Raw genomic sequence first — 72089 nt, 5'->3', positions numbered from 1 at the left:
GATGGCTCAGCGAAAGAAAGGTCCTGGAACGATATATAAAACGGAAAACTAAAGTTATTTCATTCTTACGCCAAAACGATCAAAAATATTCTGAACCTGGAAAAGATTAATGGTGGGCACTTACACCTTCCTTGTCCATATTATATATGACTGTAGTATCTGTTCCCGAAAGAACAGTTACCGTTGATGACCATGCAGCTTTTCTAGAAATGAAATGATAATTAAATGGGCACCCTAGCTGCAAACAGGCGTTGATATACTTGCGTAACCTCTTCCAATTCACCTGAACGTTTGTAACAAAGATTTTTCTATTCCTTTATCGTATCTAAACAATCTTTATCTCTCAACAGGTAACTTGTTGGATCCATACTACCCCCAACGTATTCCATGGCTATCGTCGGCGGTCTATGAGGCCAAATCTAATTTACTGAACTTCCAGTTACTGGACATGTCTCGTCTGCGACGTCAGCGACGTAGACTGCGGCATTTTGATTTCTCCATCGCGATTTAACTATGAATTTGGTTGTTGGTAAGAACTGTTCATATTAAAGGGTAGTTGATTAATTGGGTTGTCGCTGATTACTAAAATTATCATGACTTATAGTGAGCTCTGCCTTAATCCGTATACTTGAATACCATTGTTTGTTACTAAATTGCGATTATTTCAGGCACATGATACAATATTCCTATAGCCGAGATGGTACCTCTCATCGGTTCTGCTCCTTCCATTATGCTACGGAGAACTACCATTTGCCAGTCCACCACCCGACATCAGTGAAACCGGCAGTGGAGCGACAAAGGCAGTGTGAGTGCTCTCGTGATTGTTGCATGCTGGCGGCGTTGCCTTGATCATACTATTGCCATTACGATGATTATTACTGTTGTTACTATCTCGGAAATCCTCATTTACTAAATCAGTTAGGTATAGAACAGACAGGAACCACTCTAAATTCAACTCAGGGCCTTGTACTAGTTCCTCTGTGATACTGATAGGTAGTTTACTTTTAGAATGCGTAACGTATGTCTATGGAATACGGGTTCATCCCAGAAACCAGTTTTATTTAAATTTTTCTCAAAGTATTTTCTTAGATTTCCTTGTTAAACATTAAAAGTTCTGTATTAAGAGTGTTTCTGCCGTAATATCTCCTGTAAACGCTTAGGGCAATATTCACCAGAAAGTCACTTATAAGCTGATCATAGGTTCTAAAACATTCTGAAGTTCTGGTTGCCCAAAGGTCTGCATCGTCTAGCACGAAACCTATCATAAGTTATGTCTCTTGTTAGTCAGACCATGTTTTTGGTCTTAATAAAAATTACAGGATGTACACTTTTCTTTTCTGGTACAAACACTTGGAACTGACTATGCTTCGTGAGACTCACTTTTAGCAAAACAGAAGAAACAGTAGGCTCTGCCCCTCTGATTACTACCATGCGCTTCCTCTGTATAAGTATTCTGGTGAGACACTGGACTGTCACAGATGTCACTAGTCTCAAGTACTTACTTTTCCTCAACAGCTTTTCATTACTTCCTATGCTATCTGTTTGAGTACAAACTTGTCACTGCATATGTCTTGCCACTGAGGTAAAACTTAGGTTAAAGTCTTCTGTATGTGTCCTAACTCATTCTTAATCGTTCTTACTGAATTAATTCGTTCGGTATATTCTTCAGTAATGCTTTTCTGCATAGCTCTTTTTAACTCTGACCCTCACCTTTCTGTGTCTGTTCATCTTTCTCTCTCAAAAATTCTTCTACACCCATTTCGTGATTTGTAAAGAGATCTTCCACTTGTGTTACTTCTTGCTGCAGTGACGATTTTAAAGTGCTGTGTTCTAATTGTAGGGTATTATAGTTCTCAGTTACTTCTTTTACCTATTCAGGGATACCTTTATAGCTTTTGTGATGCTTCCAAGATCTCGTAACAACTCAGTTTTGTGATGGGCAACTTTTGTTTTCAACCACTCAATTTGATTTTTAACCTGTGATTTGTGCGACTTGATTAGCCAGATCATTCTTCTTATTAGCCAAACTATGTTTTGAGTGATTTGTTGTTAGTTAATGAATCCACCTAACGTATTTTCAAGTCTTTGGAGCATTCTCACTACAGGACCTAGTGTCGTAGCAATAGACTCAGCAGTGGCTTCAATCGTTACAGGTGATTTTATCTCATTTGCTGTAGTGGGAAAGTTATCTTCAGTTCATTGGCTAATTCGCCTCCGTATCTCATGATTTCATGAGGCAACCTGGTGCCTAGTTTTAACCACATTAACACAAAAATAATGGGATGAAAGCGTAGTTGTTCCTGTTCCAGTTACCACCACAAAGAATCCTATGGAGTACAATGATACTGACAAAAATGTTTCTTTGAAAAGAACAGCACATCATTACTACAAAATGCACATGCTTAGTTATGGATATGCGCAATCTAGTGAAATGTAAAAATAATTACACAATAATAATGATAAACCTCGCAACACAATCTCAAGCTAACAAGGGAATCATCCAGTGCATAAAACTATGTAATTAGAAATCTCTTTGTCGCTAAAACAGTTATAAAAGTCATTGATAAAACTTAATCATATACGATAATGATCGAAGCAGACGGGATGAATTAAAATTTGTGCTGTGGCCGGGACTCGAACTCGGGTCTTCTTACTTGCTAGGCAGAAATATTAAACATTTTTCACTTCGTCTGCTTCGAGCATTATCGTAGATAATAAGAACAGACTTAAATGACTCAGGGAAACATTTAATTATAACATAACAATATAGTCAAAACGATGAACTAGGCCACTCACAGATGTGTTTGTTTACTTTCCAAAGCAACTATAGTTGTAACACTTAATATGTATACACTATATTAAAAAGAACACTGAATGCCCCCACTCCACAACTGAATACTTAAAGTGTATGCTGTTACCCGAAAAACTCCAAGAATTCAAGGAGTAGTGAAGCGTTATAAAGAACCCGTATTTTGATTGTACGCCTTACTTTGTGTAAATTTTCTAAAGAAAGTGGATTGTAATTAGGTCATATCGCAGGAAAAATAAGAACCCCTCTTCTACAGTTTCTTGCTGCTCTTTCTTACTCAATGTCTTCTGGTATTTTTTGAACACACCATGTAAATTTGATCTGTATGGTAAGTTACTTGAATATTTTCGGCTAATATCTGATATAATGCCACGTGAGATATTTCCATTGTAACACCTATTCAAGTCCTTATCTTGCAAAAACTCCTTATTGTGCTTTTAGATTTTTATTTCAGGATTCAAATAATGGAGCTGGTGACGAATTGTGAGGCGGCAAACGACCGACCGCCAATCGCGTCCTCATTTCTTTTATGAAACTAACGTGTGCCTGAGATACTTGTTACCGATCAGTCTTCAATGGCTTACTCAGTACTTTTCGTAAGAACTGAAGTTAATTCCTCATCACCAGTTATGAAACAAGACCATCAACGAATTTGTTTACTGACCATCAAGTATAAGAAGAGAGAGTCGTTGAGGTAAAAACTACTAAAAGAATGTTATTTGCGTCTGTAGTGCTGCACTGTAAGGTGTGCTAAATAATACTGTGGCCCCCTCTTTAGAGATCCTGTGTTTTATATTGCATCTGACCTGAAAGGAAATAGCATCCCATAAGTCCGGGTGGGTCCTTTTGCAGAATAATTCTCAGATACTGTTCGGTATTGATCGACCAATTTATGACATCGGGTGATACATATGGAGGACCCATCTGCGTAATAATTCCCTGATGATGTTCAGTGTGAATCCACCAAGAAATGAAATGTGAATCCACTTATGTTAGATACGGTACTACAAACGCCGAGGCCACAGTCTACCATTTAATGTTGGTAGGTGGAGGATGGGGATCCCAGCTGTAAATCAATACAAAAAACTAAGTTACTGTGATTTTTGTGTGTTTATGTGTGTGTTTGTGTGTCTGTGTGTTTACAACAGAATAACGTCAACACTCTATACACCCACAGCAACCCATGTCCACACATGTTTGTTTTAGCGTTGGCCTTAGGACTTACTGTTGACATTTTGAGGAGGGACTACAGTTTCAGATACACTTTCTGGCTTGGGACACTGTACCAAATTTGGATGGCAGAAAATAATAGCAGGCCACACCTGGCAATGGAGGCAATCAGGGCATATATGCACTTGTATGTTTACGCATGGAATACGGAAAAATCAAAATAACTGAAAAATTTAGGAAAAACGGCAAATAATGTCAAGAATTCGGTAAAATCAGTCTATGACGTAGTCATAGAGGGCATCTGTATTTGTACTGGGGAAGTAACATAATTTATGGTGATGTAAGCACTAGATCGAAATGCCCAAAGATCCCTTAGATACTTTCCTAGAGAGCTAGAAGGAAGAGGCGACTATTACAAGCACAGCTCCATCAGCTCACATACTTATTTATTTAGCGTATGGCATTTAGACACAATTGTTATTACAATCAATATGCAAAATTGTAATAATTTGGCATTAGATATTCTTACAGTTATTACAATAGTTATACAGAATTATACAAAATTATACAAAATTACACATAATACACATGTTACAGTAGTTATACAAAGTTATAGTAGTTTGGAAGTAATTACAAACAAACATCTAATGAGTTAATATATGCAATTGATTCTGGAGTCGCCATCAGGAAATCTTCTGGAGTCCCATCATAGGCTGTCCTGGGGCAGTCTTCTATTATGTGCTGGATAGTTTGATTTTCTCCACATTGACATAGCGGCGATTCTGTCATGCCCCACTGGTAGAGGGAATAGGCGCATCTGCCATGTTTAGTTCTAATTCTGTTTAAAGTTGCCCAGGTTTTGCGTGATAAGTCAAAACCTGGAGGCTTCTGGGAGATACATGGAAGTTTGCTGATGTTCTTTAAGGACCATTCTTGGTGCCAGGCGCTTGTTATGTTGAATTCTTCCTCTGTTGCAGATGTGGCTATTGCGGTTCTGATGGGTGACCTTCTGGAGCGGAGGCGGCTTTGGGTGGCATCTTCAAAATTCTCATGGATGGGTAGATTCCGATTGCTCATTATCTTTTTGTACTCTCTTATAAGAGCGTTTGTGCTGCGTAGGTTAGGGGGTGGTATGTGGCTTAGTACTGGGAGCCATTCCACGGGTGTAGTCTTTATTACACCAGCGATCATTCTCATTGTGTTATTGAGCTGTGCATCGATTCTATGGGTGTGGGGGCTGTTTAGCCATACCGGCGCACAATATTCGGCAGCTGAGAAGACGAGACTTAAGGCTGATGTCCGTAACGTAGTAGCTGCCGCTCCCCATGTCGTTCCACAGAGCTTCTGTATAATGTTATTCCTTGTTTTTAGTTTCTCTGCTGTTTTCATTAGGTGACCTTTGAAAGAGAGTGTTCTATCGAGGGTCACACCTAGGTACTTTGGGGTTTTATTGTGGGTAAGCCATGTGGTCTCGAATTTTATTCTGAGCTCCCTCTTAGCCGCTTTATTGTTTAGGTGAAAACATGATACTTCTGTTTTGTTGGCGTTAGGTTGCAGGTGCCATTTTCGGAAATATTCTCCCATCTTCTCCAAGTCAGCTGTTAGGGTCTCCTCTGCCCCTTCAAATGACTGACTTCTCGTTGCAAGGACCCAGTCATCGGCGTAGCCAAACTTCTTTGATCTTGTTTCCGGTATGTCTGCAATGTAGAGATTGAAGAGGAGTGGTGCAAGCACCGATCCTTGAGGTAGGCAATTTTTTAATTTCCTCGGTGAACTAATATCTGAACCCATGGTGACTTGGATCGTTCTGTCATTCAGCATGTTGTTTAGTAGGCGAGCTGTTAGTTTACATGGGATTATGCGGAGGAACTTATAAATCATGCCTTCTCTCCAGACTGTGTCGTAGGCAGCTGACAGGTCTATGAATGCTGCAGAGGTTTTAAGCTTTCTTTGGAACCCAGCTTCAATGTACGTCGTGAGTGAGAGAACTTGATCGACACAGCTGCGGTTTGGTCTGAAACCTGCTTGTTCGATTGGTATAGCATTGAGTATTTTCTGGCAGATTCTATTGTAGATGAGCCTTTCTAACAATTTATATATTACTGACAGTAGTGATATGGGCCTGTAGCTCTTCGGTGAGTTTGTTGGTTTCCCTGGTTTTAAGATGGCTATTATTTTCGATCTTTTGAGGTCACTAGGCACATTACCGGTTTGGATGATGTCGGTGAAGAATCTCGCCAGCCAGAGTTTTGTGTATTTACCGCAGTGTATCAGGAGTTCTGGGTTAATGCTGTCGAGTCCTGGTGCTTTCCCTGGCTTGACCTCTTTGAGTGCTGTTTCTATTTCTTCGAGTGAGAAATGGAGAGCATATTCAGTTTCTGTCGCCTTATTCCTCAGATTCCTGAGTTCTCGTTTTATCTTGATCGTGTGTGCTCTGTCACTAGGGGCTCTGGACGTGGCCACTATATGAGATGCCATGGTGTTTGGGGAGACGTTTGCTGTCTGTCTTTGAATAGGTGCTCCACTTCCTAATTTCCTTAACAGGGTCCATGCTTGTCGGCTTGAAGTCTGGAAATTCAGGCTCTCCATTGCTTCTGTCCATTTACGTTGTCTTGCAGTATCAAGACTGTGGAGAAGGTCATCGGCCAGTTCTTTGTCGCCCGTCTTGAGGAAGCGCTGGTAGAGCTCGTCACTGTTTTTGGACCACCCTGGGACATACTCTCGTCGGTATCCCCTAGGGATGTGCTTCTTGGCAGTGCTTATTACTGCTCCGATGAATCTTCTATAGTTTTTATGGGTAGGTGGTATCCATCCTAGACATTTATCAAGGTCTCGAGAGTAATTTTCCCAATTTGCGTTCTTGAAATTCCATCTGGGGCAAGGCATGGAAGTCACCAGTGGGATTTGGCTGCCAATTTCAATAATGACTGGTCGGTGCTGGCTATGAGGAAAGTCGCACAGGACTTTACGGGTAGCTGGTAGTGGTTGGTTATTTCCGTCAGTTGAGGTGAAGCATAGATCCGGGTTGTATTCCTGCTCCCAGGCAGCTGATCTGAATGTGTAACGGTCTTTCGCATCAAAGATAAGGTTAAGATTTTCATTTTCAGCCCATTTCACCAAGGTTTCACCATTAGCATCACACTCCTTATATTTCCACTGTTCGTGGTGGCTATTGAAGTCTCCCAGATAAATTGCTGGGTGAGGTTGAGCCTGAATTACTGATCTTGGCCATGGAGTGGTTGGAGGTTTATAAATATTTGTAACGGTTACGCTCCCAATTTTTACTGTGACATTATGGATTCCATCACCTGACGACGTGGAGATAAGGGAGGCATTTTCTATATAATGTCTGATGTAGGTTGCAACACCATGGGTATGGTGGTAAGTGGCACCAAGTAATTCAAATCCGGGTATTTTGCCCCTTTTCCGCAGTTGTACTTCAGTACTACAATGTGTTTCCTGAATGGCGATCAGATCAATGTTGTCTTTCTTCAGTAGTTTTGATAAGTATTGGCACTTAGAATAGCTTATGCTCTCTATGTTGAGATGGCAGATTCGGACCGTAGGTCCAAGTTTCCTTGTTGGCATATCCTTAGGAGGACGTTTTTTGTGTCTACTTGCATAGTCAGGAGAACCTTTCACGGTTTGTCTGACTGCCTACTGACTGAGATATATGCGCTAAAAGTTGTGAGGGAGCTCGTAGAGCCCTTGGGGAAAGATATGGATTTTGTTATTTATGCAGCGGAAGGGTGGAACGTGGAGTCACACGTATATACACTCCTGGAAATTGAAATAAGAACACCGTGAATTCATTCTCCCAGGAAGGGGAAACTTTATTGACACATTCCTGGGGTCAGATACATCACATGATCACACTGACAGAACCACAGGCACATAGACACAGGCAACAGATCATGCACAATGTCGGCACTAGTACAGTGTATATCCACCTTTCGCAGCAATGCAGGCTGCTATTCTCCCATGGAGACGATCGTAGAGATGCTGGATGTAGTCCTGTGGAACGGCTTGCCATGCCATTTCCACCTGGCGCCTCAGTTGGACCAGCGTTCGTGCTGGACGTGCAGACCGCGTGAGACGACGCTTCATCCAGTCCCAAACATGCTCAATGGGGGACAGATCCGGAGATCTTGCTGGCCAGGGTAGTTGACTTACACCATCTAGAGCACGTTGGGTGGCACGGGATACATGCGAACGTGCATTGTCCTGTTGGAACAGCAAGTTCCCTTGCCGGTCTAGGAATGGTAGAACAATGGGTTCGATGACGGTTTGGATGTACCGCGCACTATTCAGTGTCCCCTCGACGATCACCAGTGGTGTACGGCCAGTGTAGGAGATCGCTCCCCACACCATGATGCCGGGTGTTGGCCCTGTGTGCCTCGGTCGTATGCAGTCCTGATTGTGGCACTCACCTGCACGGCGCCAAACACGCATACGACCATCATTGGCACCAAGGCAGAAGCGACTCTCATCGCTGAAGACGACACGTCTCCATTCGTCCCTCCATTCACGCCTGTCGCGACACCACTGGAGGCGGGCTGCACGATGTTGGGGCGTGAGCGGAAGACGGCCTAACGGTGTGCGGGACCGTAGCCCAGCTTCATGGAGACGGTTGCGAATGGTCCTCGCCGATACCCCAGGAGCAACAGTGTCCCTAATTTGCTGGGAAGTGGCGGTGCGGTCCCGTACGGCACTGCGTAGGATCCTACGGTCTTGGCGTGCATCCGTGCGTCGCTGGGGTCCGGTCCCAGGTCGACGGGCACGTGCACCTTCCGCCGACCACTGGCGACAACATCGATGTACTGTGGAGATCTCACGCCCCACTTGTTGAGCAATTCGGCGGTACGTCCACCCGGCCTCCCGCATGCCCACTATACGCCCTCGCTCGAAGTCCGTCAACTGCACATACGGTTCACGTCCACGCTGTCGCGGCATGCTACCAGTGTTAAAGACTGCGATGGAGCTCCGTATGCCACGGCAAACTGGCTGACACTGACGGCGGCGGTGCACAAATGCTGCACAGCTAGCGCCATTCGACGGCCAACACCGCGGTTCCTGGTGTGTCCGCTGTGCCGTGCGTGTGATCATTGCTTGTACAGCCCTCTCGCAGTGTCCGGAGCAAGTATGGTGGGTCTGACACACCGGTGTCAATGTGTTCTTTTTTCCATTTCCAGGAGTGTATATAGAAATGGAATTCGTTGTACTGAGGGGAAAATCAGTAAAGGTGGTGTAACCAGTATATATATAAGAGGGTATGACGCCACAGATGATTTAATTGTGGAAAGACGGTGCATTCTAGACACAATTAAAGAGACGACATTATCGTACTTCGACTAGATCTATATGCATGAGGAAGCCATAATTTTATTTTACTCTGAATACTGTGGTATTCTCTCCACAGTACATGAGAGTTGGACGACATACGAGGTGCGACAATAGAGTAATGAGACTGATGTGAAAAAAAAATGTTGCTTGCCGTTTTAGTCAAGTTTAGTGTTGTCTCCTTCAAAGTAGGTCCTTTCTGATTGCACACACTTTTTCCAGCGCTTCTGCTACTGATGGAAACATTTACGGAACTCATCTTCTGTAATATCCTCCAACGCCCTCGTCACAGCTTTTTGGATATCTTGTGTTGTTTGAAAATGGTGTCCCTTGACTGCCGTTTTGACTGTTGGAAATAGAAATAGATCGCACGGAGCGATATCTGATGAATAAAGTGGCTATGGTAGTACTGAAATTTATTTTGAAGTTAAAAATTGCTGTACTGACAAAGCAGTATGGGATGGCGCATTATCGTGATGCAGAATCCAATCATTATTAGACGAACCGTTTATCGATGGTCAGTGTTCACCCACCCTGGCCAAGTTGACATCCGTCCGTGAGGTTGATGATCGTCAAATACGGTCTTCATCTTTAACATTCGTTCTGCCTTCACTAAACATTTTATGCCAACGAAAAACTTGAGCTCTTGACATAACCTCCTCTCCAAAAGCCTTCTTAAGCTTACTGTAAGTTGTCGTCGCATTTTCACCCAATTTAACGCAAAAAGAATTGGAATACCGTTGCACAATATTATGCGGTTCCATTTCCGTGACGAGAGACACAAACACATCTTAACTTATTACAGCACAACTCACGACTGAGCAGTTGCATTGATGTGCCGCTTGAACTAGAAGCAGCTTATAGACCAAGGTCAAAGATATTGTGCCTACGCAAGCCGGCAGGGTTGCCACCTACAGCAAACAAAATCGGTCTCATTACTTTATTGTCGCACCTCGTATGTGTTTGGAATTGTAAAGGTATTCGGGTTCATTGTGAAGCCAAATTTATGGAACGCATATTTTCGTCACTTTAGACGAAATCTCGAGGCGTTTGCTTATAGCAGGTAAAAGAGATTCTGTGTACAACCCTTGTATACATCGCTAAGATTAGCACCTAACACCTTTGCTCGTCGTCTGTCTAATTTTTAAAAACCATTTATCATTTTTCCATTGCGTTCTCCAGCAGTATCAACTGTGGGAAACTTACTGCATTCGACACATTTAAAATTGAGCATTTCAGAAGAGAGTTATTTCTCTTTGACGAGATATTCGATGGACGACGCAGGAAGCACATATATTGTTTCATATCTCATAGCCACGTTATGGTAGGCTATGTCTCTCATGCAGCTGAGTCACCCAGGTTCGTCAATGGATCTGTCTGCCAGACTACGACCTCTCCTGTCGCCATCTTCTGTTTAACCGCTTACAGTCATTACTTATATAAGCAACTCCATTTTCCCCATAAAGCGGCCTGGGTGTTTTTAAAATGAGTTTCCCTCATTAGAATGCGTCTTTGGTAGTGCCACGAATACAAAAAAAAAAAAAAAGAATCGCCTCCATCCTACCTCTGGCCTTGCAGTAGCCACGTAGCGCGACGCACATAATGTCAAAACTCGATTTGAACCGTTTAGCATGTGTCCAGCATACGTAAACAGATGTGCTATTGTGTGCCGTATTTGTAGCATGTAACAAGCATCTGTGACCAATATGTATGTGGACATGGCCCTCTGGCCAAATTACTGTATCTTTTTAAATATTTTAGCGTTGACAAACATTTATAATGTGCTGAGTTTTATCCACTTGACATCTTGTGCATGAGATTCAGGGGAAAATGAATATATTTTACCACAGCAAAATATTTAAGATCTGAAGATGACAGCTAAGAATGTTGGAACTGGTTGCCCTGAATAAAAAATATTTTGAGCTTTGAGCAATCTTGGCTTCTGAATGATTTTTAACAGTTAAAACATATCGCTCTTCAGTACTCTCATAATGAGAAAATTCAAGCACATAAAGTAATCTTTAGTGCTTATGGCTTTTCGTTGCTTGACCCATTCCCCATCCCTTTTGCTATGAGGTACCCACATTGCAGCACACATACTAAGTAATGTAATTGACTTACAAGCCCATTCTCATTTATTACGTTTAATAAGACCATGGGAGCTATAGTGCAACAGCCTTAATGCTCAACTCAAGTTATTTTGCTACTGTACTGAATAAACACCATAAATAAATAGCATTTGCTACTGGTGGTCACTCTGATTATATTTCCACGCCAAATCAGACTGACATAATGTCTATACCAACAACACCCAGAGAATTAAAGTAAATACTGTTGACTTGTGTGTATGTACGTACGTTTCAGAGAATCAGGATCGATAACAGTTCATAAATTTATCCTCTGGATTCATAAAATTGATAATTCGACCCTGGAGTCGATTTTTCAAAGTCATTATGTTGTATTCGTATAAAACAATGTATTCTGTGACGTTAACTACTACTGGGTGCATGTTTGCAGGGCTGATGACCTAGGTCTAGATATTACGCATTATTGTACAAACGCTCAAGCCTTAGTTATACTTAAAATAATATCAAAGTTGTTTCGTTGTGACGTCCATCTCTGCTGGGATAAGATTATCACGTTTTCCATATGGTTGGCGGGATTGAAAACGTCAACTCGCGTTTCTTTTACAGACACCGGGGCTGGTACTTTAATAAATTTAAGCAAGTAGGTATTCATTTCTTTTTTTTTTTGGGAGGGGGGGGGGGGGTGGATGAGGGAATGTAGCACTAGGCATGTTGCATGTCTTTGCTGGATTCAACGCCCGAGCGGTTGACCATGGCGCATCCACCTCGCAAACACTCAAGATCGTATAAATAGATTTCAAGTGCAATTATACGTGGAAGTAATGGCCGGAAGACCATGTTACTGGAATAGTTGTCATCATGACCATCACCTGAAGACTTATGCCAATTGTATAAATAATCATCGTTAGTAAAAAATAACATTTGCTGTTAATGGTCATACTGATATGCTAAGTATTTGTCCTACACATTTACGATTAGTAATATAGACTGACGTAGCGTCTGAACCGGCAAGTTTGGGAAAATTGTAGGAAATACTGTTGGTTTGAGTGGATATACATAGATTCCAGGTAATCAGGACTGATAACTGATTACATGAGCTACCAAACTGCGATCTGGACTGTTGTACAGTTGACTGTCTCTGGGTAGATGCGTCTGTTCATCAAAGCAAATCTGTATATGATTAAACATAATACCACAGGGATTTTTTTTTTTTTTTTTTTTTTTTTTGCTTTTGGTAAGAATATGGAGATTTCTAATCATGGTAAATATAAGACTGCAAAGAACAACTACAGTCAGTAGAAGTCCTGATTATCTTCTTGGCAGAGATGTATAAGAAAAATTATACATTCCCGATACGTAAAGCAGGCAATGTGTATCAAGCAAGCAGATTTAGACCACTGTGCATTAAGGTTTTTGTATATGAAATCGAAAGATGATTTCATAATTTTGTCTGCTTGAATATAACACTGTGTTATATGTTGCTGATAACATGATCATAATACCTTTTCTGGTTAGGAATCCTAAAAGAAGAATGCATAAGAGTTATGTTCTTAGCTGGACGTGTACATATTGTTTTACACTGTTTTTTAATGGGCTGTATCTTTATTGTTGGGTTGCAATACGGCACCTCAATAATCCAATCGAAAGAAAAACAGCCAACATCTATAATGGTTTATAAAAATATACACTACATGCCTATGGTTTTAATGTGGAAAAAGATTTCAGAGAACAGCGATACTGGCGGCTGTTTTATAGACGATCTGATGGTGGAAATCAAAGTTACTTTTCCGGATGAGTGAAATCATTCCATCCACCCCGTTACTTCCTATGGAAAGAAGACTGGAAAACGTGTCCCATTATACATTCACAGCTATGGCTGGCAGAAACACAGCTTTTCAAGACACGTTGTGTCGTGTTTTTTTTATTATTTTTATTATTGCTTGACAGAATTGTAGGTCGTGTGTAAGAGGATAACAATATCAATCATTTCATATCTTCTTAAACTTTTTAGGAAACACACACACAAATTCCTTATATTACCATGTGCATCTCGCAAAGGGGAGCAAGGGATAAAGACGACTGCATCTGTATGAGCCCTAATTTCTCTCATCCTGAATTTACTGTGATGTCGGTTTTCAGTAGTGTTTTCACGAAAAGAATATGTTGAGTGAACCTACTGGTAACTAGTCCAACTTTACATTGTTTTTCTTGAGAGAAGTCCACTTTAATGGGGGGGGGGGGGGGGGAGGAGGAGGATGTCTTACAGTATATCTGTAAGCAAGAAAAGATTCAGGGCTGTGAACTGTGCTCAAAAACTTTATAGAACCGCATTATGGGAATTTTTCTACAATCGGAGACCCATACCTGATTGGAGCAAAAGATGTGGGATGCAATTACAGAGCACACTACCTTAAATGAATGTCCCGTAGACAAATTATCCAGCAGAGAGATATGAGAGGAGAGTATTACTGGCAGTTTCCAAAACAGTTGTCGAATTTACTGCCTTGCAAGAGAACGAAGATAAATGATTTAATAATATCCTGTCAACAGCTTTCTCCCCTTGGAAGCATTAGAAACGAAAGTTTGATGGTAGTTCATTAGCTAACTCTGATAATGAGAACCAGAAGAGAGGTGCATTCGTGGTAAAATCTCAATATCCAGCACTATACATCTGATTATATTATTGTATCCAGTGCATGGGCAATATAATGTATTTTAGCTAATAAGACAGCAGTTTAGTTAATAAGCTAGCAGCTCACAGACGTGCTGGAGTATGTACATGAGCATTGCATTCCACAACTGCGTTTGGTTAATTCATCTCACCTCTCCTTGTTTTCACTGCCGCAAGCTCTGGTTTGTGTTTTGTTGTCAACAAAATGGCGTCCCTCTTGTCACTCCACTTTCCGACAAAAACCTTTGAGCTGCTTTCCGCAACCACGATTTCCCCCTTCTTCAACTTTTTTGTGATGATAGTTTTCGGATTTCCCCTTCTTTTTGCGCGCAGTTTTCCCACCAGATGAGTATTTTTATTGAAGAATGTGCGCCACGTTCATAGAAGAGTAACAGTTATCTACAAAGAGTGTCCTTCCAGAATTCAAAAGTAAATCCATTAACTCTAAAACAGTTGCTGTTGTTACGTCTATAGCATTAACATCTTTTCCACAAGACATTTTAACATTCCAAGTGTATACACCTACGGCGCACACTTTGTATAATTTTACTCCGTATTTAAAACGTCTCCAGGAATGTACTGACGAAATCGTAAACTTCCAAGAAATGAGATTGTTTCATCAGTACAAACAGCTGCATCTGGAATGAAAGCTTCCTCAAATATTGTGTTCAGGCGAATCACAAGCTTTCTAATTTTGAACACTTTGTCATGTTCATCTATGTTTCCATTGTCGCAAAAACGTGTGCAACTGAGGAACAAATCAAACACATTTCGGGACGTAATGGAAGACACCTGGTTTTTTTTAAAGCGGATTCTGGTACCAATAATCCTCCATTCTTGTTTTATGATCAAGCCCTGTGAACAACATAAGCCCTAAAAATTTCCTCAAATCATCAACGCCGATATCACTCCGTAAAGGTAGTCTGGATGATGGTGATAATGTTTCTGCAGCTATTCCACTAACAATCTTATGCTCAGCACAGCGGTTTGTTTCACTCACTATGAAAGTGCACATGTCTTCATCAAGAAAAAAATTGTAACCATCAATGGTAGTCTGGGTCGGAATCACTACCACTTCCAAACAATGATTCATCAGATAAACTCGATTCCTCCAACCATTTTCGGATTCTCTCCTCTTGTGAATCCATTTTTCACCGAACATCCACAGAATCATACTGAAAACAAGCACTACACAATGCCACATATGTAAAGAAAATGTCAGTGCCCACAAGGACCACGTACTGACGCTACATCGTAAACAGGTAACAACTGCCTGTCATCCATTGCTGTCACTAAAAAACAACAATACTTATACCACTGGCCTGTATAACGCGACCCCCATTTGATTTCAGCGCAGGTGTGAGCGTGTATGCACCACAGACAAATACTAACGAACCCTCGCGTGATCGAATGTGATGCACGTGGCGAAAACAGAAAAACCGATGTGCATCAAATATGATACACACGGAGGTGAAAATATTAAACTGTATATCCACAAATAGTCCATAGATATCCGTTGGTGAACGTGTAGGCTAGGAGCACATTTTATTGTGTGAGCTACAAGCTTGGAAATGATTGCATCTACATGGTGTTACAAAAAGGTACGGCCAAACTTTCAGGAAACATTCCTCACACACAAATGAAGAACAGATGTTATGTGGACATGTGTCCGGAAACGCTTATTTTCCATGTTAGAGCTCATTTTAGTTTCGTCAGTATGTACTGTACTTCCTCGATTCACCGCCAGTTGGCCCAATTGAAGGAAGGTAATGTTGACTTCGGTGCTTTTGTTGACATGCGACTCATTGCTCTACAGTACTAGCATCAAGCACATCAGTACGTAGCATCAACAGGTTAGTGTTCATCACGAACGTGGTTTTGCAGTCAGTGCAATGTTTACAAATGCGGAGTTGGCATATGCCCATTTGATGTATGGATTAGCTCGGGGCAATAGCCGTGGCGCGGTACTTTTGTATCGAGACAGATTTCCAGAACTAAGGTGTCCCGACAGGAAGACGTTCGAAGCAATTGATCGGCGTCTTAGGGAGCAAGGAACATTCCAGCCTATGACTCGTGACTGGGGAAGACTAGAACGACGAGGACACCTGCAATGGACGAGGCAATTCTTCGCGCAGTTGACGATAACCCTAATGTCAGCGTCAGAGAAGTTGCTGCACTACAAGGTAACGTTGAACACGTCACTGTATGGAGAGTGCTACGGGAGAACCAGTTGTTTCCGTACCATGAACAGCGTGTGCAGGCACTATCAGCAGCTGATTGGCCTCCACGGGTACACTTCTGCGAATGGTTCATCCAACAATGTGTCAATCCTCATTTCAGTGCAAATGTTCTCTTTACGGATGAGGCTTCATTCCAACGTGATCAAATTGTAAACTTTCACAATCAACATGTGTGGGCTGACGAGAATCCGCACGCAATTGTGCAATCACGTCATCAACACAGATTTTCTGTGAACGTTTGGGCAGGCATTGTTGGTGATGTCTTGATTCGGCCCCATGTTCTTCCACCTACGCTCAATGGAGCACGTTATCATGATTCCGTACGGGATACTCTACCTGTGCTGCTAGAACATGTGCCTTTACAAGTACGACACAACATGTGGTTCATGCACGATGGAGCTCCTGCACGTTTCAGTCGAAGTGTTCGTACGCTTCTCAACAACAGATTCGGTGACCGATGGATTGGTAGAAGCGGACCAATTCCATGGCCTCCACGCTCTCCTGACCTCAACCCTATTGACTTTCAATTATGGGGGCATTTGAAAGCTCTCGTCTACGCAACCCCGGTACCAAATGTAGAGACTCTTCGTGTTCGTATTGTGGACGGCTGTGATACAATGCGGCATTCTCCAGGGCTGCATCAGCGCATCAGGGATTCCATGCGACGGAGGGTGGATGCATGTATCCTCGCTAACGGAGGACATTTTGAACATTTCCTGTAACAAAGTGTTTGAAGTCACGCTGGTACGTTCTGTTGCTGTGTGTTTCCATTCCATGATTAATGTGATTTGAAGAGAAGTAATAAAATGAGCTCTAACATGGAATTTAAGCGTTTCCGGACACATGTCCACATAACATATTTTCTTTCTTTGTGTGTGAGGAATGTTTCCTGAAAGTTTGGCCGTACCTTTTTGTAACACCCTGTATAATCGGGCTACTTTCCCTGTCACTGCTTGGTCAGATGTGTGTTCACAACTATATTCCACATATCGGAGCCCTGCAGGCTACTTGAGGGTTGGTTGAGATACTCATCATCTCCCTAGGTGCGAATGTTTAATGCCGCAGTGCTATTTCACATACAAACTGTATGTTTGGTTGGAAGCATTGGAATTTTCTTTGGGAGTCGTGCTGTATAGCAACTAAGTTGTGACATCTCAAAAAATGGTTCAAATGGCTCTGAGCAGCTGTGGTCATCAGTCCCCTAGAACGTAGAACTACTTAAACCTAACTAACCTAAGGACATCACACTCATCCATGCCCGAGGCAGGATTCGAACCTGCGACCGCAGCAGTCGCGCGGTTCCGGACTGAGCGCCTAGAACCGCTAGACCACCGCGGCCGGCTGTGACATCTCAGGGATTCATCTATCGCAGTGTAGTACTTGTTATAAACAGCTTGTGGAAATTGGTAAAACTGAACTGCTAGTAGAATTCTCTATAACAGCATCACTTTCAGCAGCGAGTTTGTTTCTAAACCCTATACTATGACGTCATACACACACACACACACACACACACACACACACACACACACACACACACACACACACACACACACTCACACACTATTAATGAAATAGTGGCATAGCAATAATAAATTATTCTGCTCTATCTTGCATTGTGATTTGTTGAGAGCATCATGAACTCGACGTGACATGTCGTACTGTTGACGTGACACTGGCAGCAGTGGGGTGGAAATCGAATAAGTGGACAAAACTCTGGAATAACATGAATAAATGAGGAAAACTACGTAGATTGAGGATATTACGGAAAAAATACAACAATCTAGTGAAGCATACATGAGATTGTGGAAGAATGAGAATACTTACAGTTTGTCTGGTAGAGGTCTCTTCTGGTGCCTCGAGTAATGGATATTACAAATACTAACTTCTAAATAACAAGCAGACCTGTTGCGACATAATGTAACCCCAATAACTGGTTAGTAACAAATAGACACGGTCATGCTGCACAGTTCCAGAGTGTACCGCACCGGCTCAAGTGCCCAGTTGAGTGGGTGAGGTTCACACTGGAGCTGTGAACAGTTATAAACGAGAAAAATAGTGGAAAATACTTAAAGTTATGTAAAACTTGGAAAAATACGAAAATCTGCACAGAATATTTAAAACTGTGAATAATATGCAATAATGAAAGTACTTACGTATCTGCCTCGGTGTGGCCTCTGCAAATGCTCTGAATGACGGAAGTCGCTTGTTATTAAATTGTTATGAACAAATAGCCATAGCCTAGCAACTCAAATGAAGTGACTCATCGTAATAACATTATTGCCAAAACACATGCCCTGCAACGTTTTCCAAAGTGCCCAGCTTCTGAGTGATGTTTGATCCTAATTGCTCCAGGGGAGACGAGGTGGGATTGGAAGAAAGGTTGTGAGGTTTCACCTGGGTGACCACCAACTCCCAGTAATTCTCTGGCAGTAGTTATGTGGGAGCTAACCTGAGATCTAAGTCGTCCATGAGTATACCCATACATTTGATGTGTAACCCAATACCGACAGTGATAAGACCGTTATCTTGGTCAGAAGCTTCTTTGACGTCCTACTGCTGTAATCATCCTGTTTTTTTATCTGTATAACGCATCCATCCTCAGCAGAGAATCCTAGCTCCCACAAAGCCATCCTAGACACAGCTAGAAATGGTGTTTGAAATGTGTCCTTTACCGGTACCGTGTTAAAGTTTTTCGGTCGTTTGATTGTTGTAACTTAGTGTGCAGGATGTACATTGGGCGTATTGGATGATCTGTAATATTACTAATGTAAGGTCTTTGAGTACAGTGCACCGTGTTAAGTGACATATGCAGAATAAGTATTCCATACGGTGCCTCTTGTAACGCCAAATACTCCAGCTATATTGGTTAAGTAAACACCCAACATAGGACCACCAACACCTTCAAATTCACTTAGCTCCGAAATAATCCGTTGAAATACAGAACAATGTTCTGATATCAGATCATAATTATAATGTATTGAAGACATTGTGAGGTGCCGCTCGTGCTCAAATACAACAGCTGAGCATGCAGGCTTTGAAGCTTCCGCCTTTATAATCAAGCAAGCATAGCTCACGGAAATTTCGTACTTCTGTCCAACCCCTGTAGACAGCGCTGTAGTTTATCTACGTTAGCCAGTGTTATTTAACTCAGACATCACTACGTAAACATAAATACCTCACATATTAACGTTTCCAAAAGTTTGCCTATTTCAAAAATTTTCGAGATCTGTTGTGTCACACTTGTTTGTTGCGAGACGTTTCTTGGAGAAGATTGCAGTATGGATCTCAGACTTTTATACTTTCACTATTTGGTCTCCAGAATAGTGAAAAACTTGGACAGGGCAGCCTTTACGCCACTCGAAGGCTGGACTTGTCCGTATGTAAAGTGACATTTGTAAGGTTATCCTGTCAATCTAAATGCAGTATTCTGAGGTGTAAGGCAAGTACTTTATAATGTGGGAGCTCGACATTATCGTCATTGTCCGTCATCTGATGACACCACGCTGACAGGTAGTGTACTCCGTGACCGCAAGTGCGGCGTTGCGTAGACGAAATGTGGGCGGGGTGTTGCGTGAGGGATAGGTGTCGGTGAAACCTGTCAAGAAGCGTCTGTTTACTACTAGAGTCAGCTGTCAACAGAACACTGTTCGATGACCTTTCACCGGTACATCTATAATGGTCCCAATTAAAAGAATCTGTGCCTGGAACGGTGGAACTGATAGACGTTGTTTTCCTTGGGGGCTCAACAAGACCGCTTCTGCTTCTTGCTATACACAAAGAAGCAGAACTCGATCGTTCCTTTACGACAGCACAGGGCTCCGTGCATTGGAAACAGTAAGCATTCGTAAATATTGTCCGGCTACCGCTTCGCCACGTTTATACATGCGAAGCAAGTGTACACACGATTCATCCATGTTTATGAGCAAATATCAGCGTTTGATCAAGTAGAAGAAAATGAAACTAGTCTACGTTCAGAAGCGCAGCTGCTCTAGTTTTTAATAAGGCTGCATCCGAAAATTCAAGGGTGATCATCGAGTGTGGTAGTAGAAAAGACTTGAGAAAGTTCTTTATATATTGTTCCTGGAAATAATTAGACGCAAAACGTAAACGACGTGTTTCATTTCCAACAGGACGTCATGTGAGAGAACTTGAGTGACTAAAGCAACTAATTTACTATCTGACGTTTTTAAAAGTGGTGTAATATCCGGTACTGGTATAAATAATTAAAACTGGCGTTTAAAAACAGAAGGAAGTTACCTTTTCAAAAATAATAATTCAAGATAAGTGAGTTAATGAATTCTGATGTGAGTAATAGTGTAATAGTTCTCGAAGCGCCGTGTAGTATGTATTGATTAAGAATCCATTGTACTTTAAGACTGTAATATACTATCGATGATACAATTAAACTTTTCTTAATTTCTGTATCCAAGACAAAGCTAAGTAAGAGTCACAGACATTTAATTGTCTAAATAGCTACTTTGCAACCTGTTAATAACATAAAATATCAATACAATTACTCCGATCAGTATTCCGAGTAACCAAAAAAACGTGTTTCGATGGTCACACCGCATTTATTAGATTACATTGTGTTACACATTTTGGATATGTGGTTACACACATATGCGATGTCTTACATTTATCGATGGCAACCAGCTTGTCATAGCTTATCCACATAGCAATCATTCTGGTACCACTTTCCATTGCATCCCATTGCAAAAGCTAAAAACAAGTTGCGATAGTATTAGTGTGAAGTAACACATAGCGTAGTTTTTAGGTGGAGTGGGATTAGGGCTGGTACTGTGCAGGTGTAGGCACAATTTTACAAATAATGCGTTAAGTACTACTTATTAACTATTTATGAAGGGGTAGAAGTGATAATAAAACAAAACTTAATTTATAGCCTAATAATATTTCTTAAGGCTGGGCTCCACAAGGGAATAACAACATATAACATCTTCAACACAATGACCCGCGGGCATGGATGTGTGTGATGTTCTTAGGTTAGTTAGGTTTAAGTAGTTCTAAGTTATAGGGGCTGATGACCTCAGAAGTTGTCCCATAGTGCTCAGAGCCATTTGAACCATTTTTTCAACACAATGAAAACATATTCCAAATCATCTTCGCCCTAGCACATAGACTTGGTCGAATAATTGTTTACAATAACGGGTTACATCATTCGCAGATTCACCACACGGACAAAATTGTGTTGAGTAGCAGTGGCAAAGTGTCGTTGAAGAAGGTTGTGTTGAAGAACAGGAGGACGACATTAGCAAAAGTCACTGCAGCACCGAACGAACTAGATATTCATGAGGCAAGTTAATTTGATTTATTCACTTACAGGCAGACCCAATTTATGTACTCTGCATCATCCAGTCCAGTCCCACTTTCAGGAGTGAAGAGTCATACCGCGTATTACGTTTGTTATTGAATTCCCATTATTCATTGCATCCGTACGAAATTTCCAATCTACACAGGTAAGTTCATCACAGAAGAATTGCTGACTGTGCCTACAAGAGTCGCCGATCCAGCGTACCGATGCTATGGTCGCAGATAAGCTGAGGATAGGTCGTTAAGTCCAGTAGATCGAGCTGGAATATTTCCTCAGATTTAAGTAACGGGATCTCTGGTTGGCTATTAGTAATTATTTCACGTCTGCATTTGTGCACCTTATTCTCAATGCCACAGTAGAGATACTAATTATTGAGTCACCATGACAAAATTCACAAAAGTGGGAAATTGTTAAACCTGTTTATTACACTGGTTGTTATTGATCAGAACTTGCCACGTCTGTTGCAATTCGCCGGTGAGATTCTAATGCTGGCAGAATCAGCAAAGGTCCGTAGAGAAAAGATAGAACATATGTCTCTTTAGGTCGCCACAGGCGACACTTCTTCCATATCTGAAGCTGTACACTGGGACTTACAGCTGCAGAAAGAGATGTCTCTGACATTTAGTAGTATACAGAGGCCGAGCTGTGTACTATGTTAGTCTGCACGTGACAGTCAACAGCGGCCCCAGTCATGAATACATTATTTGTCATAACACTGATTTTAATGGCGTCGGTTTTGACCTGAACCTATTTCAACGAGTACACCCATGACGTGGTGGTACGTTGAAGACGTATAAAAATACCTTACTATCATGTTCGATTCTATGGGAACGACTGTGCGCTCCGACCATGGTGTAATACAGGGCACAAAGAAGTTCAGCATCGGCCGTAATGTCAACAGTATTTCACTGCTTGGCGAATCATGGTTTCAACTTACACCGCAGCTGTCTTCAGCGTTACAAATACAAATAATACAAGAAGCAGGACATGGATCTAGCGACATTTCACAGCAGTACACAATTACAACTCCACAATTACATAATGTTATAGGTAGTCATGAAGACTGAGCGCAGTTATAATGACACATTCCAGTAATTATACTGACACATTACATTCCAACTCAGGCATTTAGAAGCAATAGTCCGAGTGAGGCCGCTGTTTACAAATCCATATGGCTAACCTCAGTTTACGTCATACTGGACAGCCAACGCACTCTGTTTATCGCCCATATGTAAAAAAATGTGTTCAGATAAAAAAAATACATACACTACAGGGGATTCAAATGGTAATTATGGTAAAATACAATTTTGTTTGGAGGCACACAATTAAAAAATTTATTATGACAAGTGTTTCATTACATCGTACGCATTCTATTCTCTTAAATAAGGGCAACAAAAATAGAGGACACTGGCTTTCCAGTACGACTTAATGTGACAGTTGCTATAATGATTTTTGGATTTATATTCCTCTTGCAAAAATTGTACCTTATTGTAAGTACTCATCGAATTCCCTGTAACTTTATACATATCATATGAACAACAATAGTAGAGGACGGTGCCTATTAAGTATGACGTAATGTAACACTTTTCATAACGATTTTTTGAATTGTGTGCATGCAGACAAAATGATATTTTGTTATAATTTCTATCCGCATCCTCTGTATTCCATTTACAATTTTTATTTTTACTTTAATGTATTGTTTTGCTTATGGGCGTTGGCTTTCTACTATAACGTAAACCGAGGTTCGCCTTATGGATTTATAAGAGCCGCCTCAGTTGTATTAATGATTGCATATGCCGGAGTTAGACTGGAGTGTGTGTCATTATAATTATGTTCAATCTACATGAGTACATATAAAGGTAAGTAATTATGAAAGTGTAATTGTGTATACATCTGATGTGGTGTTTGCTACTGATGTTGACGATAAGTGTAGTAAGTGATTTAACGTCGGTAAAAGCATGTTGCCTTGCATTCACAGCTACCTTAGACATCACACAACAAGCTACAGGAGAATGCTTACTTTTTGAAGACATGATTTTCTATTCTAATAATCGGTCACACAAATATGCATATTATAGTGCTTTAATAATTACACAAATATGACTTATTAATAAATATTTTGCCTGATTCGCAGTCCACTCATCCTTAATTATTGTAATCATAAAGTTTTCTTGAATAATTAAGTTTAAATCACTTTTACTAGCACTGGAAACGTCAAATTTCCGCTAAACGTTTATTATGTATATGCAGGTTCCGTAGCCACATCGCAGTTGACCCTTGACTAACACTGTCTGACAACGTTGCAGGCAGTGAGGATTTCTGGAGAGTGTTGTGAACCACTTACTTTTGCTGTCAGTTCACACACACATTCGTACACCGTTTCTTGATCGCTGTTGAACTTCAATCATAATTTTGTTTCCTTCCTCAAACTAGTACGCAGGACACAATTAAGTTTTTAAGGTACAATATTTAAGTGAGCCAGAGTTCGTTTAGAGTTTTCGCTGGTTGCTGATCTTCCGTTAACATCAGGTAAACAGTACTTCATGAATATTTTGGTTATTTCTAAGTCATTAGATCCTCTTCTGTACCAACGTCTTCCTCTTCATCTCAGAGCAGCATTTGCAGCCTACGTCCTCAATTATTTGCTGGATGTATTCCAATCTCTCTTTTTCTCTACAGATTTTGCGCTCTACAGCTCCATCTAGTACCATGGAAGTCACTCCATAATTTCTTAACAAATGTTCTGTCATTTTGCCTCTTCTCCTTTGTCAGTGATTTCCACATATTCCGCTCCTCTCCTATTCTTCGAGGAACCTCCTCATTCCTTACCTTATCAGTCCACCTAATTTTTAACATTCGCTGTAGCACCACATCTCAAATGGTGCGGTTCTCTTCTTTTCCCGTTTTCCCACAGTCCCTGTTACACTACCATACAATCAGTGCAGTGCTCCAAACGTATATTTTCCGAAATTCCTTTTTCAAATCAAGGTCTGTGTTCGATAACGGTAGGCTTCTCTTGGCCAGGAATGCCCTTTTTGTCAGTGCTTGTCTGCTTTTGATGTTCTCCTTGCTTCGTCCGTCATTGGTAATTTTGCTGCCTAGGGAGTAGAATTAACTTCATCTACTTTGTGACCATCAATCCTGATGATACGTTTCTCGCTGTTATTGTTTCTGCTACTTCTCATTACTTTCGTCTTTCTTCCATTTACTTCTCTACTCGTTATACTATTCATACCATCCAACAGATCATGTAATTGTTCTTCACATTCACATGTCATCAGCGATTCGTATCATTGATATCCTTTCACCATGAATTTTAATGCCATTCCTGAAACTTTCTTTCATTTCTATCACTGCTTCTTCGATGTACAGGTTGAACAGTTCTTATTATTATGGATAAGGCTATCTATAAAAGGAACATTGTTTCGTTACTGTAACTCGCTATAAAGTTCAACATATCTTTCTTAATTTACAGTTATTGAAGAGGTTACTAAAAATTATGTCATTATCAATACTGATGTTACAGTACGCAATGTTTGTTCTAAATCAAAATTTTGCAGTGGATTTTTGTTAACACTAAAAAATCAACAAGTACTACGACTAAGACAAGAACGTGAGACTATTGTCAGAGAAAAAATATTTTTACTATAATGTTTGCCAGACCAGAAGTATGCACAGCAAGATGTCTTTTATGTCATGAAGGTAAATTACCCTTTTGCACTGTTAATAATACAACATCATAAAATCTGCTGCTGTGCCCTGCAGTCCCAAAAGCTGAAAGAAATAACCTTTACAAATCAATACCTAATGGCATCCTTCTCTCAATCTTGACAAAAGAATGCTACATAAGCATACAATATAGTGTCACAGGCTCTTACTACTAACGGAACTCCAAAAAGACAACAGAGATATTAATGCTCGGTCACTACTATTTATACTCGGTTTAACACATTTATATATTTGTTTGATATTTAATAAGTATCGTCTGTGGCGGTTTCAGTACTCGCCGACACCGATATTATCTTTAAAAAACCGATACATAGTTCTATACAAGTATAAAACATGACACATAATGGTTTCTCTTTATTACATAAAGTTCACGCAGTCATTGTCCATGCAGAAATAAAATTATAATCATCCAGTTCAATTACTTTTTTCCTTTTTTCCTTTTCCCACATATAATATGTGTTTTTCCAGGAGACGTTACAAACCGCCACGTAGCGCTCTGCATGAAAATCTCTGGCTGTGCCATGTGCAGTGTGTGGCTGGTTGTCATTGTTGTAATATTCGCTATTGTAGTGTTGGGCAGTTGAATGTGAACAGCATGTAGCGTTGCACAGTTGGAGGTGGGCTGCCAGCAGTGATGGCTGTGGGGAGAGAGATGGTAGAGTTTTGAGAGCGGATGATCTGGACATGTGGCCATCAGAGACAGTAATTTTGTAAGACTCGATGTCATGAACTGATATATATATATATATATATATATATATATATATATATATATATATATATATATATAATGACTTTTGAACACTATTAACGTAAATACGTTGTTTGTTCACTATCAAAATCTTTCATTTGCTAACTATGCCTATCAGTAGTTAGAATCTTTTATTTGGCAGTATTGGCGCTCACTGTATTGCAGTAGATCGAGTAACGAAGATTTTTGTGAGGTAAGTGATTCATGAAAGTTATAGGTTATTGTTAGTCATGGCCATTCTTTTGTAGGGATTATTGAAAGTCAGATTGCGTTGCGCTAAAAATATTGTGTGTCAGTTTAGTGATGATCACAATAAGTAAAGAGAGAAATGTCTAAGTATGTTCAGTTTTGCTCAGCTCTTTGAAAATCAAATAATGTAAGGGGTTTATCATCACAATCATTCATAAATTTCTCCAAGGGGAGGTCTCATATGGCGACCATGCCAGGATACCTCACTGGAATATTCTGATTTTTTCTTGTAGTTTGTGTAATTAGTGTAACTATTGTTTATTGCTAGAGCATAATTCTAGAGAAAATTTCCTTTATAGTTGTAGTTTTTCATTGTTGTGCAGTCAAACAGTTGTGGCACACATGTAGATTTGCACCAAATATTTCGCAGCTGCGCTTGCAATTAACTAGATATTATTTTCAGTGCTATGTTAATGTGTTTTCTTAATTTTGCTCTTCAAATTGTGGTTTTCTTGTTATCGTGTGAAATATGTGATAATTATGGCATGTGAAAAACGTAACACTAGGCTCCAAAGTAAATTGAGAAATGATAGTGATGATGAACATAGCTTATCAGCACCACCATGCAATGAATTAACAGACATTCAAAGCAGTATTTTGGCAATTCTGCATAGGGAAATGGAGTGGGCGGCAAATAATGGTGCAGACAGTGAAACAATTAGTGAACAGGGAAGCATTATCAATCGATCGGTCGGCAACAGCTCGCCACAGGATTCCGAAATGACAGGACACAATCTTGTAAATACTGTAGATTCTGGTTTTGCGTGCTCACCGTTTTCTCAAATAAGTCAAGACACGTTTTCTGATTTTCGAAATACGAATATTGCCGGGTGAAATGCACTGCCGAATAGCACTGAGGAACATGTTTCGGACACCAGTGCAATGTTATTACAGTTAATGCAACAAATGGGACAAAGGCTACAAAAGTTAAACACAACGCTTGAACAAAATCAGAAACAAATTGGACAAAAGCTTCAAAAGTTAGACACAATGGAACAAAATCTTCGAAAGTTAGACACAATGGAAAAAAACCAGAGATGAACACAGCAACAACGTCAAATGTTAGACCCACGCTTGAACAAACACGTGAAGGTTTAACTGCTGAGTTACTTCAAATCGAATCTAAATGTCAAAAAGTCTATAATGACGTAAAAACACAAATTTTTTGAGCATTTACAACCTATTTTTTCGCGTCATGAAAATGCCTTACAGAATCACGAAGCAGCTATAAGGGAACTGCAAACTATTGTTCATGAAAATCACGACACCTTGCAAGCTAAAACTGACTCAGTTGCATCTACCGATTCCGTTACGCAACTTGCAAAACTCAGGAAAACTTAAAAGACACAGTAGATACGTTTTCAACACAAATGGACACTCTGAAACTTGGTTCAGAAAAACACACTGAGGAAATCAGTTCATTATCGCAGAAAGTAACCAAACTTTCGGATCAGTTCACTAACTTATCTGCAAAGGTAAATGATGAACTGAATGACACAAGACCCGTAGCCTTCACTGACACAGAGGAGTATGAACAAATTAAGAAATTCAAACAAAATTAGAATCAAATTAATACACAAAACAAAAGAGAAATCCGGGAAGTACAAGATCAGTTGGCACAAGTAACACAAGAATTACATATTTCAGAGGAGACTCGCGCTCCAACACGGGAAGTGGGACTTAGAAATACGGAAAAGCCACAAAATAATAACACAGAGCATTTCGTAAATTATGAAAGAAATTGGCAAGGTGCACCGAATTTTGAGATGGAACCGCCGACACGACGTAACAAGGACAGGTATGCGACTCGCCAACACGATGACTTCGACTATAAGCTGTTCATTACTACACGTAAATTCAAAACATTTAAGAATTTTGGCAACGACATTCATCCACAAGTGTGGCTTCATCAATTCTCTCATTGTTTTTCTGTCAAATGGTCACTGAGCACAGATTAGAATTTATGTGTGGCTACCTAGAGAATGAACTAGCTGTAAGAATGCGATCGGTCATTCACGATTGTCACAGTGAAGTAGAATTTTATCATGCCTTCCTCTCAGCATATTGGTCTCAAACTACACAAGACCGAGTAAAACTTAGCATCATAATGATGAAACATTTCGAACAATCTGAATTTTCTAGTCTTGTGAAATATTTTGAAGACATGTTGCACAAGAATCAGTACCTGTCAATCCCATACAGACCCTCAGAACTGCATTTGCTTAATCAAATTGCCTGAACATTTACGACATATTATATTGGCAGGACGTTGCAAAGACGACACTGAAGCTTTTCAGGACTGTTACAAGAATTGGAAATTGACACTGACAACCGCGGGACGCGAAAACAGGAACACAGCAATTACAGGTAATATGCGTTACAATTCCGTGACGACAGAAATAATAACTGGACACGACAAGGCTATTCTTACAACGCAAATCGTGACCAAAACAGACACCACACGTATTGTTGTGTCTTGACAAGACAGCTTAGACACAATTGAGAGGAAGTCGAAAGGCACGCGCTTAAACTCACGCAGGCTAGTGTGAGGTCTGAAACAGGATACGTAATGAATGCTATAAAGAAAAGTACGTAGCTGCTGGAATACTTAACTTTAATCCACAATTGGTGAACATTGGTCTTGTTGATACAGTATTATCATCTCAATATAACTTGGTGATGGCGCCTTGCTAGGTCGTAGCAATTGACTTAGCTGAAGGCTATGCTAACTATCGTCTCGGCAAATGAGAGCGTATTTGTCAGTGTGGCGTCGCTAGCAAAGTCGGCTGTACAACTGGGGCGAGTGCTAGTACGTCTCTCTAGACCTGCCGTGTGGCGGCGCTCGGTCTGCTATCACTGACAGTGCCGACACGCGGGTCCGACGTATACTACCGGACCGCGGCCGATTTAAAGGCTACCACCTAGCAAGTGTGGTGTCTGGCGGTGACACCACACGTATGACAACCGTTGGCAGAGTAAAAATAGTTACAGAGAAAGATCGCATTTCCGTAGTAATGAATATGACAGAGATAACCAGAGATGCCAGCCGGAGTCGCCGAGCGGTTCTAGGCGCTACAGTCTGGAACCGCTCAACCGCTACGGTCGCAGGTTTGAATCCTGCCTCGGGCATGGATGTGTGTGCTGTCCTTAGGTTAGTTAGGTTTAAGTAGTTCTAAGTTCCAGGGGGCTGATGACAGCATCAGTTAAGTCCCATAGTGCTCAGAGCCATTTTTAACCATAGAAACAGACAATATGTGAACCAAAACAATTTGTAAGATTTTTTGTGGGGAGCATGGGGGCTATGTAAGTAGGTTCTTTAGGTTTTTATATTGGTAACGCCACGTAGCGCTCTGTATGAAAATGACTGGCTGTGCTGTGTGCAGTCTGTGGCTTGTTGGCATTGTTGTAATATTCGCTATTGTAGTATTGGGCAGTTGGATGTGAACAGCGCGTAGCGTTGCATAGTTGAAGGTGAGCCGCCAGCAGTAGTGGCTGTGGGGAGAGAGATGGCAGAGTTTTGAGAGCGGATGATCTGGACATGTGGCCATCAGAGACAGGAAATTTGTAAGACTGGATGTCATGAACTTATATATATATATATATATATATATATATATATATATATATATATATATATATATAGTGACTTTTGAACACTATTAAGGTGAATACATTGTTTGTTCTCTGTCAAAATCTTTGATTTGCTAATTATGCCTATCAGTAGTTAGTGACTTCAGTAGTTAGAATCTTTTATTTGGCAGTATTGGCGCTCGCTGTATTGCAGTAGTTCGAGTAACGAAGATTTTTGTGAGGTAAGTGATTCATGAAAGTTATAGGTTATTGTTAGTCAGGGCCATTCTTTTGTAGGGATTATTGAAAGTCAGATTGCGTTGCGCTAAAAATATTGTGTGTCAGTTTAGTGATGATCACAATAAGTAAAAAGAGAAATGTCTCAGTACGTTCAGTTTTGCTCAGCTGTTTCAAAATCATATAACGTAAGGGGTTTATCAGCACAATCATTCATAAATTTTTCTAAGGGGAGGTCTCAGTAATAATTGCCTCTCTGGTGCCTTTACCTTTCCTAAAGCCAAACTGATCGTCAACTAACATATCGTAAATCATTTTTTCGATTCTTCTGTATATTATTCTTCTCAGCATCTTGGATGTGTGAACCTTTAAGCTGATTGTATGATAATTCTCGCACTTGTCAGTTGTTGAACTCTTCGGAATTGTGTGGATGACATTTTTCCGAAAGTCACATGACTCTTCACCAGACTTATACGTTATACACACCAACGTGATCAGCGTTTTATTGCCACTTCCCCCAATGATTCAGAAATTCTGATAGAACATTATCTATCCCTTCTGCCATATTTTATATTAAGCCCTCCAAAGCTCTCTTGAATTGCGATTCTAATACTGGGTCCCGTATCTCTTCTAGACGGACTCCTGTTTTTTCTTCTATCACACTAGAGAGATCTTCCCCCTTCCTAGAGACCTTCGATGTACTCTTTCCATCTATCTGGAATTCTTGTTGCACTCTTAAGAGTTACTTCCGTCGCTTTTAATTTCACAGAGGGTTGTTTCGACTTTCCTGCACGCTCAGTTAGTCCTTCACCTAAAACGATATTCTTACGCTGCTAGTACTTTCATTAATAGGGTCAGAAATTAGCCAAGAACTTCATCTGAAATATACAGTGGTGTGGCTCAATCCTAAGCAGCAGCTGAGAAGCCCTTGGAGTCGACGGAGTTGTGGTGCTGCAGAGATTAGCTGCCTTCAGCAGGACGCATGACAAGTCGAACAGATAAGTTTTGAAAGCACAGAAGGAGGAGGCAGAAACAAAGCAATTGGGCCATTTCTTGATATGCAACAATTCTTTATGCCAAGTGTCTGGAGGCACAACTGTTATTTTACAGTTGTATTACATTACAGATAATGGTTCATTTTCGAGGTACGGGTAGCAAAGAGTCGAAATTGTCAAGAAATGTACAGACAGGAAATATGTAGGGAAAAACGACTACAACGACGACAGATCCCGTTAAAAGCCGATGACATCGACGGCGATTATAACGATAACGACGACAAGGATGGTGATGACTCTGTAGTTACATTGACGGTCTCGACTCCTAGTGTGGATAGTGTAGTGTCAGAAACTCAGTTGTGACACTGGTTTTTCCGCAGCATCCGACAAAATGTATTTACTACGCATTTAAAAAAGATTTATTTTGCTGAGAAGTACACGAAACCACAAAAAATTGTGTTCTGCCTCTTTGTTTCCGTGTATCTGGTGACCACCGGCGGGATACCTGACGCCTCTGAAGAGCGAGAGGTGTCGAGCGCCTGGTCAAAAACAGCAAATGAATCCGAGATTTTTCTCGTCAGGAAATCTCTTACGTATTTTACTTAGAAAATCGTTGTTGAAGCTTGGGAACCATTATTTTCCGAAAATTAACTGCTACGTTTTCGTGTTTGCGGATGAATGAATTTTGTTTATCCATTGATGTGATATCGTGGAGTCATGAGGTGAATTAATAGTAAAGGGTTCGTTTCAGATTGGCGATTGGTGTTGCTAAACATTATCTGAGATTAGCGGACAGATTTATGAGTCATGTCAGGGGATGAGTTGTTTATATTTTACTGATATCATTGAATAAGCGATACGCTTATAGGTTACTTTAACTGGAAGTGCTGTTTGATTAGGTGAAGAATTTGATCATATTTTAACTGAGGCAACGGTTTTATTACTGGGAATTTTGGATGTTGTTGCATATACACCCTTAGTTTTGATAAAAGGCAGATACTTGACTTAATCTGCGGCAGTATATATATAAGAAGTTAATCACTGCCAACACCCCTGCTATTTCTCCTACCAGCTTTTCTCTCATGTGTTCGGCTTTAAGTTTCTCTTAAACAAAGTAACGAACCTGGAACAGTATTTAAAATCATTTTATAAACCAACGAAGCGATAGGAGCTTGAATAGAAACGGAGACTATAGATACGGTTTAGTTACTGCACCTTCTTGTCTCTGAACAGTAGAAAATATAATCTCAACTATCTAATTTATATTCGGCAATTAAATCGAAACGCCACAACAGACGTAGCGAAATGCACCCTTGACGAGTCTTATCGAGCTCTCCGGGAGACGACGCTTCCTGCGGCCTCTGACTCATAAAAAAGGATAACTCGATGCCGTCTTTGGCCGCGTATCAAACAAGCACTGTGTATTGTTCGTCGATTTGTTCTGTCACGTCCTTGCAGTACGCATCCAACTGGTTAGTCCGGCTGCAACTGGTCTGTGGAGGATTTTATCTGTTACATTTACAAATCACTGCCGTGCTTCCTTCAATTTGCCCGTGTCAGCAATGCAAATAGTCTACGTTATCGGAAAAATAAATGAGGTCGGAGGTAAGGGTACTTAATCTGTACCAGTGACGATCGAAGATATCTATTTATTTATACGCCTGTCCCACAGCTAGGCTGTTTGTTGAAGAACTTAAACTTGTTCTGAGTTGACAAGATCTCGACCTTGCATCGTCTAAGTCACCACCCACGCACCTTCGATAAAAATCTTGTGACGTTCAAAATGGTGAAATAGTATTCGGACCGGAAGCCTCTCTACAGTGAAAACGAGCGTTCTGATGCTGCTACATTACTCCTCCAATCTCGCTAAGAAGAAACAGTTTCCCTAAGTGCTCATTCGCAGCTTTAACTTATGGTATGTTTGGGAATACTACCTCGATACGTTGATATACTTTATGAAACAGAGCTGACGTGACTGCCGAGCAACTTCGATGGAAAGTGTAAGATTAAGTTACAGGGATATTCAGATCATCACTAGTGCTCCGATATTTGGGAAATTGTCTGTACGTGTTCTGTGCGAGAAATTGTACCTATCGTCAGGAAGTACCACTTACATCGGCTGCCAACTGCAAAATATGCTTTCATCTTCCAGTGTTTTTGTTCACCGATAGAGGTACTCAAGGTACCCTCCGCCACACACCGTCAGGTGGCTTGCTGAGTATGGATGTAGATGTAGATGTAGAACACATCCAGCAAGCTTGGCTGGTTAGCAAACCGCCGAAAGTAACACGAAACGAACCGATCTCTCGGTGATACCTAACGTTTTGACTGAAACTGATACCGGAAGTACCCCTGCCACACACAGTCAGGTCACTTCCGGCGTACAGATGTAGCAAGAAGACGTATTACGGGATGAGTGGATAATACCAACACATTCATGGCTAAATTACATAGGCCTCGGCTTATTATACTCGTAGTATGTTCGATCGGAAAGTACCCGATTCCCTGAGATGGATGGCGGGGGGTGAGATGTAATCACTATTTTGGCTAGTTTGATGTGGTCCGCCACAGTCAATCATCTCGTTTGTCACTCTTTTTACCTCATTGAAGAATCTGGACCCATCGCCCTAAATTACTTGTTGGATATGAAACTTCAGTTTCTCCAGGCGTCCAAAATATTCAAGCAACTTACAAGGACGCAGCTGGAGGTGACGTCTTCGAACAGCGTTGATATTTTGGTAGATGAACACCCCGTAATTTTCAGGGCACAAATGCGAGGGAGCGCTGTTCAAGGAAATTTCCACCCTCGGTAAGTGGTGCTACGCCGACCAACAACCATAATACGGTATATACGGAAGCAACATACACGCGCGACACAATATTGATTACCAAAGTCAGAGGTTATCGATAATGAATATTAATTAGCAACGGGAGGGAATTAGTATTAGTTTGGTGCATACGTTCGTACCGTTTTTGTTTTGCATGACAGTATTCCGGCTGTTATGGGTTAGTTGGTTGGTTGGTTTGTGGATTAAAGAGACTAGACCACATGGTTATAAGTCTCTTTTTCCGCATTCACGTCAAAAGTAAACGGATTAGCCAAAACGAAATGGCACGTGCTGGCTGATCGCAAGAATTAAAAAAAACGATGAGGCAGGCACTCTGGAACTCACTAAAAGCACAATGAAAGAGAAACAGACGGGGAAAAGAACGAACACAAAGTTGAACAGACAGCACATTGTTATGCGTTTCTTTATAGATTTTGAATTTTTATTTCTAATTCACTGCTGCTCTTTGAGTTTACCTATTGTCATTTCGTCGTTTGGAGATAGTGTGTGGAGCTTGGACGCCAGAAAATGGAGTGTCGAGTGGAGAACGCGGAACATTTCCAACAAATTCTTCTCTATGAGTTCAATAAAGGGGTTACAGCAGCTTAGGCAGACAGAAACATTGGCGGCATGCATGAGAATAATGCCACTGGAAGACCTTTTTTGACATTAGTGACTCCCCACATTCAAGAAGGCCTTTGAGGTTAATGAAAGTCGTTTGAACCCATTAATCCCTCGCCACTGTACTCGAAAACTGACAAATGTGATGAACTGTGAACATCCCACCATCGTGCAACATTTGCATGCAACGGAGAAGATTCGAAATCGGGTGTGTGGATTGTTGTTGTTGTGGTCTTCAGTCCTGAGACTGGTTTGATGCAGCTCTCCATGCTACTCTATCCTGTGCAAACTTCTTGTGTGGGTACACAAGCTAAAATCACAAATATCAGCGGGTGGTCAGAGATGCATCTCTGCATGCTCATCACTGGCTCGTGACCACCCATCGTTCCTAACTTGTATCGATATTAATGACAAGAAATAGTGGCTGTATGCTGACGTAAGTCGAATAAAGGAATGGTTGAGCCCAAACAAAGTAAAAATGCCAGTACAAAAACTTGCACTCACACACAAAAGATAATGTAATGCTTCCAGTGGAACAGCGGCGTTGTGATGTACCAAGAATTGCTTCCGAGAGGTATAACCATGACTACTGACACTCACTGTCAACAAGCGAGACGTGTCGCACACGTAATCCAAGAACAACGACCAGGAAGACTGTGAAATGATAATATTCCACGATACCGCCCGTGTGCATTCTGCTAGATTGACAAAAAACACTATACAGGACTAGGGTCGGAAACTCATTCCGCACACACCTTATTCACCTGATCTTACGCCATCAGATTTTCACCTTTCCTCTCTGTATAGAATAACCTTCAAGGAACTTACCTTCCGGGTGAAAATGCGATCCGAACATGGCTCGACGAGTTCTTCGCCACGGAACCACGTGATGTCTACAGTCGCGGGATTGAAAACTTAGCGCATTGCTGGTAGACTGTTCTAAATAGTGAAGGAGAATATATAATTTGTGACTAAAGTCTCTTGTTATGTGCATCTGCTGTGCTTGTTAAACATATGGAAAAGGCATTACTGGATGCAGAAATACATCCATGTTAAAGGCAAGCGACCATTCAGATTTGGCACAACTTCGAAATATACAAAGGTCTCGAACGCACATTCTTTACTAAGCGTCACGGTTAATGATAGAAAATATGCTCTTAAGTATGCATCTAAGTATTCCAATATACAGAAATTTCAGTTAGTATCGTACTTACATAAAAATGAAACCTCAGGACAAAGCTCATGAAAATGAGCACGCAGACAGAACACATTACAAATCTCATCTCATGTAGGCATATCTGACAGTGCCGTAGTCTATTCGAATAAAGCCAAGGCCAAACTGAGTGCTAGGATTAAACTATCAAAGGGGTAAACGGAGGCCAGTAGTTGGCACTAGCATTAACAATAGAAAGACAGTCAAAGAGTAACTTTACAAATTTCTATGCCCTGCGATTAACTACATGGCAGCCCCTCGTGAACAGCTTGACAAAATACAATTGCGCAACTTTTATCCAGGAGGAATTCGCACCAAGAACATGTGAAGCGTTTCGTTAGGTAACATAGTGAACAACTTTACAGAGATAATCTTTAGTCAATAATCAAAACAGACGACAGTTGCATCCTATAACTGGTGTGGTACAATTTAAACATAAAAGCAATGTAGGTAATAAGTGAATTATAATCATGAAGGAATAAGTTTACAATCATCGCTAATTAAAATGTTACTTGAGCATCACTAACTGTGGTCAAATTACAGTAGATGAACATCTAATAAATGACATAACAGAGTTATTTAGGTGGGCCCAGATTGGTTTCAACAATTTAAAATGAAATGATACAATAAAAGTCGATTTAATTCCACAGCTTCAGTCTGAGGGGGAAATTTTGAAATGCGTAACGCTTAATAAAGAATTTCGCGACCAAGACATTTGTATATTTAAAAGTTGTGCCAAATCTGAACGGTCGCCTGCCTCTACAATGGATGTATTTTTCCATCAAGTAATGGAAATTGTGCCCCCGTCGGACTATGACTGAGGTGAAGTGGTGCTATTTCTTCAGGCAGAACGCAGTGAAGGCTGTCATGAAAGTGCGTTTTAATTGGAAATGTTTTTCTTACTGTATTACATCTAACTACTCAAAAATTAAGTGTAAAAAGCGCTCAACAAATTTCCGTAAACTGATATATATGCCTCAAGTGGCTCTTGTTAAAAGTGAGATTGATGATGGATACAGGATCAAAGTAATTATGGCTGAGAAAGCATTCGAGCTTCAGTATTATTTACAGCAGTTGATTTCCCAGGCAGACGTTTCTAAGGTTATTAATTTGTTATGTGATGCCATTGGGTATGAAACGGATAAATTGTTTCGTAGACAGGACAGCAAACTGTCCAGATTGTGTAATTCCTACAAATATGATGCTTGCCGTACAACGAACGTTATAAATATGCAGATCATGTAGTCAATCTTTCTAACGTTAGATATTCCCCAAATGAATTAAATATTTTGATAAAGGTCTCAAGCATAAACTCGCTCTCCTATGAATAAACAGTAAAAGTTACAATCCCGGAGGTTAAAGCACTATGTGACTATGCTAAGCTTTCTAAATGTCAACAAGCTGAGTTGCGGTAGCAAAAGATAGGGTACTCAGAGGTTTGACAATGTAAAATGGTGCAAGGTGTTCGACATTCTGAGAAAAATAGGGGTAAGCTATAGGGAGAGACGGCTAATATACTATATGTGCAAGAACCAAGAGGGAATAATCAGAGTGGACGTCCAAGAACGATGTGCTCGGATTAAAAAGTGTGTAAGACCGTTATGTAGTCTGTCGTCCCTATTGTTCAATAAGTACATCGAAGAAGCAATGATGGAAATAAAGGAAAGGTTCAGAAGTGGGCTTAAAATTCAAGATTAAAGAATATCAGTCATACCATTCATTGCTGACATTGCTATCTTGTGTGAAAGTGATGAAGAATTACATGCTCTGCTGAAGAGACTGAACAGTCTAATGAGTATAGAATATGGATTAAGAGTAAATCAAAGAAAGACGAAAGTAATGAAAAGTAGCAGAAACGAGAACAGTTAGAAACTTAACATCAGGATTGACGGTCACAAAGTAGATGAAGAAACTCTGCTATCTAGGCAGTAAAATAACCAATGACGGTTCGACCAAGGAAGATATCAAAAGCTGATTAGCACTGGCAAAAAGGGCATCCGCGGCCAAGCGAAGTCTAATAGTACCAAACATAGGCCTCAATTTGAGGAAAATATTTGTGAGAATGTACGTTTGTAGCACTGCACTGACTGTATGGTAGCGGAATATGGACTGTGGGAAAACCGGAACAGAAGAGAACCGAAACATTTGAGATGTGGTGGTACAGACAAATGATGAAAATTAAGTGGACTGATATAGTAAGGAATGAGGAGGTTCCGCGAAGAATCGGAGAGGAATATGTGGAAAACACTGAACAAGGAGACAGGACAGAGTAAGAGGACATCTGTTAAGAAATCAGGGAATGTCTTCCATGGTACTAGAGGGAGTTGCAGAGGGCAAAATCTGTGGAGGAAGACAGAGATTGGAATACATCCAGCAAATAATTGAGGACGTAGGTTGCAAGTGCTACTCTGAGATGAAGAGATGGGCACAGGAGAGGAATTCGTGACGGGCCGCATCGGACCAGTCAGCAGATTGATGACTCAAAAAAATGGGAGGCAAGGTATATGGAATTGCAGAAGATTCTTCAAGTGAGTGTAGTAATTGCTAAAAGTATTCGTCAATTGTTTTATTCTATACAGAAGAAGAAATCCAAGGTCGTCATAAAAGAGGATAAAAAATGTCGCTTTGTTTAACCTACGGTGACACCCTCTGTGACAAAATTACGAAAATGTTGAGAAAGACTAATATCTTTGTCTCGTTTAAAACCAAAGTTAATTTGCACTTACGAAGAAGGCGCGGCGTAGTACAGAAACCATGAAGAATTGTTAATAAACCAGGTATATATTGTTGTTATTCCGAATTGGTTATAACATTTACAGTCAAATTCTCACTAAATTTCTGTTATTTTAGGTAGTTTGAGCTTAAAAATCAATAAATATCAATATTTGGTCAGGTGATCGAAAACGTTCTCTTGCTCTCTGAAGCTCTGGTGACGTTAGAGACTAGGAGTAACACGTATCATCCTTACTCGTATTACAGAGACGTTAACAGAAGTTACTAGATTTTTACGTAGTTTTTCTGCGAATACTTTGCCTATGCATTGGAAAACGGATTTGCAACTTTTAAGTGACAACAGAAAGGAATTTCGTGAACACTCATAATGGAAGTATTAACTGTAGAACTTTTGCAAGTGGGTCCGTATCCTATATATACTTTGTCGACTACTAGTCATGAAGTGCGACCCAAAGCGCAGTAAAATTACTCTTGGCAAACCTTAGTGCTAATTTCCGTTATACAAGATACTCAGCAGATATATTGTCAATCAGACACTCTCTGTGGTGTAACGGATAGCGTTACTGGATAGGGATAGAAAGAAGACAGGTTAGAACCCTGATAGGGTCGTATATTTTTAGAAGTTCTAGACGAACTACGAAAATTGCGTTAGTAAAAACTCATTGTAGCAGTTGTTTCGATGGTGGGCTTCATTATATAGCTTCACATTTAATCTGACAAATGGACAACTGAGGGTAAATGCATTTACTTTGCATACAAACAATTCTCCTTTTTGGAAATACATTGATAGTAGTAAAGACATCACCGTACTCCCACAGTACAATGAGGAGTACGTCGACGTGATTTTGTATGCGGAGAGATATAAAGCATGTACAACTTGCAGGTCACACCAACATAAGGACTGGGCTGTATGTGAGTGTAAACTTACGTCAGTGTCTGAGGCAGATCTGCAGATCTGACTTCATCATATGTAAGATGATGAGACTTCAAAAGTTTACACAATAAGGATCCTAGCTGGAGATCCTAGCTGTACAGCATTAATATAAAAAGAACACTGCTTCTAGTAAAGTAAAATGTGTAAGGTCGCATTAACTATAAAATATCTTTTTGAAAGTGACGTGTGTAAACAGCTATTGCAAATGTAAGCGCATGTAAAAGGCACGGAAAACACAATAACTGTGATTTGGTTTTCACATGAAAGGACTGTCGTTCAAGTATTTCGATAGGCTGGATTGGAACCAGCCACGTACTGATACATTCTTCCCATATTCTACAGTCGACCGCTCTACCAACGGAACTATTATTTATATGGAAGGAAGCGGGTATAGCGACAACTTCTACTGAGAGTTTAATGCCGTTGAATAAAGCTGTAGTTCTTTCTAACAGTTGAAAAGCGAATATCGGAGGTAAATTAATGTTAACTTTAGAGCGAAAGACATTTTTAATTAAGTAAGGGACCTAGGACATTGACATGGTGGGATTTTGCCGGTACCGTGCAACCACTTTTTACGCGTCTTCTTGTTCTCTGAAACACTCAAAAATAATTTGCAAGAATTGTTATGAGTGTATTTGTACAGTGTGGTACCACACATCAATTGTAATCCATTTTTCGAAATGTACGTTCCAAAACAAGGCATGACTGTGACTTAGCTTTATGGCAGTATGTAACGCCCCAACGACCGCCTTAAAGTCAATTCAGAAAGAACATGAAGTAGGGAAAGTTATCTTGGCAGTTACGACATCTTTGCAGGTGAGCTAACACGAGAAAGTTTTGTCAACAACTACATTGTACACCACTGAGCATATTTGTTAGCGAAAGAGAAAGAAGAAACATCGTATTTCAGCAATGGCCAAATATCCATGTGACAAATGTGAAATTAATATCTCAAAAGTTAAGTCCAAGGTAATGTCATCAGAGATAACTTTTATGTGGAAGAGAGTTGTAAGCGCAACGAAGAAATTCAATGCGCCTACAATGCTCTTCCACAAAAGAAGTCGCTTGCTAGAACTCATCCAGTGCAGACGTACGAGAGCAGTTCTGATCTGAATTATTAAGATTGCGAATCGTGACGAGATTGTTTTCGAGTTTCGATGTGTTTGTTGCGTGGCGGGATTCACGGCTTAAGAAACTGATTTTGTGAACTGAGACAGGAACAGATAGACTCATTTAACCGGGGTTAATTGAAATCCAATAACGGAATTAGTGAACATTGGACTTGACTTTAAATTAGTTGGACCTTAAGGAGAAGTGAACATTCTATGAAAGAATACACGCAATTAGTCTTGAGTAGGACCCAAGTACACGACATCATAAAACAATTACGCTGAAGTGTTGAGTTGTGGTAATTGCCAAGAAACTATAACTCAATCGGACTGACTTAACTAATCTATTCCGTGTGCGTGTGGTGCGGGAGTTATAAGTATTTAGTGATAAAGTAACAATAAACTGTTCGTTACCAGATAAATACCCGGTGTGGACTACATCATTAAATAGTTTGATAAATGACTAAATCAACGACTACTCAGAAAGACTATTGCATTGAAGTGCAAATATTCACGTCATTAGTTGAGAAGTGAAGTTTAAAATATTTTCGTATTACGACGTAATCTTACGAAGACTGAATCAAAGAGTATCTCTGGATCTCGCTGCATACCAGCACAACAATTCCATAGCAACGAGACAACAGCGTAAAAAAAAACTGTTAAGTAAAACATTTCCTCACAATCAGTGGTGTGTGCTATGCGAACGAGAGAAGAATTAATAACTACTGCAAACCCGGGAAATTAACAGTTCAATATTAATAATCAAAAGCATCAATTATACGAGTTCGCATAAGTGGAAACGCTGCGGACTTGTAACTGAGATACAACGACTACGCGAGGAACGCCTTTTCGGAAGTTTTTCAGGTTTTTTTTTCTCCCGTTAATCTACGGGGACTGACGCTATATCGCATCGTGTCTCTACTCTGCCGCGAGAGCTGTGGCAGTAGCAGCTCTCCGGCGCCGACTACATCATCACGCGGTTGGAGTCCGGGGGCACGCGCCACACACACCATTTTGGCGCCTACAACGTGGGGCCCGAAGATGCCAGCTGTCGTCTCATCTGGGAGACAACGCAGCGCCTAATGACGCCAGTCGACGCCTCAACGAGAAGACGAAGCTAGACGGACCGTTGCAAGGACGAAGTGCTAGTCGTGAGCAACAACTACACATTGTTTGTTTACAGGACTTAACGACGCCGGACATCACACCGTCCGACGTTTCTTCTCACGGCAACTTGCAGAGACGATGTGGGGGGCTGACTCCTCCACAACGCAGACAACGCTCCACGACATCGAGTGAGCTACAAGCAGAACGACGCCCACACCCACGCCACGACAATCCATCACGACAGAGAAAAGTAAGCAATCCACAAAATAAGTTATCATTTGAGTATGTTAGAATAGCTTTTGTACTGTAGTGCTAATTGAGATTTCATTGTGGTTGTGTTCAGTAGTTATCATGATGCCTAAAAGAACTTAAAAACTGCGTAGTGATGTAGATGAGAGAATTTTTGAATCAGAAGAGGAGATTAGTGATTTGCCAGAACAGGAAAAAAGTAATAGGAATATTGTCAGTGTAGGAGGTGACACGTTTACTGAACAAGAGAAGGAAGCGATACCAAGTGTATCGGGGATTAGAACAAGGGATAAAGTCGTAGAATTACCAGACAATAATTCTGATGTTAGAGAAGGTACCGATCGAGAATGTAGAATGAATGTCGCACCGAACATCTCTGGTGGTACTATGTTATCAAAATTAAATATGATGAGTAAGCAATTTTCAGAACAGCACGCATTTTTCAATAATAAATTTTCTTAAGTACTCGAACAGCAAGCTATTAAATTCTCAGAACAGCAAGCATCGTTTAATAGCAAATTTTCCGAATTAGCCGAACAACAGGCAATGTTACAGGCAACCGTTAATAGTAAAATTTCAGAAGTAGAGAGTCGGGTAGAGGATGTTGAAGCTAGATTTGAGGATCTAAAAGTTAAAGTAGATAACAAATTTGAATTTGTCGAATCCAGGTTAACCAATCAAGAAACACAGGATGTTAAAATTATCGATTGTATCGATAAATTGCAAGAAAATCTCAGTAATTTATCGGAACAATGCGACGTGGTATCCATAATTATAGTAATATCACGGACCACGTGAATGCAAATGAACATAAGACGGTTCTAAGGATCGATCAATATTTAAACGGTCAAGGAAAACAATTTGAAGAATTAACACATAAGTACTGAGGAGTTGAATCAAATTAAAAGACAAGTTGTACGTGACAGTAATGTACAGCTTGCTCAAGTATCAGAGCTAAACTAGAAAATGAACATATAGGTAGTGAAAGAAAATCCAACTGCGAGACAAAGCGTCCGTATATGCAGTATAACACCTTTACTAGTGATCCGTGGGAATTAAACCCACATTGGGAAGTAGAGGATGACCCATATGTCCAACGTAGTTGTGTTTCTTCTTTAAAGGTGGAACACAGGATCTTTAAGAGTAGGCAATTTCCTACATTCTCTAGTGAGAAAAACAACATTAATCCTAAAGTGTTCATAAATTCATTTAGGAGAATATTTCCGCGCAGCTGGTCAGAATTTGATAAGACCCAATTTATCGTGTCTAAGATAACAGGAGAAGCTGCATTATGGGCCGCGGAAATTAGCGAAACGTGTAATACGTGTTCAGAATTTGAAAGGGTTTTCTTGGCGAAATATTGGTCCTTGAGTCGTCAAGAACGTTTACGAAAAGAAGTTTACCAACCCGAATTTTATAACCCTAGAAAAGAATGTTTTGAACGCCACATAAAACTAGGTACTGGACAGAACCTATTTCAAGTAGAGGGGTAATCCGTATATTGAAGGGCAGGCTGCCTTTCAATATAAGGGAAAAACTTATTCATGCACTGGATCATGACGTAGAACAGTTCTTAGCAGTAATTGACTCGATAGATATGTTAATGGAAGACGCCAGACAATGGCACAACAAGCATACTAATTATAATAGTGGGAATAATGGTAATAACATCCACTGGAACCAAAATAGGTCTAATAATAGTAAGAGTTTTAATAACTGTGACCACAACTTCAAAAGCGGTAATGCACAAAACGAAAGTAGGCAAAAAGAAAATCAATATTGGAATGGAAATTATAATCGTCCTAAAGGTGCTTTTACGCCAAACAATAACCAAGGGCACGGACAAAATAGTTTTCAACGAGTAAATGTAGTAACCATTAATAGGAAAAGAAAGTGTGGAGGGCGGCAATCGCCAAACCACCAATGTTGTGGCGATGGCCGACACCCAACTGTGCTCCGATGGACCCTACGAATAAATCTAGATGGGGAACGTGTCAAATGACTAATGTAGATTGGAATAATCCCAATACTGCCAGTACTCCACGTAATGTTAATCGACCTATACCATTACCTGATAATAGGAATGTAAGAGGAGATGTGTACCAATAAAATGGGAATGAAGTGCATTTAGTTGAGATACACGATGCACCAAGGCACCTAACTGACGGGCGGTCAAACGAAAGCCAGTCATTTTAGGGCTTCCTCGGATGGCTGGTTATGAGGAGGGAGGCAAACTTCACGGGTTAATCAATGTCCTTAATTATAATAACGGCTCTGACATCAGAGACGAATTAATGAAGGAACCAAGGGTTGAAGTCACCAAAGAGGATTTTACGTTACAGGCGATAGTAGATGCTAAGATTAATGGTATTCCTATAAGTATTCAGATTGACACAGGTGCAACGGTCAGCGTAATGACGAGTAATTGTTTAAGTATGGTTAGTAGGCAACAGAAGCTAGTCACTTTACCAGTGTCGGGATGTACCGTTTCGGGGGCTTTTAGCGCTAAAGCGCAAAAGATAATTAAACAAGTGCGGGTAGCAGTAGAACTACAAGAAGCAAATTTGGAATGTAATTTCTTGATAGTGTCTATTTTTATATGAATATGGTGCAATCCTTGACATTAAGGAAGGTGTTTGTACCTTAACTGTTAACGACAAGCCATTAAGAATAATGTTAAGAAAGAAGAGAATAATTTTAGACAAATGTTGTCAACATTTGGTTGTAATTTATGTTCCAAGGAATATTGTGCATTACGTAGGTGACGACCGTGACAAATTAACCGATGTTGACACTGAGATGTTAAGCATCGATGAAAAGGTTAGGGAATCGGAATACTTGTCAATTCAACAGCAGATAGAGTTAAGTGAAGTGTTAAGATCATATTTGCCTGTATTTAATAAGAAGCCAGGCATAATTAAGGACTTAGAATATCACGTTCAGACTTGTCCTCATAATACGTTTTGTAAGACGACATACTCGGTCCCTTGGTCAAAAAGAAAAGCAGTGACGAAGGAAATCAAGAAGATGCTAGACTGGGGTATTATAGAAACTTCAAATTTTGAGTACTCCAGCCCTCTTTTAGCTGTAACTAAACCAAATGGAGAAATACGTTTAGTTTTAGATGCGAGAGATATTAATAAAATAATTAAACCAGTAAGGACTCGTCCCGAAAACCTTGAAGAACTCATACAAAACTTCCATGGAGTGAAGTTTTTGACATCTCTTGACCTCAAAAGTTCATATTGGCAAACAAAGATCTGTAAAGAATCAAGAAAATATACCGCTTTTATCTATTTAGGTAGAAGCTATCAATTTAAGGTAATGCCGTTTGGGTTAAACATCAGCGGTGGTGTATTTATATCAGCTTTAGACAAGGTGCTCGGTCCAGATCTGTTGGAACGAGTTACGGTGTATGTAGATGATTTATTAATTGCCACATAAACCTGGGCAGAACACCTTGAATTATTAAATCGTGTATTTACAAAATTCTTGGAGTATGGAGTGACAATTAATTTGGCTAAATCAAAATTCGGTAGAAATCAAATTAAATTTCTTGGTCATATAGTCACACCAGAGGGAATAGCACCAAACCCTAAGAAGTTAGACGCAATTAAAAATTGCCCGTATCCTAACAATAGGAAGCAACTAAAATCATTCTTAGGATTAGCGTCCTTTTTCTGGAAATTTATCTCCCATCAGTTGTTAAATAAAGAATGCCTGCTACAATTGTTGAGGAAAAATATACCATGGCATTGGACTGATGCTTGTAGTCAAGCTTTTGGTGAAATACGTAGCGCTCTAGTTAATGCGCCGCTGCTGCATCATCCGCGAATGGAAGAGGATTTTTTCATCGCGACTGATGCATCAGAGACGGGTTTGGGGGCTATGTTATTTCAGATGGATAACGAAACTAATGTAGATACTATCAAAATAATTGCCTTTGCTAGTGGAACACACTCCAGTTGTGAACGTTCTCACTGTACCACCGAACTAGAAGTATTAGCGATAATATGGGCGTTGAAGAAATTCCGATACTTCGCGTATGGTAGGAAAATAGTCATATATTGTGACAACAAAGCTGTCACCTTTCTTATGTCTAGTAGAATGTTACATGGACGACTTACACAACGGGCATTAGTGTTACAAGAATACAACATCGCATCGTGTCTCTACTATGCCGCGAGAGCTGCGGCATTAGCAGCTCTACAGCGTCGACTACATCAGCACGCGGTTGGGAGTCCGGGCCACGCGCCACAAGTAGGAACTGCGGGCTAGCCAGCAACATCACAGCCTTCATATGACTCGAATGGAGGGTTTTAGCGAGCTTGCAAATTGTTGTAATTTCATTGCCGGTTTTATAAAAGAATACTGAATTCAAGAGGGAAAAAACCATGTTATGGGTATCAAATGACATAACTAACCATGTAAGACGATTTTCAGAAAACAGTAAAATACCCTATTTCTACTTTGGTCAGACGGGGAGACATTTTACTACTCGATACAGAGAGCATTCATGTCCGTGTAATTAGAGTGCTGTGGGACGGCATTTAAAAACGAAGAAGCATGGCACGTTCCAAGGTATGGGAAAGCACTACGACTTTATGTACCAATCCAATACCAACTCTGTCCCTCTGTTGTTTTTGCGGTGGGAGAGAAGTACTTCAGATATCTAGTAAAGACCAAAGTCTTCATTCTCAAATGCTTCCTTAATACTAGTTGGTATTTAATATTCCTTATCGATAACTTCCTACGCTGGTCATATTTCATTTTGTGTTGCGCTAGTTGTATACGGTGTGTTTTGTATGTGTGTGTGTGTGTGTGTGTGTGTGTGTGTGTGTGTGTGTATGTGTGTGTGTGCATGTTGTCTTACTGAATATGCCGCACTTGAGTGGCGTAGCCCCTCATGTCTAGGTTTCAAATTTCTCACACAGCGCTCTCTCATTGCATTTGTGCCTTGGTAATCACGAAGTGTTCATGTGTCCAATTTTCTGCGGATGTTGAAGACGTCGTATGGGTGCATTTCCGTAAGGTGTTTATACATTTCTTGTATATATTAAAGTCTCTGTCTTCCTCTACAGTTTTAACCCTCTACAGCTGTCAGTAGTGCCATGGAAGTTAGTAGCAGTTGTCTTATTAACACATACCGCAATGTCGTGTCTTTTCATCTACTTGTCACTGCTTTATACATGCACCTCTCCTCGCCGACTATGCAGAAGACTAGCTGACTTTACATCTTATCAGTCCACCCTCTGTACAACATCAGAACCACCACATCTCAAACGCTTCGTTTCTCTTCTTTTCCAATTGTCCCACTGTCCATGTTTCACTTCCATCCAGGGCTCTGTCACAAAGGAATACTACAGATATTTGTGTATGAGAAACCGGTTGGAAACTTTCCTCATGTCAGCACGTTGTAGGTGTCGCCACCGGCACCAGCCTTGTGTGAATGCTCTGAAAAGCTAATAATTTGCATATCACAGCATCTTCTCCCTGTCGGTTAAATTTCCCGTCTGTAGCACGTCATCTTCGTTGTGTAGCATTTTTAATGGCCAGTAGTGTAATAAGTACTAGGTAGGGAGCAAGATACCTATCAGGTGTTTGGCGAAGCCGTTATGATACTGAAACAAGATGATTAAACCCATACAGGAAATCTAAAGACCTCTGACGACTCGTGATGAATGAGACCTTTTCAGTTATTAAAAAGGACGCTGTACAGCGAACTCGCTCCTTGAAGTAATAAATGATCCACCTGCTAGCCTAGAGACAGCCGATCTATAGGCTCGATGACCTTTGTGCCGTTTTCACTCTATTCTCTGTTTATTATGTTGTAATACCTTGTGTAAGACTGTTCCAGTATTGTTCATACTGCGGTTGCCTGATTTGATGACCAGCGATCTGCAGCCATGGGTGACTACGAGCCAGCATCCAGTACCGAAGCCGCCACTGATGTCGATTGGCACCGTTCCAGTCCAGGGCACCAACTGCTCCGAAACTTCATCATCATTCGGGTCAGATGATCTACCGAACCGCCGCCCCAGCGTAACATTCAACTCGACATCACAACATCCGACTTCACCGTCCATCTGATGAGACAATACGGACAGTGCGTGACCTGAGAGGGATGGTGGACTTTTAGGAAGATGTGTGAGCCAAATACATACGTGCAGCAGTCTCAGCTTCGCCACAGCAGACCAGCTGACGGGAAGCGCCTTCTAGACCAAAGGGCGGGCAAACCACCATACAGATAGTCTCCGGCCTGCGCTCGGTGTTTCAAAAAATATTCAAATGTGTGTGAAATCTTATGGGACTTAATTGCTAAGGGCATCAGTCCCTAAGCTTACACACTACTTAACCTAAATTGTCCTAAGGACAATCACACACACACACACCCATGCCCGATGGAGGACTCAAACCTCCGCCGGGACCAGCGCTCGGTGTTTACGCAGCTATCTTCGGCAGCTCTGAGTCCACTTGTAGATTCAGCAGATTCCATTCCACCGGCCGCCGCAGAAGACACGGCGACAAGCTGTATTCTTAGGAATAAAAGAAGTAATATTTAATCTTGTTTTATTTCATCAGACGACGCCCTACATCTTCCTCGCAGGTTCCTCGGCCATCATCGTGACGAAACTGTTGGGGCTTCCAGCGCGGGAGTGGATGACCCCTACTAATTGATATAGTGGCTTAACTAATTTCAATTGAGAAGTAAGTACTAAACTTACAATATTGTGCACTGTTCCGCTGATGGAGTGATGTATTAATTGTATGTACATTCGGTTAGTGAAAACATTTTATCGGATAATGACATGTTTGTCTGTATTTACACAAACGTGAAATTGAGCAGAACAGGTTCAAATGGCTTACAGCTGTGTTACGTTCAATGTTATATAATAACAGATGTGGCTGGTAGTATTTTAGCTCAAGCAATTATTTAATAGAGTCATAGTCTCTGTACTTAACCGCTATGGACACGGCTATTTATGTGCAACGCAGAAGAGGTTCCACTGATACTCACACGATCTCTGTACCTTAATATGGCTGATGCTAATGCTTATCATCTAATTATCAACAACGTACATTAGTAATATTCCGATTTTCCCCATCTCACACTATGCTGCATTCACTGGTTTAGGTACCACATCAAATGCTCCTACATATTACTAATGGATTGCTAAAGGCCCAAAAATGGTAAGTCTCTATCATTCAGAATGTTGAAAGCGCAATGTGACAATATTGTATATTACAATAGTATGACGGAATCAAATTTATTTTTGCCTGAAAGTCGGAAAAAAATGAAATCATGTATCTTTTCACATGATATTAAGAAAAAATAAATCCGTGTATCATGAATACGATAAAATGTGCGAGAAGACTGCGTTTATTTCCATTAATTGTGAAATGTAACAGTAAGTTTAAATACGAAATTTGTTATAAAAAGTGAAAGATTGGATCTTGTTTCGAAAATACACAGACTTTCTGATAAAATTGCAATTTTAAATATTTTAAGTTTTTATCTTGTTACTTCACATATTATTGAATTCCGAATACTTCTGCTTAATTCGGGATATTCTGTTATATTCATTTTATCGTTTCCTTGCAACTCTCGAATTTTTCTTTAATCAGTACTTTAAAACATTTGAAATTTTCTTCTCATTTCTCTTGTTCACACCTGCATCATCAGTTGCTCTTCGTCTAAGTTTCTGTATCAAGTAATGCCCCCCTTTCATTTATCTATGTATGACTTCCGTTTTTTAGAATGGGAAACGTGTTAAATTGTCCATTATGCATCCCATATCTCAAAAAGAGCAAATAAATTCTTTTAATCTTAATTTGTGAATTCCTCCCTGGTGGGTTGGTTATTTCCATGCTTTGTGTGTAACTTAACTCTACCTCTTAATATGCTATGAATACGCGAAAGTCTGAAACTGTTTATTTCCGTCAATTTATTTGTCTCCCTTGTTGAAGACACAAATATCGTATTAAGTACACAGAGTTGCCTTAAACTGCAAGTGTACAGCAGCGTAATCCTAATTCAGATTTGAGTGTAGAAGGTATCCTATTTATCTTGACCACACGGAATAACATGTTTTCCACACAAAATGTGAAAAAAATGTATCATACAGATGTTTCATAGACACCAGGGGGACATTGACCAGAATGGCTACCTTACTTGTAGCTTTGTTCGTTACAAATACATGAACAGCATTATGTCTATTCAGATAGTACCCTCTATTTTTATTCGGCAATAAACTTTCTCTTTTGCATATCTATTCAAAAACGAGTCTCGTAAACGTGACATTATTATAAAATGTAACACAAAATAGACTATTACTCTCCTGCAGTAGCATGCAATGGAGATGCCCGAAGTAACGTAACTCTCCGTTCACTGCAATTGATGGTAAACAAACGGAAACGCAAGGACACTGCACACTGGTCATTCAGTCAACAATATACATATGAAGGTTGGTGTGAGTACAGTGTACACCAATTAAGAGAAGGTATTGTTATATACAATAATGGCAGTCCTTCATTAAAAACGGCATCATTTTTCTCATTTATTATGGTTCAAGATAGGCGTAATGCTGCTGAGGCAGAGGAACTCTGTACAAAGTGACACCCTGGAAAGAAACAGTTTTCCCAACTGATGTTTCCTCATTTTCTTGTGACGCTTCAGGAAACTGGAAGTTTCAGCTCAAGGCAAGACAGTCGGTATAGAACTCCCTAGAAGGGGCTGCCGAAGCTATTTTCCTCGCTTCTGTTGCAATGATTGCACATGTGAGCACACAACAGCTAGAACAGGAAACTGGTATTCCTGAAGCCACTGTACATCACATTAATACACTTCACCAATTCAGTCGTTATCATGTATAGTCGGTGACAGAAATCGCGCGACCCTTCGCAACACTTTTACGTCAAACTGCACAGTTGTACTGTCTGTTAACAAAACATAGCGTGCACGGAGACGAAGTGCTACCATCACAATATGTACAGTAGCGAAGTTCAAATACAACCCGAACATTCTCAGACTGTTTCAGATAATTTGGAGACAATATTGCTGCTGATACATTTCTTTCGTTTATCTGCTATAAAGTAACGAAAAAATGTTGTTTATTGAGCAATGTATTAACATGAATCGATTACAACTTTTCATGATAACGTTACGAAAAAAATATTTCACGAATTAGCAGGATAATAGGCGCCTTTGCCTTCGAAACGATGTGTGTCTGCATCCAGTTCACAGTCACACTAAATTAGTGTGTAGGAGTGCGACTAAAGTGTGCAAGTATAGCAGTGTGTGTAGATACATAACAAAACCCAGTTAACAAATCATTCAGCGCAAGTCAATACAATTCACAAAATTGGAGAATTCAGACATTAACAAGTCTGCAGTTCAGCAAGTTTTTCAGCTTGAAATCTACACGCCACGGATTGAAGAAAGCGACACACCTTATGGGGGACACGATCTCTTAGGATTTTTTTTTACTGATTATCGATCTACCTGCTAGTTTATCTTGAAAATGGCGGGGTGTTATCCTGCCGAAATATCGGCGGTCGCTGAAAGTGTTACCTGGCTGAATTCCCGGAAGTTATTTGATACCTGCTAGTGGCTGTTTCACAGAAGAAGTAAAATAGTAGTAGTAGTAGTAGTAGTAGTAGTATTAGTACCGTTATTCATCCATAGATCTCTTTTTACAAGGATTTAGGACATGTCAAAGTATGAACAAGTTTAGATCAATTTAAAATAAACTAATTCATATACACATATATTTACAGACTTCTAGTTAGAGAAAAATCATTAGATTTAATCCTGGTATACAATAATTTTTTTACAAATTACTTATTAAATAATGTAATGCCACACTGTTCACTCATATCTCACTAGCAGTCACTGCACACACTATACACACATTCTTTCATAACACTTCAATCACTACACACACACACACACACACACACACACACACACACACACACACACACACACACAAACACACTGGTGATCTCTGGGCTATTTTCTTTACCGCAACTTCACATTTGCTATCCTGGAAAAGTGAGTCAGCATCCCTCCACAGTGAGTGAGATGTTGAGCTCAGAAAGAGGAAGAGGTGTTAGTACTGTTCTATGCATAGCTTGGGGGGTAAGTATTTCTAGAAAGGAAAAATGGAAGGAAATAAAACGTAAAGTGAAGGTGTTATGTGGAGTGTTAGATGTTCTATAATTATAATTATTACTATTTATTTCTATAACATTTTTTATCAAATCCCCCACTCTGTTTTATCTAAGTAATCCTTCAATGTATAAAATGTATTGCATAACAGCTACCTTTTGGCTGCTTTTTTAAATAAGTGTATTTTTTCAATTTCTTTAATCTCATTTGGTAATTTATTGTACAGTTTTATTCCTTGGTAGAAAATGCCGTTCTGAGTTTTATGTTTATTTTTTCTTGATAAATGTAAGTTGAGGCTACACCTTGTTGCATGGTCATGGACAGAGCTGTTTGTGCAGTAGTTACCAATGCTATTTTTGATGTGTACAACTGACTGGTAAATGTATTCACATGGCGCAATTAAAATCCCCAGTGTTCTGAACATATCTTTACAATGAGCTCGACTTGTATTTTGGTTATTATTCTTATGGCAATTTTCTGGAGTTGGAAAATTGTGTTCATATTTCGTGCGTTCGTTCCCCCTAAAAGAATGCCATAGCTAAGAACTGAGTGTACATATGAATAATATGTAACTAAAAGATACTGCATGTTACACAATGATGATAGGATTGTAAGGGAATAACACGCTGATGACATTCTGTTTGCAAGTAGCTTTGTGTGTTCATACCACTTCAACTTAGAATCAATATTCATTCCTAGAAATTTTGCATTTGTTACACAGTCTGTAGAGGTGCCATCTACATGAAATTTAACACTGTCATTTTTCCTCTTCAAACTGAAATTCATGGCATTAGTTTTCTTTATGTTCGATGTCATTTTATTGCTTATTGACCAATCATAAACTTCTTTGAGAGTTAAATTTGCTTTCTTGGCAAGGAGTTTTCTTGTTTTCTTAGTGACTATAATATTGGTGTCGTCAGCGAAGAGAATTTTTTCACCGTGAATAACACTACTCGGAGAGTCATTGACGTATATCAGGAACAGTATTTGTCCTAATATGTTACCTTGCTGAACCCCTATATTAATGTATTTTGATTCTGATAAGTGTTTTACTAAATGTTTGGATCTATTTGAAGTATGTGTTATCTCAACTCTTTGTACCCTATCTGTTAGGTATGATCGAAACCAGTCATTAGCTACCCCTCTTATTCCTAATGCTTCTAATTTATTTAATAGAATCTTGTGGTCGACTGTATCCAACGCTTTAGAAAGATCCAAAAATATGCCTGTGGCACACTCATCGCTATCAAGAGCATCAAGTACAACTTTTGTGAATTCTGCTATGCCTGACTCCATATTTTTGCCACTTCGGAGACCAAACAGTGATTCGCTTAAAAGATTGTATTTATTCAGGTAATTCATTAATCTGTGTTTCATAATTGCGTCTATTATTTTTGAGAATGCTGATAAAAGGGAAATGGGCTGGTAATTTTCTATGTCTTCTGCATTACCTTTCTTAAGCAAAGTTACAGCTCTTGCCTGTTTTAACTGTTCCGGAAATGTCCCTGATGTGAAGGATTCATTTATTATGTTTGTTAAGGGGCCCTATATAATCCCTATGCATTGTTTCAGTACACACATTGGCACTTCATCTAAGCCTACTGACTTTTTATTTTTTATGTTTTGAACAGTTTTATTGACTTCATTCGCTGTGGTTGGAAGTAACATCATTGTATTTAGTGTAATATTATTTACAGGTGTTATATTTGTTTTGGCGAATTTTTGCTGTAACTTCTCTGCAATACTTGAAAAATGCTCGATTACATAGTTTGCTAATTGTTCTGGATCATTTATTACCTTTTCCCCCCACAATTAGCAGTATGTTATTCTGCGTTTGTTTGCCTCTCCCCGTTTCCTTTTTTATAACATCCCAGACTGCTTTGCTTTTGTTCTCTGCATTATATATTATTTTGTCGTTAAATGACTTTTTTGCAGCAATCAGCACCTTCCTATAGATCTTTTTGTATCTATGGTAGAAATTGAAGAATTATGGAAACCTTCAGTTTAGTACACAACAGCGAGAAGCAGTAATCGTCTGTTGTCCCAATGATGGCTACGACAGAGAATTCGCAAATTAAATTGTGAAGTAAGCTGCAGTTTCTATTGGAAGGAGCCTTCTGAAATCAAAACCATTTTTGTTTTGCATCTAAGTCGTCCCTTAACTGGGAAAAATTCTGAATATTTGATCGAAGTGAGAAGAAATATCGAGGGAAATTACCAAGACACTTCCAAACTATTTCAGGAAGTATATCGACAATCATATACAGTTACCAAACACATTCTGCAATGCTGCCAATTCTCTATAACATTAGTGACAAGCAGAATACGATTGCTCAGCCCAATGTATTTCTTGATCTGGTTGACAATGGGGTAGCTCGCCCTTTGAAGATACAGGGTCGGAGGCTGCCACTACATTGCCTAGGAGCAGAAATACCTAGTATAGACCAATTATCACTATTCACTTTCGTGTCACTATTACTTGAGTCTAAAGTCTAATTACAAATAATATTCACATCGACTGACAGCAAACTTGAAGCACATAAGTAAAGAATAGGGAAATTATTTCGGCACTTCTCTTCTGCTTTTTGTTTATCTGCCTTAAGTGAACTGTGTACTACGAAACACATTCACAGGAAGCGACTGGCTGTTTCATCATTTCCAGCCGCTATTAACTCTGCTATTAAATAATATTCTGCTTAGTATTATATGCTTCGAAACAATTTTCCAGATGAATGCTTTCATACATAATAACACAAATGAAAAGACAACATTGCACTGTTTATGGATATTCGCATGGTTGATAACCAAATATCATACCCTATGAATAACATTTCCTTTCAAATCACAAAAGCAAACCGTGGTAGAAAATTTTTCGTAATGAGCCAAAAATGATACTCAAAGACCATGAAGTTAATTTAATAAGTGGAACATCGCAGCTTCTGATAGCATGAAAGCAGAAACAGTTGTGTTGAGAATTTGAACCAAGGAACCAAAAGTGCCAAATGTGTCAAACACAAGGAGTACTCTCATTCATTCTTATTACAATATAACTGATCGTGTTGTTTTATCAAGAACAGTGAAAAGTGCCTGAAGAATTAGCTTCATGATTTTCGGACAGCTTAACACGGAGAGGAATCAGAGTAAAGAAAATGTATCCCTACGTGAGTATGACACAGAATTTCTATTCGGTATATCGCAGCTACGCATTTTAGTCTTAGTTTATTTCTCGATTATTTCACACTAATTACCTGCCCCCCCCCTCCCACCCCTAGACTATCACAATATTCATACGTGACTTACCAAGTTTAAAATGTTACGACAGTCTGTTGCTGTAAATATTACGGCTCTTGTGGCCGAATGTAACTCAATGAACAGATAATCATAATTTCATTCCTTGCTAGAGTCTATGAAATAGGCGTAGCAGTTCTTTCAAGTTAGTCACAGTGCACATCAACTTTTTTCGGCTGAGACAATTGCTCACCTGCTGTTAAATAGCTTAAAGTTTGAAGGTGACAAATACGGTACCGCTAGAAGGCTGAAGATGGAAAGAAACTAGAGATCACAATCTTTAAATCACAGAGGAATAATATGAGAAGAGTAAGCATTTGCCGGGCAACGAATTTGGATAAAATGAGTTTGAAGAAATAAATAGACAGTTCCAAATGAAACCTAAATCATTTCATCCATAGGTATTTCTGTTTCGAAATCAACCACAAAAAGCCAAAAAATACCAAATATCAGCAACTGGGGATCTCTTAGAGTTGTTTTAAGCACTTTGGTAACTTGAAGTCGTAGCGGGGATTGTCTACCACTCAAAACTTTATGGGGACTTCCGTATGGGTGCACTTACTGGAGGGTAAACATGCAGTTCTTGAGAAGGCGTCGACTGCAACTAAAATACAGGGTGTTTCAAAAAGAATATACGTATTTCGAAAGCATATATTTATTAAACTTTAAGACATACGAATATGAAACGTTACACACATTTACGAACCTCTCGAGTTCAGATTACAGAAGTTCATTATGTCCTCCATCAGCGACACGAACAATATCACATTGATAAACAAATTCATCCCATACTCGGGCAAGCATGTCCTTCGTCACTGATGTTATGGCAGTACAGATCCGCTTCTCCAACTCTTCCAGGTTCTGTGGGAATGGTGGTACACAAACGTTGTCCTTAGCGAAACCCCACAGGAAGAAGTCAGAGGGTGTCAAATCCGGTGACCACAGAGCCCAGCTGTGACATGCCAAGTCTCCACCTCCTTGACGACTAATCCATCGGTTCGGTAGAGTTTCATTCAGATATTCACGCACTTACTGGTAAGGGGGTGCCGTGTCTTGTTGAAAAATAAAATTGTCTTCGTGTAACCTCGGAAACAACCGGTTTTGTAACATATCGAGATACTGCTGACCGTTACCGGAGTTTCCATCAAAGAAGAATGGTCCGTGAACAGATGACCGGTATATTGCACAAAACACATTGACTTTGGGAGAAACTCGTACATGTTCAATGGCTGCATGTGGGTTCTGTAGGCCCCAAATTCGGACGCTGTGTTTGTTTACCTGACCACTAACATGGAAATTCGCTTCATCACTGAACACGACACGTTGTGCGAAAGTGTTATCATTATCAATAGCATTAATAATCTAGTCACAAAATGCCGCACGTTTGCGTTTGTCATCAGGACGCAGAACTTGTAACTGCTGTAACTTGTTTGGCTTCATAACCAACTGACGTCTCAAAACACGCCAAATTGTTGTTGTAGCCAGTTGTAACTCCCGACTTGGACGACGAGTTGATTTTGAAGGACTACCCTGGAAAGCAGTTTGAATTCGTGCAACATTTTCTTCAGGAACACGAGGGTTGCGTGAACTCTTTCCTGTACATACACATCCTGTACCTAGAAACTGTCGATACCACCTGCGAATGTTCCACCCATTCGGAGGATCAATTTGGTACCTCAACCTGAAACGTCTTTGCACTGTGATCACGGAATTGCACTTCGCAAAGTCGAGAACACAAAATAATTTCTGCTGCGGAGTAACCATTTTATACATGACGTTTACCAGCAAAACAGAAGACAACTGACATCTAGCGGCTATTATTATAAACTAAACTATGTATTCGTTTCTGCAATAGCCGAGTCGAGGCGCAGCGATCCATAGTTTGGACAAAATAATACTTTGAAATACGTACATTCTTTTTTTAAACACCCTGTATAGCGATTACCCTCATTAGTACGTTGTAGTGGTCCCCCATAGTCGATAAAAATTTTATCCGTGGAGTGATCCTCCATATCTGACTGAAGCTCTCCCTCTTGATGTTAGGATTTGCTTCATTTCTTTTGCACTCATGAGACCTGTACTAACATACTGGTGCTTATAATGATCTGAGCCAGTCAAGTGCTCTTTAACCGTCGCACCTCTGACTGGGATCCTAGGAATCCTGGTCTATTTCTTACGTATTACAAAGAGTATATTGGTTATAATTTTTTCCGACTTAGTGTACACTATATAGGTAATAATGCCTACAAGTATGCGATGTTTAGTCAAACATTTGTATTCTTGTTGCCGTAGTGACAAGTTGTAAAATTTGTTCAACGTCCTTGGGGGTCTTGATATTTCCAGTTTGAGTTCCGGGTAGCTCATTAATGCAGACTAAAAATGTGAGATTAAGTAAATAATACAACACTGAAGTATTTACACAGTTTGTGTATTATATATGTATTAAATTGTTTGCTGTTACCTCCCAGTTTATGGCTAAAAATTTTATAGCAAATCATACTTTTTAGTTTAAAATGTGTTGTAGTGTTGAAACCCAGCATGAAGTCCATATTGCTAATTTGTGCAGACATGAAAGTTTATAATTTGGTAAATATACAATATAATAACATACATTGTATGTAAATTTTGTTTCCATTCAATGTAGGCTTAGATATTTTACTTCATTTTTCAGTTAAAATGAGTAAATGATCGGGAACAGATGATGAGCTATATAATGAGCTTATAAACGGGTTGGACTCATTTGGAGGCTCAGATTCTAATAGTTCTTACTTCGTCGAAACACAGAAACCATGACGTATGGAAGAGAGTGGAGAAGATGATGGTGATTGTCATGATAGTTCCATCTCAAATATCATCCAGGTAGGAATGGCTATAAGAGGCCTTCAACTATACCACCTAAGAGAGAAAGAACTAGATTTAAATGTTTAGATTCTCCCCACCCGTCACTGGAAAGAGAAGTATGGTCTATTTCTAGTTCAATTGAAGCATGGGAATTATTATTGGGAGTTGAAATGCTGGACGTGATTGTCAGTTGCACGGACGAAAAAATTACTCGCGAATGTTCTTCAATTGGAAACCTGCCGTGTTACCATAGTACTACAAATATTGTAGAAATGAGAGCCGTCATTGGTCTCTTGAGTGTCTGCGGAGTAAACAAGACAGCTCACGCAAATTTAGAAGAAATTTGGACTCCTAAATTTGACACTCCTAGTTTCGCACTACAATGTCACAAAGAGGTTTTTTGGCTAGTCGTCTAAGATTTGATGACAAAGGAAGAAACATGCATAGAAAAAAAGAAGAACAAATTTGCACCCATTCGGGACATTGAACTAAATTTATTGACAACTGCAAATCCCTACACACTCTTTCCCAATACTGTCCAGTAGACTATCAGCTACTAGGTTTCCGTGGCAAATACCATTTCAGAACATGTATGTCTTCAAAGCCAGACAAATCAGGAATCAAGACTCTGATGTTGAATTATTCCAAGACACATTATGTGCCTTAAGCTGTTCCATATATTGACAAGGTAATAACAACAACAGAAAATGATTTTGTCCCATATTATTATGTGAGAAGTTACCATCTCCCATTCATGTCACTAATGAAAACATGACTGTTGGCCATTGGTTTGCATCAATTCCTCATAATCAGACAATGATTGAAAACTTTGGTTTGACAGTGTTGGGACCTGTAAGAAAAAATGAGCCTGAAATACCACAATCATTTTTCCGTTCTCAAAATTTCTTGAAAACACAGTCTGCTGTCGATGTCAAAAAGACACTACTGTCGTAAGTCCCAAAGAAGAGTAAAGTTGTACTCTTGCTGTCTGCCAAGCACTACGCAAGCGACATCGACGAAACAACAGGAAAACCTGCAATGATAATCTAAGACAATAAAAGAAAAGGTGGTACTGACACTTCTGATCAACAAATTAAATCAGTTGAAAGGTAAGCAAAGCAGTGGCACGTGGGCAAATCCCTTTTGCAATAACCGAACATCACTTTGTTCCAAAAAATTTAGACTTACATAAACCCAATTTTCCCACATAGTAATAACATCTTCTGCAATGCAACAACTTTTAAGCGCTTATAATAACCAAGCAACGTGAATGAAATATCTTATCCCTTAATAACGTCGGAGCTTTGGCTAGTTAGCTGATTTAAAGACAAGGTTTTGAATTTACCCAGAAATATTACTTAACTAGAGAAGGAAATGGACAAGTTAATTGTCAAACCAACGAAAAAATATAAATCTTAAGAACAAACGCAGCACATAAATAACTTCGTGTAATTTAAAACAAGGACTTTAAAGCATGAAAAAATTTGATTAACAAGGGTAGCAGCTACGCAGACTCGGCTGACAAATTCAAATATGAGTAATGCGCACCTCAAATTTTCTGATGCACTACGTTCCCCACATTTAAGGATGTTGTTTCCGTCATGTTACTACACAGTCACAGGAACTAAATCGATGTCTGGTACCCAGTATAGCGAATTTCAGACAGATTTGCTTTTGTACCAATTTTAGATCAAGATATGAGCCTACCAACTGTAAAATATTCGATGCGTCCTTCATTGTTAATGCTGAAATACCATTCTTACATATTTACGTACTTTAGCCACTTTATCAGTAAGACCCAACCAAAGCTAAGTGTACTGCATACACTGTGACCGATAACTCGTTCACAAGCTATCTCCAGAACGATGCATTCAAACGAACGTAAACAGCTTCAGTTTTGCTGAAAGTGCGATCCACTCGTGGAACTGAGCCAAGCTAATACGTGCCACTTGCAGACACTGTGACACTATGTACTCCATTCAGCATGGCAGGATACAACAGGCACATAAAAGCCCCTATTCGAGAAGGACGCCACACACAGCGTCTTTGCATATGGCTAGTTACAAGACGCACCACCTTTCAGCTACATGAGAAAGAACCCACTCTGCGGTTGCACTCTCTTCCTCTCCCTCCCCCCCCCCCCCCCCCGCCCCCTTCTCCCTCTCTCTCTCCCTGTCTGCTCTGCCTGTCTTTTCCGTAACGCCACCGTGAGCGGCGTATTAGGATTACCCATCTCAGAGTATCTTTAATGTCCGAGATGCCATTTAACGCAGAATATCGGAAACCTATCAAAACCGCAAAAACGTCAAACACGGCTCAAAAGGCAGACTCAAGAAGTCCACAAATCTCAGTAAATGGAAAACATCAACTTCGATGGAAACAGAATGGTTTAATCTTACTTTACTAAGCCTAGTTACATCGTTGTAGCTCAGAGTGATGCAAGATGCAATAATTAGTTTCGGTAGTATATAGCTTTCTCAAGGCCAACATTTAGGACTTGGGACTAACTGAAGTATGTTTCTGGTGCGAAATAAAGCAAGAATTCCATCTTCCACCCACGGGCGTGGAGTTAGATCAGCAGTTCCCTGAAACTATATCTTGCAAGAAGGAGCTGCATAAGCCGCTCTCTGACACAGTCAAAACTTCGCATGGTGCAAGAAGAACGAAACTAAACTGACGCTTATTTCGTCTTCGCCCCAACACTGATTAGTTTCCGGGGAAATGTATGTCTAAGATTTGACGCTACTGTGTCAGTTTGTCCCCTGGTCCCCTGGTCCAGAAACTAAGTTCCGATCGGTCGCTCTAGCGGTTCTAGGCGCGCAGTCCGGAACCGCGCGACTACTACGGTCGCAGGTTCGAATCCTGCCTCGGGCATGGATGTGAGTGACGTCCTTAGGTTAGTTAGGTTTAAGTAGTTCTCAGTTCTAGGGGACTGATGACCACAGATGTTAAGTCCCATAGTGCTCGGAACCATTTGAACCATTTGAACCGATCGGTCGCGAAATGGAAACGACTGGGAAAATCCGGTAAAGCTTTGCATAGATGTGTTGGGCAGTGTCTCTAGTATGCCCGTCGATCGTGTCGCGTAGCTCTTTTCAGTTTTGGGTTAACAGTGAGCATGTAAAGATGCGTAGGGAATAGCGTCTCCCTCCAAGTATGAGTGCCTGGTTAGAGATTTCGCCTGTGTCATGCAGTCCACATAACGTAACTGTCGAGCAGTACCTTCTTCATGCTAATTCTCGGCCGCACTCTGTAGGGGCAATGAAGACGTTCCTGCAGCGTTTCCGATGAAAAGTGTTTCATCACCCACAATACAGTCCGTAATTGGCTCCCCATGAGTCTCAACTTTTCCTACAAGAACCACTGGCTATGAAGACAAAATTTTTCCCCAGACAGCGAGCGGCACACACGTGCAGATAACTGGCCGAAAGCACAATCGGCTGCTTTCTAGGACGAGGATATTGGAAAGTCGATACAACACTATGACAACACCCAAAGTTGGAGTGGCGACTATGTAGAGAAGTAGGTGGAAGGTGTACCTAACTGTCGCTAATAAAACGTTTCTGGTTTTCATTGTGGTTTCCATTTCGCGAGCGATCGGAACTTACTTTCTGGGCAATCCTCGTACTGAACGGATTATTAGCGTAGTGGAGAACAGTGCTGATTCGAATTTTCGAAAGTTGTTTTCTCATCTAGTCATATGTTGCCATTTCTTGCCAGAAGTACGTAACATAAATGACATCAATATTTTTGTGATAGTGACAATTGCAATGGAATTGTTTACAAAATAATTAGGCATTTGAAATATTTTTAAAATTCGATTTTATCGTCACTAACTTATGTAAACTCCAGTTAGTAACAGTAAATGAAACTAGTAAACATAGAATCTAACGCGTCACTTTTCGCTTTAATTTTTAGCTTTATACCACAAGGAAACCAGTATAGACCCAGCGTGACAACTCCCACAAAACTTCAAAACACAAAGAAGCGAAGCACCACCAGCAACATATGAAGGGACATATGCCACATACCCTTCTTTAAAGTCATCATGATTAGGAGATGCTAAGTCCTCTCGATCTGTTGATAAGTACCTCAGACTATTTCCTCGAAAGCTGGAGCCTGCAGTTGGTTATGGAGTCAGGGATATATTTTATTAATGTTGTCGCTTCTTCTTTTGATTTTCCTTTGCTGTACATGAGAATAGGGCACTTTTGTAATGCGCGAATGTGGATATTCACCTGTCAGTAAAAGTCGTAGATTTGACAGAAAGGTGTAACTTTAGCGGAATCACTTTCAATGAACACGACGATATTTCGATGTCATCCACGACCAGACCATCATATAAAGAGCAATAGCTTTGCGCATCCTAAGGGTCAGTAATGAAGTTTTTAGGGATATTTGTGTGTCTGTGTGCGCGACTGTTAGTACCCCTTTTTGTCAGAAACGGGTAGAGGAAATAACAAGTGAAATAGATGTAAGGTACTGCAGTCTACTGTCCATTGACGGTGCAAAATATATTGAACTTCTAAGCCAACTCGGTCAGAAGATACGCCCTGTACGTCATATGTTTTCATACTCGCAGACTCATTCAGTGTGACCTATAAATAAGTTATCTACATAAGTACTGAATGTTGTGATCTAGCTGCAAGAAGTGCGTACCTGGAAACGGAAAGGCTGTAGGACTGAATAGCGGCGAGACCAGAGATTTTTCAGTCATCGTTCCAACTTTGCCAGCCCCTCTCAATGATATGAGCAATCGACAGAAATAAAACGCGGTTTGGTTTCGAAGATAAACTGAAGGTCCCCTTTCCTTGGTTCGATAACTGAGGTGGGTTAGCGACACGCAAGACACCGAAGTAGCGTCCAAAAGAAAGATGTACACAGGCCATTGACTCACACGAAATTATTATACATAACTATGTATGTAATTAAGTTGGTACGGAATACCCAGAGTGCGAGTCCTCCTCCCAGTTGTCCTGTACTTTACGTACGGTCACCAGACTTGGCCCTGGAATCCTCGAAAGGTATCTTCGTTTAAACTGGTCTACAGCTATTTCTGTAACTTACTCATGTCAAAACACTAGCATCCTCTCAATAGATCTTGGAGAGCAGACATGGTGCGTCTACTTCAGTTTTATAGGGTTCACTGACGCTATCCACCGTAAATGTACGAGTATTAGGCTGGCCACAGGTGCTTACAGGATCACCCACATACCCTGTCCTGGTGCTGGGGAACTACCACTCTCCCTCTGGCGGCAGTTCTTCATGCTGGGTCAGGCATGTAAGTTCCTCGAAGCTCCGTATTGACCTGTATACTATAGTGCTGTTCGTCCGCCTCTGGAACGCCTTTTCCCCAATCGTTCATGGGGAAGAAGACCGTTTGAAATCCACATGCAACGTGTGCTGGAATCATTGAAGAGGAGCAAATGTAACTCCAAATCCAGGGTTTCAACCGCCTGCCACCCTGGTAACTACAGAGGACAAGAGTAATTTTAGATTCAGTTCATTATAGGCGCTGTTGAACAACTCGCTACGATTTTACTGATTGTTTGGATCATTGGTTGGTTTAAGGACGGAGAACCAAACTGCTTTGGCATCGAAGGAAAAAAATAAAACCTACAACACTTACAGCATAAAATCTGGAGAAAAGGAAACCACAAAAACTACAGAAGGGCACCAAACACTACAATGGATAAAATAACAGAAGAAAACCGTAGAGAAAAGCAAGAAACAGGTAGAGGGGGTTGAAACGAAAGAGCAGATGACTATGGTTGGCTGATCACGAGAATAAAAGAGAGGATAAGCCAGCCAGACTGCAACAAATTAAAACCTCCAGCCTAAAGGCACTAGGGTAGAGAACAGAGATTGACAGAGGACATGCCCTAAGACTTAGATGGAACGAATAACCTCCCTCATAGATAAAACGTAAAGCTAAATCAGCCAAGGAGGCGTAGTGAGCTAAAACAAATGATAACGAGTCCACTAACTGAAAACTCCGACGCAGATCAGCTAAAGTAAGACAATGCAACAGAATTCAGGCCACCATCAACTGGCTGCAGTACTGACAGTGGGGTGGCTCTTCACGGTGGAGTAAATAGCTGTGGGTTGGCCAAGCGTGACGATTCAGAGCCGGCAGAGGACCACAGAGTCCCTACGAGAGGCCCACGTGGAGGACTTCCACTCATCTGTAGTCTCCTTTATGGCATGCAATTTATTGAGCGTACCTATGTTATGCCATTCTGTATCCCATATCCTAACAACATTGCGGCTTAACACTGAGTGTAGGTCAGTTTTAGAGATGCCGATCTCCAGAAGCGGTCTCCGAGTAGCCTACTGGCTGCAGTACTGACAGTGGGGTGGCTCTTCACGGCGGAGTAAATAGCTGTGGGTTGGCCAAGCGTGACGATTAAGAGCCGGTAGAGGACCACAGAGTCCCTACGAGAGGCATACGTGGAGGACTTCCACTCATCTGTAGTCTCCTTTATGGCATGCAATTTATTGAGCGTACCTGTGTTATGCCATTCTCTATCCCATATCGTAACAACATTGCGGCTTAACACTGAGCGTAGGTCAGTTTTAGAGATGCCGATCTCCAGAAGCGGTCTCCGAGTAGCCTACTGGCTGCAGTACTGACAGTGGGGTGACTCTTCACGGCGGAGTAAATAGCTGTGGGTTGGCCAAGCGTGACGATTCAGAGCCGGCAGAGGACCACAGAGTCCCTACGAGAGGTCCACGTGGAGGACTTCCACTCATCTGTAGTCTCCTTTATGGCATGCAATTTATTGAGCGTACCTATGTTATGCCATTCTGTATCCCATATCCTAACAACATTGCGGCTTAACACTGAGCGTAGGTCATTTTTAGAGATGCCAATCTCCAGAAGCAGTCACCGAGTACCCTACTGGCTGCAGTACTGACAGTGGGGTGGCTCTTCACGGCGGAGTAAATAGCTGTGGGTTGCCCAAGCGTGACGATTCAGAGCCGGCAGGACCACAGAGTCCCTACGAGAGGCCCATGTGGAGGACTTCCACTCATCTGTAGTCTCCTATATGGCATGCAATTTATTGAGCGTACCTATGTTATGCCATTCTGTATCCCATATCCTAACAACACTGTGGCTTAACACTGAGCGTAGGTCATTTTTAGAGATGCCAATGTAGAGAAGCGGTCTCCGAGTAGCCTACTAGCTGCAGTCCTGACAGTGGGGTGGCTCTTCACGGCGGAGTAAATAGCTGTGGGTTGGCCAAGCGTGACGATTCAGAGCCGGCAGGACCACAGAGTCCCTGCGAGAGGCCCACGTGGAGGACTTCCACTCATCTGTAGTCTCCTTTATGGCATGCAATTTATTGAGTGTACCTATGTTATGCCATTCTGTATCCCATATCCTAACATCATTGCGGCTTAACACTGAGCGTAGGTCAGTTTTAGAGATGCCGATCTCCAGCAGCGGTCTCCGAGAAGCCTACTGGCTGCAGTACTGACAGTGGGGTGGCTCTTCACGGCGGAGTAAATAGCTGTGGGTTATCCAAGCGTGACAATTCAGAGCCGGCAGAGGACCACAGAGACCCTACGAGAGGCCCACGTGGAGGACTTCCACACATCTGTAGTCTCCTTTATGGCATGCAATTTATTGAGCGTACCTATGTTATGCCATTCTGTATCCCATATCCTAACAACATTGCGGCTTAACACTGAGCGTAAGTCAGTTTTAGAGATGCCGATCTCCAGAAGCGGTCTCCGAGTACCCTACTGGCTGCAGTACTGACAGTGGGGTGGCTCTTCACGGCGGAGTAAATAGCTGTGGGTTGGCCAAGCGTGACGATTCACAGCCGGCAGAGGACCACAGAGTCCGTACGAGAGGCCAACGTGGAGGACTTCCACTCATCTGTAGTCTCCTTTATGGCATGCAATTTTTTGACCGTACCTATGTTATGCCATTCTGTATCCCAAACCCTAACAACATTGCGGCTTAACACTGAGCGTAGGTCAGTTTTAGAGATGCCGATCTCCACAAGCGGTTTCCGATTAGCCTACTGGCTGCAGTACTGACAGTGGGGTGGCTTTTCACGGCGGAGTAAATAGCTGTGGGTTGGCCAAGCGAGACGATTCAGAGCCGGCAGGACCACAGAGTCCTTACGAGAGGCCCACATGGAGGACTTCCACTCATCTGTAGTCTCCTTTATGGCATGTAATTTATTGAGCGTACCTATGTTATGCCATTCTGTATCCCATATCCTAACAACATTGCGGCTTAACACTGAGCGTAGGTCATTTTAAGAGATGCCAATCTCCAGAAGCAGTCTCCGAGTAGCCTACTGGTTGCAGTAGTCACAGTGGGGTGCCTCTTCACGGCGGAGTAAATAGCTGTGGGTTGGCCAAGCGTGACGATTCAGAGCCGGCAGGACCACAGAGTCCCTACGAGAGGCCCACGTGGAGGACTACCACTCATCTGTAGTCGCCTTTATGGCAAGCAATTTATTGACCGTACCTATGTTATGCCATTCTGTATCCCATATCCTAACAACATTGCGGCTTAACACTGAGCGTAGGTCAGTTTTAGAGATGCCAATCTCCAGAAGCGGTCTCCGAGTAGCCTACTGGCTCCAGTACTGACAGTGGAGGGGCTGTTCACGGCGGAGTAAATAGCTGTGGGTTGGCCAAGCGTGACGGTTCAGAGCCGGCAGGACCACAGAGTTCCTACGAGAGGCCCACGTGGAGGACTTCCACTCATCAGTAGTCTCTTTTATGGCATGCAATTTTTTGACCGTACCTATGTTATGCCATTCTGTATCCCAAACCCTAACAACATTGCGGCTTAACACTGAGCGTAGGTCAGTTTTAGAGATGCCGATCTCCACAAGCGGTTTCCGATTAGCCTACTGGCTGCAGTACTGACAGTGGGGTGGCTTTTCACGGCGGAGTAAATAGCTGTGGGTTGGCCAAGCGAGACGATTCAGAGCCGGCAGGACCACAGAGTCCTTACGAGAGGCCCACATGGAGGACTTCCACTCATCTGTAGTCTCCTTTATGGCATGTAATTTATTGAGCGTACCTATGTTATGCCATTCTGTATCCCATATCCTAACAACATTGCGGCTTAACACTGAGCGTGGTCATTTTAAGAGATGCCAATCTCCAGAAGCAGTCTCCGAGTAGCCTACTGGTTGCAGTAGTCACAGTGGGGTGCCTCTTCACGGCGGAGTAAATAGCTGTGGGTTGGCCAAGCGGGACGATTCAGAGCCGGCAGGACCACAGAGTCCCTACGAGAGGCCCACGTGGAGGACTACCACTCATCTGTAGTCGCCTTTATGGCAAGCAATTTATTGACCGTACCTATGTTATGCCATTCTGTATCCCATACCCTAACAACATTGCAGCTTAACACTGAGCGTAGGTCAGTTTTAGAGATGCCAATCTCCAGAAGCGGTCTCCGATTAGCCTACTGGCTGCAGTACTGACAGTGGGGTGGCTCTTCACGGCGGAGTAAATAGCTGTGGGTTGGCCAAGCAGGACGATTCAGAGCCGGCAGGACCACAGAGTCCCTACGAGAGGCCCACGTGTAGGACTTCCACTCATCTGTTGTCTCCGTTATGGCATGCAATTTATTGACCGTACCTATGTTATGCCATTCTGTATCCCATACCCTAACAACATTGCGGCTTAACACTGAGCGTAGGTCAGTTTTAGAGATGCCGATCTCCAGAAGCGGTTTCCGAGTAGCCTACTGGCTGCAGTAATGACAGTGGGTTGGCTCTTCACGGCGGAGTAAATAGCTGTGGGTTGGCCAAGCGTGACGATTCAGAGCCGGCAGGACCACAGAGTCCCTACGAGAGGCCCACGTGGAGGACTTCCACTCATCTGTTGTCTCTTTTATGGCATGCAATTTATTGACCGTACCTATGTTATGCCATTCTGTATCCCATACCCTAACAACATTGCGGCTTAACACTGAGCGTAGGTCATTTTTAGAGATGCCGATCTCCAGAAGCGGTTTCCGAGTAGCCTACTGGCTGCAGTACTGACAGTGGGGTGGGTCTTCACGGCGGAGTAAATAGCTGTGGTTTGGCCAAGCGGGACGATTCAGAGCCGGCAGGACCACAGAGTCCCTACGAGAGGCCAACGTGGAGGACAACCACTCATCTGTAGTCACCTTTATGGCAAGCAATTTATTGACCGTACCTATCTTATGCCATTCTGTATCCCATATCCTAACAACATTGTGGCTTAACATTGAGCGTAGGTCAGTTTTAGAGATGCCAATCTCCAGAAGCGGTCTCCGAGTAGCCTACTGGCTGCAGTACTGACAGTGGAGGGGCTGTTCACGGCGGAGTAAATAGTGTGGGTTGGCCAAGCGAGACGATTCAGAGCCGGCAGGACCAGTGAGTCCCTACGAGAGGCCCACGTGGAGGACATCCACTCATCTGTAGTCTCCTTTATGGCATGCAATTTATTGATTGTACCTATGTTATGCCAGTCTGTATCCCTTATCCTAACAACATTGCGGCTTAACACTAAGCGTAGGTCAGTTTTAGAGATGCCGATCTCCAGAAGTGGTCTCCGAGTAGCCTACTGGCTGCAGTCCTTACAGTGGGTTGGCTCTTTACGGCGGAGTAAATAGCTGTGGCCTGGCCAAGCGTGACGATTCAGAGCCGGCAGAGGACCACAGAGTCCCTACGAGAGGCCCACGTGGATGACTTCCACTCATCTGTAGTCTCCTTTATGGCATGCAATTTATTGAGCTTACCTATGTTATGCCATTCTGTATCCCATATCCTAACAACATTGCGGCTTAACACTGAGCGTAGGTCAGTTTTAGAGATGCCGATCTCCAGAAGCGGTCTCCGAGTAGCCTACTGGCTGCAGTACTGACAGTGGGGTGGCACTTCACGGTGGAGTAAATGGCTGTGGGTTGGCCAAGAGTGACGATTCAGAGCCGGTAGAGGACCACAGAGTCCCTACGAGAGGCCCACGTGGAGGACTTCCACTCATCTGTAGTTTCCTTTATGGCATGCTCTTTATTGAGCATACCTATGTTATGCCGTTCTGTATCCCATATCCTAACAACATTGCGTCTTAACACTGAGCATAGGTCAGTTTTAGAGATGCCGATCTCCAGATTCGTTCTCCGAGAAGCGTACTGGCTGCAGAACTGACACTGGGGTGGCACTTCACGGCGGAGTAAATAGCTGTGGGTTGGCCAAGCGTGACGATTCACAGCCGGTAGAGGACCACAGAGTCCCTACGAGAGGCCCACGTGGAGGACTTCCACCCATCTGTATTCTCCTTTATGGCATGCAATTTATTGAGCGTACCTATGTTATGCCATTCTGTATCCCATATCCTAACAACATTGCGGCTTAACACTGTGCGTAGGTCAGTTTTAGAGATGCCAATCTCCAGAAGCGGTCTCCGAGTAGCCTACAGGCTGCAGTACTGACAGTGGAGTGGCTCTTCACGACGGAGTAAATAGCTGTGGGTTGGCCAAGCGTGACGATTCAGTGTCGGCAGGACCACAGAGTCCCTACGAGAGGCCTACGTGGAGAACATTCACTCATCTGTAGTCTCCTTTATGGAATGCAATTTATTGAGCTTACCTATGTTATGCCATTCTGTATCCCATATCCTAACATCATTGCGGCTTAACACTGAGCGTAGCTCAGTTTTAGAGATGCCGATCTCCAGAAGCAGTCTCCGAGAAGCCTAGTGGCTGCAGTACTGACCGTGGGGTGGCTCTTCACGGCGGAGTAAATAGCTGTGGGTTGGCCAAGCGTGACGATTCAGAGCCGGTAGATGACCACAGAGTCCCTACGAGAGGCCCACGTGGAGGAATTCCACTCATCTGTAGTCTGCTTTATGGCATGCAATTTATTGAGCGTACCTATGTTATGCCATTCTGTATCCCACCTCCTAACAACATTGCGGATTAACACTGAGAATAGGACAGTTTTAGACATGCCGAACTCCAGAAGCAGTTACCGAGTAGCCTACTGGCTGCAGTACTGACAGTGGGGTGGCTCTTCACGGTGGAGTAAATGGCTGTGGGTTGGCCAAGCGTGACGGTTCAGAGCCGGCAGGACCACAGAGTTCCTACGAGAGGCCCACGTGGAGGACTTCCACTCATCTGTAGTCTCTTTTATGGCATGCAATTTATTGACCGTACCTATGTTATGCCATTCTGTATCCCATATCCTAACAACATTGCGGCTTAACACTGAGCGTAGGTCAGTTTTAGAGATGCCAATCTCCAGAAGCGGTCTCCGATTAGCCTACTGGCTGCAGTACTGACAATGGGGTGGCTCTTCACGGCGGAGTAAATAGCTGTGGGTTGGCCAAGCGTGACGATTCAGAGCCGGCAGGACCACAGAGTCCCTACGAGAGGCCCACGTGTAGGACTTCCACTCATCTGTTGTCTCCGTTATGGCATGCAATTTATTGACCGTACCTATGTTATGCCATTCTGTATCCCATACCCTAACAACATTGCGGCTTAACACTGAGCGTAGGTCAGTTTTAGAGATGCCGATCTCCAGAAGCGGTTTCCGAGTAGCCTACAGGCTGCAGTACTGACAGTGGGGTGGCTCTTCACGGCGGAGTAAATAGCTGTGGGTTGGCCAAGCGTGACGATTCAGAGCCGGCAGGACCACAGAGTCCCTACGAGAGGCCCACGTGGAGGACTTCCACTCATCTGTTGTCTCTTTTATGGCATGCAATTTATTGACCGTACCTATGTTATGCCATTCTGTATCCCATATCCTAACAACATTGCGGCTTAACACTGAGCGTAGGTCAGTTTTAGAGATGCCAATCTCCAGAAGCGGTCTCCGATTAGCCTACTGGCTGCAGTACTGACAATGGGGTGGCTCTTCACGGCGGAGTAAATAGCTGTGGGTTGGCCAAGCGTGACGATTCAGAGCCGGCAGGACCACAGAGTCCCTACGAGAGGCCCACGTGTAGGACTTCCACTCATCTGTTGTCTCCGTTATGGCATGCAATTTATTGACCGTACCTATGTTATGCCATTCTGTATCCCATACCCTAACAACATTGCGGCTTAACACTGAGCGTAGGTCAGTTTTAGAGATGCCGATCTCCAGAAGCGGTTTCCGAGTAGCCTACTGGCTGCAGTACTGACAGTGGGGTGGCTCTTCACGGCGGAGTAAATAGCTGTGGGTTGGCCAAGCGTGACGATTCAGAGCCGGCAGGACCACAGAGTCCCTACGAGAGGCCCACGTGTAGGACTTCCACTCATCTGTTGTCTCCGTTATGGCATGCAATTTATTGACCGTACCTATGTTATGCCATTCTGTATCCCATACCCTAACAACATTGCGGCTTAACACTGAGCGTAGGTCATGTTTAGAGATGCCGATCTCCAGAAGCGGTTTCCGAGTAGCCTACTGGCTGCAGTACTGACAGTGGGGTGGCTCTTCACGGCGGAGTAAATAGCTGTGGTTTGGCCAAGCGGGACGATTCAGAGCTGGCAGGACCACAGAGTCCCTACGAGAGGCCCACGTGGAGGATTTCCACTCATCTGTAGTCGCCTTTATGGCAAGCAATTTATTGACCGTACCTATCTTATGCCATTCTGTATCCCATATCCTAACAACATTGCGGCTTAACACTGAGCGTAGGTCAGTTTTAGAGATGCCAATCTCCAGAAGCGGTCTCCGAGTAGCCTACTGGCTGCAGTACTGACAGTGGAGGGGCTGTTCACGGCGGAGTAAATAGTGTGGGTTGGCCAAGCGAGACGATTCAGAGCCGGCAGGACCAGTGAGTCCCTACGAGAGGCCCACGTGGAGGACATCCACTCATCTG

The sequence above is a fragment of the Schistocerca serialis genome, chromosome 7 (genome assembly GCF_023864345.2).
Source record: "Schistocerca serialis cubense isolate TAMUIC-IGC-003099 chromosome 7, iqSchSeri2.2, whole genome shotgun sequence".
NCBI classification, from domain to species: domain Eukaryota; kingdom Metazoa; phylum Arthropoda; class Insecta; order Orthoptera; family Acrididae; genus Schistocerca; species Schistocerca serialis.
The sequence above is the reverse complement of the archived record's forward strand: the minus strand, read 5'-3'. Positions refer to the sequence as shown.